Consider the following 72,089-nt stretch of genomic DNA (forward strand, 5'->3'; position numbering starts at 1 on the left):
CCTGCCCCTGATTCCCCTGCTCTGATTCCCCACCTCTGATACCCCGCGTCTGATTCCGTGCCTCTGATGCCCTGCCTCTGATTCCCCGCCTCTGATTCACCATCTCTGATTCACCACCTATGATTCCCCATATCTGATTCCCCGCCTCTGTTTCCCCGCCTCAGATTCCCCGCCTCTTATTCCCGGACTCTGAGTCCCCACCTCTGATTCCCGGCCTCTGATTCCCGGCCTCAGATTCCCGGCCTCTGATTCCCGGCCTCTGATTCCCGGCCTCTGATTCCCCGCTTCTGATTCTGATTCCCTGACTCTGATTCCCCATTTCTGATTCCCCACATCTGATTCCCTGCCTCTGATTCCCTGCCTCTGATCCCCACATTTGATTCCCCACCTCTGATTCCCAACCTCTGATTCCCCACCTCTGATTCCCCATATCTGATGCCCCGCCTCTGATTCCCCGCCTCTGATTCCCCGCCTCTGTTTCCCCATATCTGATTCCCGGATTCTGATTCCCCACCTCTGATTCCCCATCTCTGATTCCGCACATCCGATTCCCTGCCTCTGATTCCCCGCCTCTGATTCCCCGCGTCTGATTCCTTACCTCTGATTCCCAATCTATGATTCCCCACCTCTGATTCCCTATATCTTATTCTCCGCCTCTGTTTCCCAGCCTCTGATTCCCCACCTCTGATTCCCCAGCTCTGATTCCCCGCCTCTGATACCCCGCGTCTGATTCCCTGCCTCTGATTCCCCACCTCTGATTCCCCAGCTCTGATTCCCCACCTCTGATTCCCCGCGTCTGATTCCCTGTCTCTGATTCCCCGCCTCTGATTCCCATCTCTGAATCACCACCTCTGATTCGCAACCTCTGATTCCCCATATCTGATTCCCCGCCTCTGTTTCGCCATATCTCATTCCCGGAATCTGATTCCCCACCTCTGATTCCCCAGCTCTGATTCCGTACATCCGATTCCCTGCCTCTGATTCCCCGCCTCTGATTCCCCGCGTCTGATTCCCTACCTCTGATTCACAACCCTTGATTCCCCACCTCTGATTCCCTATATCTGATTCTCCGCCTCTGTTTCCCAGCTTCTGATTCTCTGACTCTGTTTCCCCATATCTGATTCCCCGCCTCTGATTCCCCAACTCTGATTCCCCTCCTCTGATTCCCCAGCTCTAATTCCCCGCCTCTGATACCCCACGTCTGATTCCCTGCCTCTGATTCCATGCCACTGATTCCCCAGCTCTGATTCCCCACCTCTGATTCCCCGCGTCTGATTCCCTGCCTCTGATTCCCCGCCTCTGATTCCCCATCTCTGATTCATCACCTCTGATTCCCCACCTCTGATTCCCCATATCTGATACCCCGCCTCTGTTTCCCCGACTCTGATTCCCCACCTCTGATTCCCCATATCTGATTCTCTGCTTCTGATTCCCCAACTCTGATTCCCCGCCTCTGAATCGCCAGCTATGATTCCCCGCCTCTGATTCCCCGCGTCTGATTCCCTGCCTCTGATTGCCCGCCTCTGAATCCCCATCTCTGATTCACCACCTCTGATTCCCTGCGTCTGATTTCCCGCCTCTGATTCCCCATCTCTGATTCCCCATCTCTGATTCCCCAATTCTGATTCCCCGCCTCTGATTCCCCAGCTCTGATACCCCACCTCTGATTCCCTGCCTCTGATTCTCAACCTCTGATTCCCCTGCTCTGATTCCCCATATCTGATTCCCCGCGTCTGTTTCCACACCTCTGATTCCCGGCCTCTGATTCCAGGCCTCTGATTCCCGGCCTCTGATTCCCGGCCTCTGATTCCCCGCTTCTGATTCTGATTCCCTGCCTCTGATTCCCCATCTCTGATTCCCCACATCTGATTCCCTGCCTCTGATACCCTGCCTCTGATTCCCCGCCTCTGAATCCCCGCCTCTGATTCCCCGCCTCTGATTCCCCACCTCTGATTCCCCATATCTGATTACCCGCCTCTGTTTCCCCGCCTATGATTCCCTGCGTCTGATTCCCTACCTCTCATTCCCAACCTATGATTCCCCACCTCTGATTCCCTATATCTGATTCTCCGCCTCTGTTTCCCAGCCTCTGATTTCCCGCCTCTGTTTCCCCATATCTGATTCCTCGCCTTTGATTCCCCAACTCTGATTCCCTGCCCCTGATTCCCCAGCTCTAATTCCCCACCTCTGATACCCCGCGTCTGATTCCCTGCCTCTGATACCCTGCCTCTGATTCCTAATCTCTGATTCCCTGCCTCTGATTCCCCGCCTCTGATTCCCCGCCTCTGATTCCCCATATCTGATTCCCCGCCTCTGATTCCCCAACTCTGATTCCCCGCCTCTGATTCCCCCGCTCTGATTCCCCGCCTCTGATTCACCATCTCTGATTCACCACCTCTGATTCCCCACCTCTGATTCCCCATATCTGATTCCCCGCCTCTGTTTCCCCGCCTCAGATTTCCCGGACTCTGAGTCCCCACCTCTGATTCCCGGCCTCTGATTCCAGGCCTCTGATTCCCGGCCTCTGATTCCCGGCCTCTGATTCACCATCTCTGATTCCCCACATCTGATTCCCTGCCTCTGATTCCCTGCCTCTGATCCCCTCCTTTGATTCCCCGCCTCTGATTCCCAACCTCTGATTCCCCACCTCTGATTCCCCATATCTGATGCCCCGCCTCTGATTCCCCGCCTCTGTTTCCCCATATCTGATTCCCGGACTCTGATTCCCCACCTCTGATTCCCCATCTTTGATTCCGCACATCCGATTCCCTGCCTCTGATTCCCCGCCTCTGATTCCCCGCGTCTGATTCCTTACCTCTGATTCCCAATCTATGATTCCCCACCTCTGATTCCCTATATCTGATTCTCCGCCTCTGTTTCCCAGCCTCTGATTCTCTCACTCTGTTTCCCCATATCTGATTCCCCGCCTCTGATTCCCCAACCTGGATACCCCACCTCTGATTCCCCAGCTCTGATTCCCCGCCTATGATACCCCGCATCTGATTCCCTGCCTCTGATTCCCCGCCTCTGATTCCCCAGCTCTGAGTCCCCACCTCTGATTCCCCGCGTCTGATTCCCTGCCTCTGATTCCCCGCCTCTGATTCCCCATCTCTGATTCATCACCTCTGATTCCCCACATCTTCTTCCCCATATCTGATTCCCCGCCTCTGTTTCCCCGAATCTGATTCCCCGCCTCTGATTCCCCATATCTGATTCTCCGCTTCTGATTCCCCAACTCTGATTCCCCGCCTCTGATTCGCCAGCTATGATTCCCCGCCTCTGATTCCCCGCGTCTGATTCCCTGCCTCTAATTCCCCGCGTCTGAATCCCCATCTCTGATTCACCTCCTCTGATTCCCTGCGTCTGATTCCCCGCCTCTGATTCCCCATCTCTGATTCCCCATCTCTGATTCCCCAATTCTGATTCCCCGCCTCTGATTCCCCAGCTCTGATACACCACCTCTGATTCCCTGCCTCTGATTCTCAACCTCTGATTCCCCACCTCTGATTCCCCATATCTGATTCCCCGCGACTGTTTCCCCACCTCTGATTCCCGGCCTCTGATTCCAGGCCTCTGATTGCCGGCCTCTGATTCCCGGCCTCTGATTCCCCGCTTCTGATTCTGATTCCCTGCCTCTGATTCCCCATCTCTGATTCCCCACATCTGATTCCCTGCCTCTGATACCCTGCCTCTGACTCCCCACCTCTGATTCCCCACCTCTGATTCCCCACCTCTGATTCCCCATATCTGATTACCGGCCTCTGTTTCCCCGCCTCTGATTCCCCGCCTCTGTTTCCCCATATCTGATTCCCGGACTCTGATTCCCCAGCTCAGATTACCCATCTCTGATTCGCACATCCGATTCCCTGCCTCTGATTCCCCGCCTCTGATTCCCTGCATCTGATTCCCTACCTCTGATTCCCAACCTATGATTCCCCACCTCTGATTCCCTATATCTGATTCTCCGCCTCTGTTTCCCAGCCTCTGATTCCCCGCCTCTGTTTCCCCATATCTGATTCCCCGCCTCTGATTCCCCAACTCTGATTCCCTGCCCCTGATTCCCCAGCTCTGATTCCCCACCTCTGATACCCCGCGTCTGATTCCCTGCCTCTGATGCCCTGCCTCTGATTCCTAATCTCTGATTCCCTGTCTCTGATTCCCCGCCTCTGATTCCCCGCTTCTGATTCCCCATATCTGATTCCCCGCCTCTGATTCCCCAACTCTGATTCCCCGCCTCTGATTCCCCAGCTCTGATTCCCCGCCTCTGATTCCCCGCGTCTGATTCCCTGCCTCTGATTCCCCGCCTCTGATTCACCATCTCTGATTCACCACCTCTGATTCCCCATATCTGATTCCACGCCTCTGTTTCCCCGCCTCAGATTCCCCGCCTCTGATTCCCAGACTCTGAGTCCCCACCTCTGATTCCCGGCCTCTGATTCCCGGCCTCAGATTCCCGGCCTCTGATTCCCGGCCTCTGATTCCCGGCCTCTGATTCCCCGCTTCTGATTCTGATTCCCTGCCTCTGATTCCTAATTTCTGATTCCCCACATCTGATTCCCTGCCTCTGATTCCCTGCCTCTGATCCCCACATTTGATTCCCCGCCTCTGATTCCCAACCTCTGATTCCCCACCTCTGATTCCCCATATCTGATGCCCCGCCTCTGATTCCCCGCCTCTGATTCCCCGCCTCTGTTTCCCCATATCTGATTCCCCGCCTCTGATTCCCCATCTCTGAATCACCACCTCTGATTCCGCACATCCGATTCCCTGCCTCTGATTTCCCGCCTCTGATTCCCCGCGTCTGATTCCCTGCCTCTGATTCCCCGCCTCTGATTCACCATCTCTGATTCACCACCTCTGATTCACCACCTCTGATTCCCCATATCTGATTCCACGCCTCTGTTTCCCCGCCTCAGATTCCCCGCCTCTGATTCCCAGACTCTGAGTCCCCACCTCTGATTCCCGGCCTCTGATTCCCGGCCTCAGATTCCCGGCCTCTGATTCCCGGCCTCTGATTCCCGGCCTCTGATTCCCCGCTTCTGATTCTGATTCCCTGCCTCTGATTCCTAATTTCTGATTCCCCACATCTGATTCCCTGCCTCTGATTCCCTGCCTCTGATCCCCACATTTGATTCCCCGCCTCTGATTCCCAACCTCTGATTCCCCACCTCTGATTCCCTATATCTGATTCTCCGCCTCTGTTTCCCAGCCTCTGATTCTCTGACTCTGTTTCCCCATATCTGATTCCCCGCCTCTGATTCCCCAACTCTGATTCCCCGCCCCTGATTCCCCAGCTCTGATTCCCCGCCTCTGATACCCCGCGTCTGATTCCCTGCCTCTGATTCCCTGCCTCTGATTCCCCAGCTCTGATTCCCCACCTCTGATTCCCCGCGTCTGATTCCCTGCCTCTGATTCCCCGCCTCTGATTCCCCATCTCTGATTCATCACCTCTGATTCCCCACCTCTGATTCCCCATATCTGATACCCCGCCTCTGTTTCCCCGACTCTGATTCCCCGCCTCTGATTCCCCATATCTGATTCTCCGCTTCTGATTCCCCAACTCTGATTCCCCGCCTCTGATTCGCCAGCTATGATTCCCCGCCTCTGATTCCCCGCGTCTGATTCCCTGCCTCTGATTCCCCGCCTCAGAATCCCCATCTCTGATTCACCACCTCTGATTCCCTGCGTCTGATTCCCCGCCTCTGATTCCCCATCTCTGATTCCCCATCTCTGATTCCCCAATTCTGATTCCCCGCCTCTGATTCCCCAGCTCAGATACCCCGCCTCTGATTACCTGCCTCTGATTCTCAACCTCTGATTCCCCACCTCTGATTCCCCATATCTGATTCCCCGCGTCTGTTTCCCCACCTCTGATTCCCGGCCTCTGATTCCAGGCCTCTGATTCCCGGCCTCTGATTCCCGGCCACTGATTCCCCGCTTCTGATTCTGATTCCCTGCCTCTGATTCCCCATCTCTGATTCCCCACATCTGATTCCCTGCCTCTGATACCCTGCCTCTGATTCACCGCCTCTGATTCCCCACCTCTGATTCCCCACCTCTGATTCCCCACCTCTGATTCCCCACCTCTGATTCCCCATATCTGATTCTCCGCCTCTGTTTCCCAGCCTCTGATTCCCCGCCTCTGTTTCCCCATATCTGATTCCCCGCCTCTGATTCCCCAACTCTGATTCCCTGCCCCTGATTCCCCAGCTCTAATTCCCCACCTCTGATACACCGCGTCTGATTCCCTGCCTCTGATGCCCTGCCTCTGATTCCTAATCTCTGATTCCCTGCCTCTGATTCCCCGCCTCTGATTCCCAGCCTCTGATTCCCCATATCTGATTCCCCGCCTCTGATTCCCCAACTCTGATTCCCCGCCTCTGATTCCCCAGCTCTGATTCCCCGCCTCTGATTCCCCGCGTCTGATTCCCCTCCTCTGATTCCCCGCCTCTGATTCACCATCTCTGATTCACCACCTCTGATTCCCCACCTCTGATTCCCCATATCTGATTCCCCGCCTCTGTTTCCCCGCCTCAGATTCCCCGCCTCTGATTCCCGGACTCTGAGTCCCCACCTCTGATTCCCGGCCTCTGATTCCCGGCCTCTGATTCCCGGCCTCTGATTCCCGGACTCTGATTCCGCACTTCTGATTCTGATTCCCTGCCTCTGATTCCCCGCCTCAGATTCCCCGCTTCTGATTCTGATTCCCTGCCTCTGATTCCCCATCTCTGATTCCCCACATCTGATTCCCTGCCTCTGATACCCTGCCTCTGATTCCCCGCCTCTGATTCCCCACCTCTGATTCCCCACCTCTGACTCCCCATATCTGATTACCCGCCTCTGTTTCCCCGCCTCTGATTCCCCGCCTCTGTTTCCCCATATCTGATTCCCGGACTCTGATTCCCCAGCTCAGATTACCCATCTCTGATTCCGCACATCCGATTCCCTGCCTCTGATTCCCCGCCTCTGATTCCCTGCATCTGATTCCCAACTCTGATTCCCAACCTATGATTCCCCACCTCTGATTCCCTATATCTGATTCTCCGCCTCTGTTTCCCAGCCTCTGATTCCCCGCCTCTGTTTCCCCATATCTGATTCCCCGCCTCTGATACCCCACGTCTGATTCCCTGCCTCTGATTCCCTGCCACTGATTCCCCAGCTCTGATTCCCCACCTCTGATTCCCCGCGTCTGATTCCCTGCCTCTGATTCCCCGCCTCTGATTCCCCATCTCTGATTCATCACCTCTGATTCCCCACCTCTGATTCCCCATATCTGATACCCCGCCTCTGTTTCCCCGACTCTGATTCCCCACCTCTGATTCCCCATATCTGATTCTCTGCTTCTGATTCCCCAACTCTGATTCCCCGCCTCTGAATCGCCAGCTATGATTCCCCGCCTCTGATTCCCCGCGTCTGATTCCCTGCCTCTGATTGCCCGCCTCTGAATCCCCATCTCTGATTCACCACCTCTGATTCCCTGCGTCTGATTTCCCGCCTCTGATTCCCCATCTCTGATTCCCCATCTCTGATTCCCCAATTCTGATTCCCCGCCTCTGATTCCCCAGCTCTGATACCCCACCTCTGATTCCCTGCCTCTGATTCTCAACCTCTGATTCCCCAGCTCTGATTCCCCATATCTGATTCCCCGCGTCTGTTTCCACACCTCTGATTCCCGGCCTCTGATTCCAGGCCTCTGATTCCCGGCCTCTGATTCCCGGCCTCTGATTCCCCGCTTCTGATTCTGATTCCCTGCCTCTGATTCCCTATATCTGATTCTCCGCCTCTGTTTCCCAGCCTCTGATTCCCCGCCTCTGTTTCCCCATATCTGATTCCCCGCCTCTGATTCCCCAACTCTGATTCCCTGCCCCTGATTCCCTAGCTCTGATTCCCCACCTCTGATACCCCGCGTCTGATTCCCTGCCTCTGATGCCCTGCCTCTGATTCCTAATCTCTGATTCCCTGTCTCTGATTCCCCGCCTCTGATTCCCCGCTTCTGATTCCCCATATCTGATTCCCCGCCTCTGATTCCCCAACTCTGATTCCCCGCCTCTGATTCCCCAGCTCTGATTCCCCGCCTCTGATTCCCCGCATCTGATTCCCTGCCTCTGATTCCCCGCCTCTGATTCACCATCTCTGATTCACCACCTCTGATTCCCCATATCTGATTCCACGCCTCTGTTTCCCCGCCTCTGATTCCCGGACTCTGAGTCCCCACCTCTGATTCCCGGCCTCTGATTCCCGGCCTCAGATTCCCGGCCTCTGATTCCCGGCCTCTGATTCCCGGCCTCTGATTCCCCGCTTCTGATTCTGATTCCCTGCCTCTGATTCCTAATTTCTGATTCCCCACATCTGATTCCCTGCCTCTGATTCCCTGCCTCTGATCCCCACATTTGATTCCCCGCCTCTGATTCCCAACCTCTGATTCCCCACCTCTGATTCCCCATATCTGATGCCCCGCCTCTGATTCCCCGCCTCTGATTCCCCGCCTCTGTTTCCCCATATCTGATTCCCCGCCTCTGATTCCCCATCTCTGAATCACCACCTCTGATTCCGCACATCCGATTCCCTGCCTCTGATTTCCCGCCTCTGATTCCCCGCGTCTGATTCCCTACCTCTGATTCACAACCCTTGATTCCCCACCTCTGATTCCCTATATCTGATTCTCCGCCTCTGTTTCCCAGCCTCTGATTCTCTGACTCTGTTTCCCCATATCTGATTCCCCGCCTCTGATTCCCCAACTCTGATTCCCCGCCCCTGATTCCCCAGCTCTGATTCCCCGCCTCTGATACCCCGCGTCTGATTCCCTGCCTCTGATTCCCTGCCTCTGATTCCCCAGCTCTGCTTCCCCACCTCTGATTCCCCGCGTCTGATTCCCTGCCTCTGATTCCCCGCCTCTGATTCCCCATCTCTGATTCATCACCTCTGATTCCCCACCTCTGATTCCCCATATCTGATACCCCGCCTCTGTTTCCCCGACTCTGATTCCCCGCCTCTGATTCCCCATATCTGATTCTCCGCTTCTGATTCCCCAACTCTGATTCCCCGCCTCTGATTCGCCAGCTATGATTCCCCGCCTCTGATTCCCCGCGTCTGATTCCCTGCCTCTGATTCCCCGCCTCAGAATCCCCATCTCTGATTCACCACCTCTGATTCCCTGCGTCTGATTCCCCGCCTCTGATTCCCCATCTCTGATTCCCCATCTCTGATTCCCCAATTCTGATTCCCCACCTCTGATTCCCCAGCTCTGATACCCCGCCTCTGATTACCTGCCTCTGATTCTCAACCTCTGATTCCCCACCTCTGATTCCCCATATCTGATTACCCGCCTCTGTTTCCCCGCCTATGATTCCCTGCGTCTGATTCCCTACCTCTCATTCCCAACCTATGATTCCCCACCTCTGATTCCCTATATCTGATTCTCCGCCTCTGTTTCCCAGCCTCTGATTTCCCGCCTCTGTTTCCCCATATCTGATTCCTCGCCTTTGATTCCCCAACTCTGATTCCCTGCCCCTGATTCCCCAGCTCTAATTCCCCACCTCTGATACCCCGCGTCTGATTCCCTGCCTCTGATACCCTGCCTCTGATTCCTAATCTCTGATTCCCTGCCTCTGATTCCCCGCCTCTGATTCCCCGCCTCTGATTCCCCATATCTGATTCCCCGCCTCTGATTCCCCAACTCTGATTCCCCGCCTCTGATTCCCCAGCTCTGATTCCCCGCCTCTGATTCACCATCTCTGATTCACCACCTCTGATTCCCCACCTCTGATTCCCCATATCTGATTCCCCGCCTCTGTTTCCCCGCCTCAGATTTCCCGGACTCTGAGTCCCCACCTCTGATTCCCGGCCTCTGATTCCAGGCCTCTGATTCCCGGCCTCTGATTCCCGGCCTCTGATTCACCATCTCTGATTCCCCACATCTGATTCCCTGCCTCTGATTCCCTGCCTCTGATCCCCTCCTTTGATTCCCCGCCTCTGATTCCCAACCTCTGATTCCCCACCTCTGATTCCCCATATCTGATGCCCCGCCTCTGTTTCCCCGCCTCTGATTCCCCGCCTCTGTTTCCCCATATCTGATTCCCGGACTCTGATTCCCCACCTCTGATTCCCCATCTTTGATTCCGCACATCCGATTCCCTGCCTCTGATTCCCCGCCTCTGATTCCCCGCGTCTGATTCCTTACCTCTGATTCCCAATCTATGATTCCCCACCTCTGATTCCCTATATCTGATTCTCCGCCTCTGTTTCCCAGCCTCTGATTCTCTCACTCTGTTTCCCCATATCTGATTCCCCGCCTCTGATTCCCCAACCCTGATACCCCACCTCTGATTCCCCAGCTCTGATTCCCCGCCTATGATACCCCGCATCTGATTCCCTGCCTCTGATTCCCCGCCTCTGATTCCCCAGCTCTGAGTCCCCACCTCTGATTCCCCGCGTCTGATTCCCTGCCTCTGATTCCCCGCCTCTGATTCCCCATCTCTGATTCATCACCTCTGATTCCCCACATCTTCTTCCCCATATCTGATTCCCCGCCTCTGTTTCCCCGAATCTGATTCCCCGCCTCTGATTCCCCATATCTGATTCTCCGCTTCTGATTCCCCAACTCTGATTCCCCGCCTCTGATTCGCCAGCTATGATTCCCCGCCTCTGATTCCCCGCGTCTGATTCCCTGCCTCTAATTCCCCGCGTCTGAATCCCCATCTCTGATTCACCTCCTCTGATTCCCTGCGTCTGATTCCCCGCCTCTGATTCCCCATCTCTGATTCCCCATCTCTGATTCCCCAATTCTGATTCCCCGCCTCTGATTCCCCAGCTCTGATACACCACCTCTGATTCCCTGCCTCTGATTCTCAACCTCTGATTCCCCACCTCTGATTCCCCATATCTGATTCCCCGCGACTGTTTCCCCACCTCTGATTCCCGGCCTCTGATTCCAGGCCTCTGATTGCCGGCCTCTGTTTCCCGGCCTCTGATTCCCCGCTTCTGATTCTGATTCCCTGCCTCTGATTCCCCATCTCTGATTCCCCACATCTGATTCCCTGCCTCTTATACCCTGCCTCTGACTCCCCGCCTCTGATTCCCCACCTCTGATTCCCCACCTCTGATTCCCCATATCTGATTACCCGCCTCTGTTTCCCCGCCTCTGATTCCCCGCCTCTGTTTCCCCATATCTGATTCCCGGACTCTGATTCCCCAGCTCAGATTACCCATCTCTGATTCCGCACATCCGATTCCCTGCCTCTGATTCCCCGCCTCTGATTCCCTGCGTCTGATTCCCTACCTCTGATTCCCAACCTATGATTCACCACCTCTGATTCCCTATATCTGATTCTCCGCCTCTGTTTCCCAGCCCCTGATTCCCCGCCTCTGTTTCCCCATATCTGATTCCCCGCCTCTGATTCCCCAACTCTGATTCCCTGCCCCTGATTCCCCAGCTCTGATTCCCCACCTCTGATACCCCGCGTCTGATTCCCTGCCTCTGATGCCCTGCCTCTGATTCCTAATCTCTGATTCCCTGTCTCTGATTCCCCGCCTCTGATTCCCCAACTCTGATTCCCCGCCTCTGATTCCCCAGCTCTGATTCCCCGCCTCTGATTCCCCGCGTCTGATTCCCTGCCTCTGATTCCCCGCCTCTGATTCACCATCTCTGATTCACCACCTCTGATTCCCCATATCTGATTCCACGCCTCTGTTTCCCCGCCTCAGATTCTCCGCCTCTGATTCCCGGACTCTGAGTCCCCACCTCTGATTCCCGGCCTCTGATTCCCGGCCTCTGATTCCCCGCTTCTGATTCTGATTCCCTGCCTCTGATTCCTAATTTCTGATTCCCCACATCTGATTCCCTGCCTCTGATTCCCTGCCTCTGATCCCCACATTTGATTCCCCGCCTCTGATTCCCAACCTCTGATTCCCCACCTCTGATTCCCCATATCTGATGCCCCGCCTCTGATTCCCCGCCTCTGATTCCCCGCCTCTGTTTCCCCATATCTGATTCCCCGCCTCTGATTCCCCATCTCTGAATCACCACCTCTGATTCCGCACATCCGATTCCCTGCCTCTGATTTCCCGCCTCTGATTCCCCGCGTCTGATTCCCTACCTCTGATTCACAACCCTTGATTCCCCACCTCTGATTCCCTATATCTGATTCTCCGCCTCTGTTTCCCAGCCTCTGATTCTCTGACTCTGTTTCCCCATATCTGATTCCCCGCCTCTGATTCCCCAACTCTGATTCCCCGCCCCTGATTCCCCAGCTCTGATTCCCCGCCTCTGATACCCCGCGTCTGATTCCCTGCCTCTGATTCCCTGCCTCTGATTCCCCAGCTCTGATTCCCCACCTCTGATTCCCCGCGTCTGATTCCCTGCCTCTGATTCCCCGCCTCTGATTCCCCATCTCTGATTCATCACCTCTGATTCCCCACCTCTGATTCCCCATATCTGATACCCCGCCTCTGTTTCCCCGACTCTGATTCCCCGCCTCTGATTCCCCATATCTGATTCTCCGCTTCTGATTCGCCAACTCTGATTCCCCGCCTCTGATTCGCCAGCTATGATTCCCCGCCTCTGATTCCCCGCGTCTGATTCCCTGCCTCTGATTCCCCGCCTCAGAATCCCCATCTCTGATTCACCACCTCTGATTCCCTGCGTCTGATTCCCCGCCTCTGATTCCCCATCTCTGATTCCCCATCTCTGATTCCCCAATTCTGATTCCCCGCCTCTGATTCCCCAGCTCTGATACCCCGCCTCTGATTACCTGCCTCTGATTCTCAACCTCTGATTCCCCACCTCTGATTCCCCATATCTGATTCCCCGCGTCTGTTTCCCCACCTCTGATTCCCGGCCTCTGATTCCAGGCCTCTGATTCCCGGCCTCTGATTCCCGGCCTCTGATTCCCCGCTTCTGATTCTGATTCCCTGCCTCTGATTCCCCATCTCTGATTCCCCACATCTGATTCCATGCCTCTGATACCCTGCCTCTGATTCACCGCCTCTGATTCCCCACCTCTGATTCCCCACCTCTGATTCCCCATATCTGATTACCCGCCTCTGTTTCCCCACCTCTGATTCCCCGCCTCTGTTTCCCCATATCTGATTCCCGGACTCTGATTCCCCAGCTCAGATTACCCATCTCTGATTCCGCACATCCGATTCCCTGCCTCTGATTCCCCGCCTCTGATTCCCTGCGTCTGATTCCCTACCTCTGATTCCCAACCTATGATTCCCCACCTCTGATTCCCTATATCTGATTCTCCGCCTCTGTTTCCCAGCCTCTGATTCCCCGCCTCTGTTTCCCCATATCTGATTCCCCGCCTCTGATTCCCCAACTCTGATTCCCTGCCCCTGATTCCCCAGCTCTAATTCCCCACCTCTGATACACCGCGTCTGATTCCCTGCCTCTGATGCCCTGCCTCTGATTCCTAATCTCTGATTCCCTGCCTCTGATTCCCTGCCTCTGATTCCCAGCCTCTGATTCCCCATATCTGATTCCCCGCCTCTGATTCCCCAACTCTGATTCCCCGCCTCTGATTCCCCAGCTCTGATTCCCCGCCTCTGATTCCCCGCGTCTGATTCCCCGCCTCTGATTCCCCGCCTCTGATTCACCATCTCTGATTCACCACCTCTGATTCCCCACCTCTGATTCCCCATATCTGATTCCCCGCCTCTGTTTCCCCGCCTCAGATTCCCCGCCTCTGATTCCCGGACTCTGAGTCCCCACCTCTGATTCCCGGCCTCTGATTCCAGGCCTCTGATTCCCGGCTTCTGATTCCCGGACTCTGATTCCGCACTTCTGATTCTGATTCCCTGCCTCTGATTCCCCATCTCTGATTCCCCACATCTGATTCCCTGCCTCTGATTCCCTGCCTCTGATTCCAGGCCTCTGATTCCCGGCCTCTGATTCCCGGCCTCTGATTCCCCGCTTCTGATTCTGATTCCCTGCCTCTGATTCCCCATCTCTGATTCCCCACATCTGATTCCCTGCCTCTGATACCCTGCCTCTGATTCCCCGCCTCTGATTCCCCACCTCTGATTCCCCACCTCTGACTCCCCATATCTGATTACCCGCCTCTGTTTCCCCGCCTCTGATTCCCCGCCTCTGTTTCCCCATATCTGATTCCTGGACTCTGATTCCCCAGCTCAGATTACCCATCTCTGATTCCGCACATCCGATTCCCTGCCTCTGATTCCCCGCCTCTGATTCCCTGCATCTGATTCCCAACTCTGATTCCCAACCTATGATTCCCCACCTCTGATTCCCTATATCTGATTCTCCGCCTCTGTTTCCCAGCCTCTGATTCCCCGCCTCTGTTTCCCCATATCTGATTCCCCGCCTCTGATTCCCCAACTCTAATTCCCCACCTCTAATACACCGCGTCTGATTCCCTGCCTCTGATGCCCTGCCTCTGATTCCTAATCTCTGATTCCCTGCCTCTGATTCCCCGCCTCTGATTCCCAGCGTCTGATTCCCCATATCTGATTCCCCGCCTCTGATTCCCCAACTCTGATACCCCGCCTCTGATTCCCCAGCTCTGATTCCCCGCCTCTGATTCCCCGCGTCTGATTCCCCACCTCTGATTCCCCGCCTCTGATTCACCATCTCTGATTCACCACCTCTGATTCCCCACCTCTGATTCCCCATATCTGATTCCCCGCCTCTGTTTCCCCGCCTCAGATTCCCCGCCTCTGATTCCCGGACTCTGAGTCCCCACCTCTGATTCCCGGCCTCTGATTCCCGGCCTCTGATTCCCGGCCTCTGATTCCCGGCCTCTGATTCCCGGCCTCTGATTCCCCGCTTCTGATTCTGATTCCCTGCCTCTGATTCCCCATCTCTGATTCCCCACATCTGATTCCCTGCCTCTGATTCCCTGCCTCTGATCCCCACCTTTGATTCCCCGCCTCTGATTCCCAACCTCTGATTCCCCACCTCTGATTCCCGGATTCTGATTCCCCACCTCTGATTCCCCATCTCTGATTCCGCACATCCGATTCCCTGCCTCTGATTCCCCGCCTCTGATTCCCCGCGTCTGATTCCTTACCTCTGATTCCCAATCTATGATTCCCCACCTCTGTTTCCCCATATCTGATTCCCCGCCTCTGATTCCCCAACTCTGATTCCCTGCCCCTGATTCCCCAGCTCTAATTCCCCACCTCTGATACACCGCGTCTGATTCCCTGCCTCTGATGCCCTGCCTCTGATTCCTAATCTCTGATTCCCTGCCTCTGATTCCCCGCCTCTGATTCCCCGCCTCTGATTCCCCATATCTGATTCACCGCCTCTGATTCCCCAACTCTGATTCCCCGCCTCTGATTCCCCAGCTCTGATTCCCCGCCTCTGATTCCCCGCGTCTGATTCCCCGCCTCTGATTCCCCGCCTCTGATTCACCATCTCTGATTCACCACCTCTGATTCCCCACCTCTGATTCCCCATATCTGATTCCCCGCCTCTGTTTCCCCGCCTCAGATTCCCCTCCTCTGATTCCCGGACTCTGAGTCCCCACCTCTGATTCACGGCCTCTGATTCCCCACCTCTGATTCCCCAGCTCTGATTCCCCGCCTCTGATACCCCGCTTCTGATTCCGTGCCTCTGATTCCCCACCTCTGATTCCCCAGCTCTGATTCCCCACCTCTGATTCCCCGCGTCTGATTCCCTGCCTCTGATTCCCCGCCTCTGATTCCCATCTCTGAATCACCACCTCTGATTCGCCACCTCTGATTCCCCATATCTGATTCCCCGCCTCTGTTTTCCCATATCTCATTCCCGGAATCTGATTCCCCACCTCTGATTCCCCAGCTCTGATTCCGTACATCCGATTCCCTGCCTCTGATTCCCCGCCTCTGATTCCCTGCGTCTGATTCCCTACCTCTGATTCACAACCCTTGATTCCCCACCTCTGATTCCCTATATCTGATTCTCCGCCTCTGTTTCCCAGCCTCTGATTCTCTGACTCTGTTTCCCCATATCTGATTCCCCGCCTCTGATTCCCCAACACTGATTCCCCGCCTCTGATTCCCCAGCTCTGATTCCCCCCCTCTGATGCCCCACGTCTGATTCCCTGCCTCTGATTCCCTGCCACTGATTCCCCAGCTCTGATTCCCCACCTCTGATTCCCCGCGTCTGATTCCCTGCCTCTGATTCCCCGCCTCTGATTCCCCATCTCTGATTCATCACCTCTGATTCCCCACCTCTGATTCCCCGCCTCTGATTCCCAGCGTCTGATTCCCCATATCTGATTCCCCGCCTCTGATTCCCCAACTCTGATACCCCGCCTCTGATTCCCCAGCTCTGATTCCCCGCCTCTGATTCCCCGCGTCTGATTCCCCACCTCTGATTCCCCGCCTCTGATTCACCATCTCTGATTCACCACCTCTGATTCCCCACCTCTGATTCCCCATATCTGATTCCCCGCCTCTGTTTCCCCGCCTCAGATTCCCCGCCTCTGATTCCCGGACTCTGAGTCCCCACCTCTGATTCCCGGCCTCTGATTCCCGGCCTCTGATTCCCGGCCTCTGATTCCCAGCCTCTGATTCCCGGCCTCTGATTCCCCGCTTCTGATTCTGATTCCCTGCCTCTGATTCCCCATCTCTGATTCCCCACATCTGATTCCCTGCCTCTGATTCCCTGCCTCTGATCCCCACCTTTGATTCCCCGCCTCTGATTCCCAACCTCTGATTCCCCACCTCTGATTACCGGATTCTGATTCCCCACCTCTGATTCCCCATCTCTGATTCCGCACATCCGATTCCCTGCCTCTGATTCCCCGCCTCTGATTCCCCGCGTCTGATTCCTTACCTCTGATTCCCAATCTATGATTCCCCACCTCTGTTTCCCCATATCTGATTCCCCGCCTCTGATTCCCCAACTCTGATTCCCTGCCCCTGATTCCCCAGCTCTAATTCCCCACCTCTGATACACCGCGTCTGATTCCCTGCCTCTGATGCCCTGCCTCTGATTCCTAATCTCTGATTCCCTGCCTCTGATTCCCCGCCTCTGATTCCCCGCCTCTGATTCCCCATATCTGATTCACCGCCTCTGATTCCCCAACTCTGATTCCCCGCCTCTGATTCCCCAGCTCTGATTCCCCGCCTCTGATTCCCCGCGTCTGATTCCCCGCCTCTGATTCCCCGCCTCTGATTCACCATCTCTGATTCACCACCTCTGATTCCCCACCTCTGATTCCCCATATCTGATTCCCCGCCTCTGTTTCCCCGCCTCAGATTCCCCTCCTCTGATTCCCGGACTCTGAGTCCCCACCTCTGATTCACGGCCTCTGATTCCCCACCTCTGATTCCCCAGCTCTGATTCCCCGCCTCTGATACCCCGCTTCTGATTCCGTGCCTCTGATTCCCCACCTCTGATTCCCCAGCTCTGATTCCCCACCTCTGATTCCCCGCGTCTGATTCCCTGCCTCTGATTCCCCGCCTCTGATTCCCATCTCTGAATCACCACCTCTGATTCGCCACCTCTGATTCCCCATATCTGATTCCCCGCCTCTGTTTCCCCATATCTCATTCCCGGAATCTGATTCCCCACCTCTGATTCCCCAGCTCTGATTCCGTACATCCGATTCCCTGCCTCTGATTCCCCGCCTCTGATTCCCTGCGTCTGATTCCCTACCTCTGATTCACAACCCTTGATTCCCCACCTCTGATTCCCTATATCTGATTCTCCGCCTCTGTTTCCCAGCCTCTGATTCTCTGACTCTGTTTCCCCATATCTGATTCCCCGCCTCTGATTCCCCAACACTGATTCCCCGCCTCTGATTCCCCAGCTCTGATTCCCCCCCTCTGATGCCCCACGTCTGATTCCCTGCCTCTGATTCCCTGCCACTGATTCCCCAGCTCTGATTCCCCACCTCTGATTCCCCGCGTCTGATTCCCTGCCTCTGATTCCCCGCCTCTGATTCCCCATCTCTGATTCATCACCTCTGATTCCCCACCTCTGATTCCCCATATCTGATACCCCGCCTCTGTTTCCCCGACTCTGATTCCCCACCTCTGACTCCCCATATCTGATTCTCCGCTTCTGATTCCCCAACTCTGATTCCCCGCCTCTGAATCGCCAGCTATGATTCCCCGCCTCTGATTCCCCGCGTCTGATTCCCTGCCTCTGATTCCCCGCCACTGAATCCCCATCTCTGATTCACCACCTCTGATTCCCTGCGTCTGATTCCACGCCTCTGATTCCCCATCTCTGATTCCCCATCTCTGATTCCCCAATTCTGATTCCCCGCCTCTGATTCCCCAGCTCTGATACCCCGACTCTGATTCCCTGCCTCTGATTCTCAACCTCTGATTCCCCACCTCTGATTCCCCATATCTGATTCCCCGCGTCTGTTTCCCCACCTCTGATTCCCGGCCTCTGATTCCAGACCTCTGATTCCCGGCCTCTGATTTTCGGCCTCTGATTCCCCGCTTCTGATTCTGATTCCCTGACTCTGATTCCCCATCTCTGATTCCCCACATCTGATTCCCTGCCGCTGATACCCTGCCTCTGATTCCCCGCCTCTGAATCCCCGCCTCTGATTCCCCACCTCTGATTCCCCATATCTGATTACCCGCCTCTGTTTCCCCGCCTCTGATTCCCCGCCTCTGTTTCCCCATATCTGATTCCCGGACTCTGATTCCCCAGCTCAGATTACCCATCTCTGATTCTGCACATCCGATTCCCTGCCTCTGATTCCCCGCCTCTGATTCCCTGCATCTGATTCCCTACCTCTGATTCCCAACCTATGATTCCCCACCTCTGATTCCCTATATCTGATTCTCCGCCTCTGTTTCCCAGCCTCTGATTCCCCGCCTCTGTTTCCCCATATCTGATTCCCCGCCTCTGATTCCCCGCCTCTGATTCCCCGCCTCTGATTCCCCATATCTGATTCCCCGCCTCTGATTCCCCAACTTTGATTCCCCGCCTCTGATTCCCCAGCTCTGATTCCCCGCCTCTGATTCCCCGCGTCTGATTCCCCGCCTCTGATTCCCCGCCTCTGATTCACCATCTCTGATTCACCACCTCTGATTCCCCACCTCTGATTCCCCATATCTGATTCCCTGCCTCTGTTTCCCCGCCTCAGATTCCCCGCCTCTGATTCCCGGACTCTGAGTCCCCACCTCTGATTCCCGGCCTCTGATTCCCGGCCTCTGATTCCCGGCCTTTGATTCCCGGCCTCTGATTCCCGGCCTCTGATTCCCCGCTTTTGATTCTGATTCCCTGCCTCTGATTCCCCATCTCTGATTCCCCACATCTGATTCCATGCCTCTGATTCCCTGCCTCTGATCACCACCTTTGATTCCCCGCCTCTGATTCCCAACCTCTGATTCCCCACTTCTGATTCCCCATATCTGATGCCCCGCCTCTGTTTCCCCGCCTCTGATTCCCCACCTCTGATTCCCCATCTCTGATTCCGCACATCCGATTCCCTGCCTCTGATTCCCCGCCTCTGATTCCCCGCGTCTGATTCCTTACCTCTGATTCCCAATCTATGATTCCCCACCTCTGATTCCCTATATCTGATTCTCCGCCTCTGTTTCCCAGCCTCTGATTCTCTGACTCTGTTTCCCCATATCTGATTCCCCACCTCTGATTCCCCAACTCTGATTCCCCGCCTCTGATTCCCCAGCTCCGATTCCCCGCCTCTGATACCCCGCTTCTGATTCCCTGCCTCTGATTCCCCGCCTCTGATCCCCAGCTCTGATTCCCCACCTCTGATTCCCCACGTCTGATTCCCTGCCTCTGATTCCCCGCCTCTGAATCCCCATCTCTGATTCACCACCTCTGATTCCCTGCGTCTGATTCCCCGCCTCTGATGCCCCGCCTCTGATTCCCCGCCTCTGATTCCCCGCCTCTGTTTCCCCATATCTGATTCCCTGCCTCTGACTCCCCGCCTCTGATTCCCCGCGTCTGATTCCTTACCTCTGATTCCCAATCTATGATTCGCCACCTCTGATTCCCTATATCTTATTCTCCTCCTCTGTTTCCCAGCCTCTAATTCTCCGACTCTGTTTCCCCATATCTGATTCCCCACCTCTGATTCCCCAGCTCTGATTCCCCGCCTCTGATACCCCGCGTCTGATTCCCTGCCTCTGATTCCCCACCTCTGATTCCCCAGCTCTGATTCCCCACCTCTGATTCCCCGCGTCTGATTCCCTGCCTCTGATTCCCCGCCTCCGATTCCCATCTCTGAATCACCACCTCTGATTCGCCACCTCTGATTCCCCATATCTGATTCCCCGCCTCTGTTTCCCCATATCTCACTCCCGGAATCTGATTCCCCACCTCTGATTCCCCAGCTCTGATTCCGTACATCCGATTCCCTGCCTCTGATTCCCCATCTCTGATTCCCCACATCTGATTCCATGCCTCTGATTCCCTGCCTCTGATCACCACCTTTGATTCCCCGCCTCTGATTCCCAACCTCTGATTCCCCACCTCTGATTCCCCATATCTGATGCCCCGCCTCTGTTTCCCCGCCTCGGATTCCCCGCCTCTGTTTCAACATATCTGATTCCCGGATTCTGATTCCCCACCTCTGATTCCCCATCTCTGATTCCGCACATCCGATTCCCTGCCTCTGATTCCCCGCCTCTGATTCCCCGCGTCTGATTCCTTACCTCTGATTCCCAATCTATGATTCCCCACCTCTGATTCCCTATATCTGATTCTCCGCCTCTGTTTCCCAGCCTCTGATTCTCTGACTCTGTTTCCCCATATCTGATTCCCCGCCTCTGATTCCCCAACTCTGATTCCCCGCCTCTGATTCCCCAGCTCTGATTCCCCGCCTCTGATACCCCACGTCTGATTCCCTGCCTCTGATTCCCTGCCACTGATTCCCCAGCTCTGATTCCCCACCTCTGATTCCCCGCGTCTGATTCCCTGCCTCTGATTCCCCGCCTCTGATTCCCCATCTCTGATTCATCACCTCTGATTCCCCACCTCTGATTCCCCATATCTGATACCCCGCCTCTGTTTCCCCGACTCTGATTCCCCACCTCTGATTCCCCATATCTGATTCTCTGCTTCTGATTCCCCAACTCTGATTCCCCGCCTCTGAATCGCCAGCTATGATTCCCCGCCTCTGATTCCCCGCGTCTGATTCCCTGCCTCTGATTGCCCGCCTCTGAATCCCCATCTCTGATTCACCACCTCTGATACCCTGCGTCTGATTTCCCGCCTCTGATTCCCCATCTCTGATTCCCCATCTCTGATTCCCCAATTCTGATTCCCCGCCTCTGATTCCCCAGCTCTGATACCCCACCTCTGATTCCCTGCCTCTGATTCTCAACCTCTGATTCCCCAGCTCTGATTCCCCATATCTGATTCCCCGCGTCTGTTTCCACACCTCTGATTCCCGGCCTCTGATTCCAGGCCTCTGATTCCCGGCCTCTGATTCCCGGCCTCTGATTCCCCGCTTCTGATTCTGATTCCCTGCCTCTGATTCCCCATCTCTGATTCCCCACATCTGATTCCCTGCCTCTGATACCCTGCCTCTGATTCCCCGCCTCTGATTCCCCGCCTCTGATTCCCCGCCTCTGATTCCCCACCTCTGATTCCCCATATCTGATTACCCGCCTCTGTTTCCCCGCCTATGATTCCCTGCGTCTGATTCCCTACCTCTCATTCCCAACCTATGATTCCCCACCTCTGATTCCCTATATCTGATTCTCCGCCTCTGTTTCCCAGCCTCTGATTTCCCGCCTCTGTTTCCCCATATCTGATTCCTCGCCTTTGATTCCCCAACTCTGATTCCCTGCCCCTGATTCCCCAGCTCTAATTCCCCACCTCTGATACCCCGCGTCTGATTCCCTGCCTCTGATACCCTGCCTCTGATTCCTAATCTCTGATTCCCTGCCTCTGATTCCCCGCCTCTGATTCCCCGCCTCTGATTCCCCATATCTGATTCCCCGCCTCTGATTCCCCAACTCTGATTCCCCGCCTCTGATTCCCCAGCTCTGATTCCCCGCCTCTGATTCACCATCTCTGATTCACCACCTCTGATTCCCCACCTCTGATTCCCCATTTCTGATTCCCCGCCTCTGTTTCCCCGCCTCAGATTTCCCGGACTCTGAGTCCCCACCTCTGATTCCCGGCCTCTGATTCCAGGTCTCTGATTCCCGGCCTCTGATTCCCGGCCTCTGATTCACCATCTCTGATTCCCCACATCTGATTCCCTGCCTCTGATTCCCTGCCTCTGATCCCCACCTTTGATTCCCCGCCTCTGATTCCCAACCTCTGATTCCCCACCTCTGATTCCCCATATCTGATGCCCCGCCTCTGTTTCCCCGCCTCTGATTCCCCGCCTCTGTTTCCCCATATCTGATTCCCGGATTCTGATTCCCCACCTCTGATTCCCCATCTTTGATTCCGCACATCCGATTCCCTGCCTCTGATTCCCCGCCTCTGATTCCCCGCGTCTGATTCCTTACCTCTGATTCCCAATCTATGATTCCCCACCTCTGATTCCCTATATCTGATTCTCCGCCTCTGTTTCCCAGCCTCTGACTCTCTCACTCTGTTTCCCCATATCTGATTCCCCGCCTCTGATTCCCCAACCCTGATACCCCACCTCTGATTCCCCAGCTCTGATTCCCCGCCTATGATACCCCGCATCTGATTCCCTGCCTCTGATTCCCCGCCTCTGATTCCCCAGCTCTGAGTCCCCACCTCTGATTCCCCGCATCTGATTCCCTGCCTCTGATTCCCCGCCTCTGATTCCCCATCTCTGATTCATCACCTCTGATTCCCCACATCTTCTTCCCCATATCTGATTCCCCGCCTCTGTTTCCCCGAATCTGATTCCCCGCCTGTGATTCCCCATATCTGATTCTCCGCTTCTGATTCCCCAACTCTGATTCCCCGCCTCTGATTCGCCAGCTATGATTCCCCGCCTCTGATTCCCCGCGTCTGATTCCCTGCCTCTAATTCCCCGCCTCTGATTCCCCAGCTCTGATACACCACCTCTGATTCCCTGCCTCTGATTCTCAACCTCTGATTCCCCACCTCTGATTCCCCATATCTGATTCCCCGCGACTGTTTCCCCACCTCTGATTCCCGGCCTCTGATTCCAGGCCTCTGATTGCCGGCCTCTGATTCCCGACCTCTGATTCCCCGCTTCTGATTCTGATTCCCTGCCTCTGATTCCCCATCTCTGATTCCCCACATCTGATTCCCTGCCTCTGATACCCTGCCTCTGACTCCCCGCCTCTGATTCCCCACCTCTGATTCCCCACCTCTGATTCCCCATATCTGATTACCCGCCTCTGTTTCTCCGCCTCTGATTCCCCGCCTCTGTTTCCCCATATCTGATTCCCGGACTCTGATTCCCCAGCTCAGATTACCCATCTCTGATTCCGCACATCCGATTCCGTGCCTCTGATTCCCCGCCTCTGATTCCCTGCGTCTGATTCCCTACCTCTGATTCCCAACCTATGATTCCCCACCTCTGATTCCCTATATCTGATTCTCCGCCTCTGTTTCCCAGCCTCTGATTCCCCGCCTCTGTTTCCCCATATCTGATTCCCCGCCTCTGATTCCCCAACTCTGATTCCCTGCCCCTGATTCCCCAGCTCTGATTCCCCACCTCTGATACCCCGCGTCTGATTCCCTGCCTCTGATGCCCTGCCTCTGATTCCTAATCTCTGATTCCCTGTCTCTGATTCCCCGCCTCTGATTCCCCGCTTCTGATTCCCCATATCTGATTCCCCGCCTCTGATTCCCCAACTCTGATTCCCCGCCTCTGATTCCCCAGCTCTGATTCCCCGCCTCTGATTCCCCGCGTCTGATTCCCTGCCTCTGATTCCCCGCCTCTGATTCACCATCTCTGATTCACCACCTCTGATTCCCCATATCTGATTCCACGCCTCTGTTTCCCCGCCTCAGATTCCCCGCCTCTGATTCCCGGACTCTGAGTCCCCACCTCTGATTCCCGGCCTCTGATTCCCCATATCTGATTCCCCGCCTCTGATTCCCCAACTCTGATTCCCTGCCTCTGATGCCCTGCCTCTGATTCCTAATCTCTGATTCCCTGTCTCTGATTCCCCGCCTCTGATTCCCCGCTTCTGATTCCCCATATCTGATACCCCGCGTCTGATTCCCCAACTCTGATTCCCCGCCTCTGATTCCCCAGCTCTGATTCCCCACCTCTGACTCCCCGCGTCTGATTCCCTGCCTCTGATTCCCCGCCTCTGATTCCCCATATCTGATTCCACGCCTCTGTTTCCCCGCCTCAGATTCCCCGCCTCTGATTCCCGGACTCTGAGTCCCCACCTCTGATTCCCGGCCTCTGATTCCCGGCCTCAGATTCCCGGCCTCTGATTCCCGGCCTCTGATTCCCGGCCTCTGATTCCCCGCTTCTGATTCTGATTCCCTGCCTCTGATTCCCCATTTCTGATTCCCCACATCTGATTCCCTGCCTCTGATTCCCTGCCTCTGATCCCCACGTTTGATTCCCCGCCTCTGATTCCCAACCTCTGATTCCCCACCTCTGATTCCCCATATCTGATGCCCCGCCTCTGATTCCCCGCCTCTGATTCCCCGCCTCTGTTTCCCCATATCTGATTCCCGGATTCTGATTCCCCACCTCTGATTCCCCTTCTCTGATTCCGCACATCCGATTCCCTGCCTCTGATTCCCCGCCTCTGATTCCCCGCGTCTGATTCCTTACCTCTGATTCCCAATCTATGATTCCCCACCTCTGATTCCCTATATCTTATACTCCGCCTCTGTTTCCCAGCCTCTGATTCCCCAACTCTGATTCCCCACCTCTGATTCCCCAGCTCTGATTCCCCGCCTCTGATACCCCGCGTCTGATTCCCTGCCTCTGATTCCCCGCCTCTGATTCCCCAGCTCTGATTCCCCACCTCTGACTCGCCGCGTCTGATTCCCTGCCTCTGATTCCCCGCCTCTGATTCCCCATCTCTGAATCACCACCTCTGATTCCGCACATCCGATTCCCTGCCTCTGATTTCCCGCCTCTGATTCCCCGCGTCTGATTCCCTACCTCTGATTCACAACCCTTGATTCCCCACCTCTGATTCCCTATATCTGATTCTCCGCCTCTGTTTCCCAGCCTCTGATTCTCTGACTCTGTTTCCCCATATCTGATTCCCCGCCTCTGATTCCCCAACTCTGATTCCCCGCCCCTGATTCCCCAGCTCTGATTCCCCGCCTCTGATACCCCGCGTCTGATTCCCTGCCTCTGATTCCCTGCCTCTGATTCCCCAGCTCTGATTCCCCACCTCTGATTCCCCGCGTCTGATTCCCTGCCTCTGATTCCCCGCCTCTGATTCCCCATCTCTGATTCATCACCTCTGATTCCCCACCTCTGATTCCCCATATCTGATACCCCGCCTCTGTTTCCCCGACTCTGATTCCCCGCCTCTGATTCCCCATATCTGATTCTCCGCTTCTGATTCCCCAACTCTGATTCCCCGCCTCTGATTCGCCAGCTATGATTCCCCGCCTCTGATTCCCCGCGTCTGATTCCCTGCCTCTGATTCCCCGCCTCAGAATCCCCATCTCTGATTCACCACCTCTGATTCCCTGCGTCTGATTCCCCGCCTCTGATTCCCCATCTCTGATTCCCCATCTCTGATTCCCCAATTCTGATTCCCCGCCTCTGATTCCCCAGCTCTGATACCCCGCCTCTGATTACCTGCCTCTGATTCTCAACCTCTGATTCCCCACCTCTGATTCCCCATATCTGATTCCCCGCGTCTGTTTCCCCACCTCTGATTCCCGGCCTCTGATTCCAGGCCACTGATTCCCGGCCTCTGATTCCCGGCCTCTGATTCCCCGCTTCTGATTCTGATTCCCTGCCTCTGATTCCCCATCTCTGATTCCCCACATCTGATTCCCTGCCTCTGATACCCTGCCTCTGATTCCCCGCCTCTGATTCCCCACCTCTGATTCCCCACCTCTGATTCCCCATATCTGATTACCCGCCTCTGTTTCCCCGCCTCTGATTCCCCGCCTCTGTTTCCCCATATCTGATTCCCGGACTATGATTCCCCAGCTCAGATTACCCATCTCTGATTCCGCACATCCGATTCCCTGCCTCTGATTCCCCGCCTCTGATTCCCTGCGTCTGATTCCCTACCTCTGATTCCCAACCTATGATTCCCCACCTCTGATTCCCTATATATGATTCTCCGCCTCTGTTTCCCAGCCTCTGATTCCCCGCCTCTGTTTCCCCATATCTGATTCCCCGCCTCTGATTCCCCAACTCTGATTCCCTGCCCCTGATTCCCCAGCTCTAATTCCCCACCTCTGATACACCGCGCCTGATTCCCTGCCTCTGATGCCCTGCCTCTGATTCCTAATCTCTGATTCCCTGCCTCTGATTCCCCGCCTCTGATTCCCAGCCTCTGATTCCCCATATCTGATTCCCCGCCTCTGATTCCCCAACTCTGATTCCCCGCCTCTGATTCCCCAGCTCTGATTCCCCGCCTCTGATTCCCCGCGTCTGATTCCCCGCCTCTGATTCCCCGCCTCTGATTCACCATCTCTGATTCACCACCTCTGATTCCCCACCTCTGATTCCCCATATCTGATTCCCCGCCTCTGTTTCCCCGCCTCAGATTCCCCGCCTCTGATTCCCGGACTCTGAGTCCCCACCTCTGATTCCCGGCCTCTGATTCCCGGCCTCTGATTCCCGGCCTCTGATTCCCGGACTCTGATTCCGCACTTCTGATTCTGATTCCCTGCCTCTGATTCCCCATCTCTGATTCCCCACATCTGATTCCCTGCCTCTGATTCCCTGCCTCTGATTCCACGCCTCTGATTCCCGGCCTCTGATTCCCGGCCTCTGATTCCCCGCTTCTGATTCTGATTCCCTGCCTCTGATTCCCCATCTCTGATTCCCCACATCTGATTCCCTGCCTCTGATACCCTGCCTCTGATTCCCCGCCTCTGATTCCCCACCTCTGATTCCCCACCTCTGACTCCCCATATCTGATTACTCGCCTCTGTTTCCCCGCCTCTGATTCCCCGCCTCTGTTTCCCCATATCTGATTCCCGGACTCTGATTCCCCAGCTCAGATTACCCATCTCTGATTCCGCACATCCGATTCCCTGCCTCTGATTCCCCGCCTCTGATTCCCAACCTATGATTCCCCACCTCTGATTCCCTATATCTGATTCTCCGCCTCTGTTTCCCAGCCTCTGATTCCCCGCCTCTGTTTCCCCATATCTGATTCCCCGCCTCTGATTCCCCAACTCTGATTCCCTGCCCCTGATTCCCCAGCTCTGATTCCCCACCTCTGATACCCCGCGTCTGATTCCCTGCCTCTGATGCCCTGCCTCTGATTCCTAATCTCTGATTCCCTGTCTCTGATTCCCCGCCTCTGATTCCCCGCTTCTGATTCCCCATATCTGATTCCCCGCCTCTGATTCCCCAACTCTGATTCCCCGCCTCTGATTCCCCAGCTCTGATTCCCCGCCTCTGATTCCCCGCGTCTGATTCCCTGCCTCTGATTCCCCGCCTCTGATTCACCATCTCTGATTCACCACCTCTGATTCCCCATATCTGATTCCACGCCTCTGTTTCCCCGCCTCAGATTCCCCGCCTCTGATTCCCGGACTCTGAGTCCCCACCTCTGATTCCCGGCCTCTGATTCCCGGCCTCAGATTCCCGGCCTCTGATTCCCGGCCTCTGATTCCCGGCCTCTGATTCCCCGCTTCTGATTCTGATTCCCTGCCTCTGATTCCCCATTTCTGACTCCCCACATCTGATTCCCTGCCTCTGATTCCCTGCCTCTGATCCCCACATTTGATTCCCCGCCTCTGATTCCCAACCTCTGATTCCCCACCTCTGATTCCCCATATCTGATGCCCCGCCTCTGATTCCCCGCCTCTGATTCCCCGCCTCTGTTTCCCCATATCTGATTCCCGGATTCTGATTCCCCACCTCTGATTCCCCATCTCTGATTCCGCACATCCGATTCCCTGCCTCTGATTCCCCGCCTCTGATTCCCCGCGTCTGATTCCTTACCTCTGATTCCCAATCTATGATTCCCCACCTCTGATTCCCTATATCTTATACTCCGCCTCTGTTTCCCAGCCTCTGATTCCCCAACTCTGATTCCCCACCTCTGATTCCCCAGCTCTGATTCCCCGCCTCTGATACCCCGCGTCTGATTCCCTGCCTCTGATTCCCCGCCTCTGATTCCCCAGCTCTGATTCCCCACCTCTGACTCCCCGCGTCTGATTCCCTGCCTCTGATTCCCCGCCTCTGATTCCCCATCTCTGAATCACCACCTCTGATTCCGCACATCCGATTCCCTGCCTCTGATTTCCCGCCTCTGATTCCCCGCGTCTGATTCCCTACCTCTGATTCACAACCCTTGATTCCCCACCTCTGATTCCCTATATCTGATTCTCCGCCTCTGTTTCCCAGCCTCTGATTCTCTGACTCTGTTTCCCCATATCTGATTCCCCGCCTCTGATTCCCCAACTCTGATTCCCCGCCCCTGATTCCCCAGCTCTGATTCCCCGCCTCTGATACCCCGCGTCTGATTCCCTGCCTCTGATTCCCTGCCTCTGATTCCCCAGCTCTGATTCCCCACCTCTGATTCCCCGCGTCTGATTCCCTGCCTCTGATTCCCCGCCTCTGATTCCCCATCTCTGATTCATCACCTCTGATTCCCCACCTCTGATTCCCCATATCTGATACCCCGCCTCTGTTTCCCCGACTCTGATTCCCCGCCTCTGATTCCCCATATCTGATTCTCCGCTTCTGATTCCCCAACTCTGATTCCCCGCCTCTGATTCGCCAGCTATGATTCCCCGCCTCTGATTCCCCGCGTCTGATTCCCTGCCTCTGATTCCCCGCCTCAGAATCCCCATCTCTGATTCCCCATCTCTGATTCCCCAATTCTGATTCCCCGCCTCTGATTCCCCAGCTCTGATACCCCGCCTCTGATTACCTGCCTCTGATTCTCAACCTCTGATTCCCCACCTCTGATTCCCCATATCTGATTCCCCGCGTCTGTTTCCCCACCTCTGATTCCCGGCCTCTGATTCCAGGCCTCTGATTCCCGGCCTCTGATTCCCGGCCTCTGATTCCCCGCTTCTGATTCTGATTCCCTGCCTCTGATTCCCCATCTCTGATTCCCCACATCTGATTCCCTGCCTCTGATACCCTGCCTCTGATTCCCCGCCTCTGATTCCCCACCTCTGATTCCCCACCTCTGATTCCCCATATCTGATTACCCGCCTCTGTTTCCCCACCTCTGATTCCCCGCCTCTGTTTCCCCATATCTGATTCCCGGACTCTGATTCCCCAGCTCAGATTACCCATCTCTGATTCCGCACATCCGATTCCCTGCCTCTGATTCCCCGCCTCTGATTCCCTACGTCTGATTCCCTACCTCTGATTCCCAACCTATGATTCCCCACCTCTGATTCCCTATATCTGATTCTCCGCCTCTGTTTCCCAGCCTCTGATTCCCCGCCTCTGTTTCCCCATATCTGATTCCCCGCCTCTGATTCCCCAACTCTGATTCCCTGCCCCTGATTCCCCAGCTCTAATTCCCCACCTCTGATACACCGCGTCTGATTCCCTGCCTCTGATGCCCTGCCTCTGATTCCTAATCTCTGATTCCCTGCCTCTGATTCCCCGCCTCTGATTCCCAGCCTCTGATTCCCCATATCTGATTCCCCGCCTCTGATTCCCCAACTCTGATTCCCCGCCTCTGATTCCCCAGCTCTGATTCCCCGCCTCTGATTCCCCGCGTCTGATTCCCCGCCTCTGATTCCCCGCCTCTGATTCACCATCTCTGATTCACCACCTCTGATTCCCCACCTCTGATTCCCCATATCTGATTCCCCGCCTCTGTTTCCCCGCCTCAGATTCCCCGCCTCTGATTCCCGGACTCTGAGTCCCCACCTCTGATTCCCGGCCTCTGATTCCCGGCCTCTGATTCCCGGCCTCTGATTCCCGGACTCTGATTCCGCACTTCTGATTCTGATTCCCTGCCTCTGATTCCCCATCTCTGATTCCCCACATCTGATTCCCTGCCTCTGATTCCCTGCCTCTGATTCCAGGCCTCTGATTCCCGGCCTCTGATTCCCGGCCTCTGATTCCCCGCTTCTGATTCTGATTCCCTGCCTCTGATTCCCCATCTCTGATTCCCCACATCTGATTCCCTGCCTCTGATACCCTGCCTCTGATTCCCCGCCTCTGATTCCCCACCTCTGATTCCCCACCTCTGACTCCCCATATCTGATTACCCGCCTCTGTTTCCCCGCCTCTGATTCCCCGCCTCTGTTTCCCCATATCTGATTCCCGGACTCTGATTCCCCAGCTCAGATTACCCATCTCTGATTCCGCACATCCGATTCCCTGCCTCTGATTCCCCGCCTCTGATTCCCGGCATCTGATTCCCAACTCTGATTCCCAACCTATGATTCCCCACCTCTGATTCCCTATATCTGATTCTCCGCCTCTGTTTCCCAGCCTCTGATTCCCCGCCTCTGTTTCCCCATATCTGATTCCCCGCCTCTGATTCCCCAACTCTAATTCCCCACCTCTGATACACCGCGTCTGATTCCCTGCCTCTGATGCCCTGCCTCTGATTCCTAATCTCTGATTCCCTGCCTCTGATTCCCCGCCTCTGATTCCCAGCCTCTGATTCCCCATATCTGATTCCCCGCCTCTGATTCCCCAACTCTGATACCCCGCCTCTGATTCCCCAGCTCTGATTCCCCGCCTCTGATTCCCCGCGTCTGATTCCCCACCTCTGATTCCCCGCCTCTGATTCACCATCTCTGATTCACCACCTCTGATTCCCCACCTCTGATTCCCCATATCTGATTCCCCGCCTCTGTTTCCCCGCCTCAGATTCCCCGCCTCTGATTCCCGGACTCTGAGTCCCCACCTCTGATTCCCGGCCTCTGATTCCCGGCCTCTGATTCCCGGCCTCTGATTCCCGGCCTCTGATTCCCGGCCTCTGATTCCCCGCTTCTGATTCTGATTCCCTGCCTCTGATTCCCCATCTCTGATTCCCCACATCTGATTCCCTGCCTCTGATTCCCTGCCTCTGATCCCCACCTTTGATTCCCCGCCTCTGATTCCCAACCTCTGATTCCCCACCTCTGATTCCCGGATTCTGATTCCCCACCTCTGATTCCCCATCTCTGATTCCGCACATCCGATTCCCTGCCTCTGATTCCCCGCCTCTGATTCCCCGCGTCTGATTCCTTACCTCTGATTCCCAATCTATGATTCCCCACCTCTGATTCCCCATATCTGATTCCCCGCCTCTGTTTCCCAGCCTCTGATTCCCCGCCTCTGTTTCCCCATATCTGATTCCCCGCCTCTGATTCCCCAACTCTGATTCCCTGCCCCTGATTCCCCAGCTCTAATTCCCCACCTCTGATACACCGCGTCTGATTCCCTGCCTCTGATGCCCTGCCTCTGATTCCTAATCTCTGATTCCCTGCCTCTGATTCCCCGCCTCTGATTCCCCGCCTCTGATTCCCCATATCTGATTCCCCGCCTCTGATTCCCCAACTCTGATTCCCCGCCTCTGATTCCCCAGCTCTGATTCCCCGCCTCTGATTCCCCGCGTCTGATTCCCCGCCTCTGATTCCCCGCCTCTGATTCACCATCTCTGATTCACCACCTCTGATTCCCCACCTCTGATTCCCCATATCTGATTCCCCGCCTATGTTTCCCCGCCTCAGATTCCCCTCCTCTGATTCCCGGACTCTGAGTCCCCACCTCTGATTCACGGCCTCTGATTCCCCACCTCTGATTCCCCAGCTCTGATTCCCCGCCTCTGATACCCCGCGTCTGATTCCCTGCCTCTGATTCCCCACCTCTGATTCCCCAGCTCTGATTCCCCACCTCTGATTCCCCGCGTCTGATTCCCTGCCTCTGATTCCCCGCCTCTGATTCCCATCTCTGAATCACCACCTCTGATTCGCCACCTCTGATTCCCCATATCTGATTCCCCGCCTCTGTTTCCCCATATCTCATTCCCAGAATCTGATTCCCCACCTCTGATTCCCCAGCTCTGATTCCGTACATCCGATTCCCTGCCTCTGATTCCCCGCCTCTGATTCCCCGCGTCTGATTCCCTACCTCTGATTCACAACCCTTGATTCCCCACCTCTGATTCCCTATATCTGATTCTCCGCCTCTGTTTCCCAGCCTCTGATTCTCTGACTCTGTTTCCCCATATCTGATTCCCCGCCTCTGATTCCCCAACACTGATTCCCCGCCTCTGATTCCCCAGCTCTGATTCCCCGCCTCTGATGCCCCACGTCTGATTCCCTGCCTCTGATTCCCTGCCACTGATTCCCCAGCTCTGATTCCCCACCTCTGATTCCCCGCGTCTGATTCCCTGCCTCTGATTCCCCGCCTCTGATTCCCCATCTCTGATTCATCACCTCTGATTCCCCACCTCTGATTCCCCATATCTGATACCCCGCCTCTGTTTCCCCGACTCTGATTCCCCACCTCTGACTCCCCATATCTGATTCTCCGCTTCTGATTCCCCAACTCTGATTCCCCGCCTCTGAATCGCCAGCTATGATTCCCCGCCTCTGATTCCCCGCGTCTGATTCCCTGCCTCTGATTCCCCGCCACTGAATCGCCATCTCTGATTCACCACCTCTGATTCCCTGCGTCTGATTCCACGCCTCTGATTCCCAATCTCTGATTCCCCATCTCTGATTCCCCAATTCTGATTCCCCGCCTCTGATTCCCCAGCTCTGATACCCCGCCTCTGATTCCCTGCCTCTGATTCTCAACCTCTGATTCCCCACCTCTGATTCCCCATATCTGATTCCCCGCGTCTGTTTCCCCACCTCTGATTCCCGGCCTCTGATCCCAGACCTCTGATTCCCGGCCTCTGATTTTCGGCCTCTGATTCCCCGCTTCTGATTCTGATTCCCTGACTCTGATTCCCCATCTCTGATTCCCCACATCTGATTCCCTGCCGCTGATACCCTGCCTCTGATTCCCCGCCTCTGAATCCCCGCCTCTGATTCCCCACCTCTGATTCCCCATATCTGATTACCCGCCTCTGTTTCCCCGCCTCTGATTCCCCGCCTCTGTTTCCCCATATCTGATTCCCGGACTCTGATTCCCCAGCTCAGATTACCCATCTCTGATTCTGCACATCCGATTCCCTGCCTCTGATTCCCCGCCTCTGATTCCCTGCATCTGATTCCCTACCTCTGATTCCCAACCTATGATTCCCCACCTCTGATTCCCTATATCTGATTCTCCGCCTCTGTTTCCCCATATCTGATTCCCCGCCTCTGATTCCCCGCCTCTGATTCCCCGCCTCTGATTCCCCATATCTGATTCCCCGCCTCTGATTCCCCAACTCTGATTCCCCGCCTCTGATTCCCCAGCTCTGATTCCCCGCCTCTGATTCCCCGCGTCTGATTCCCCGCCTCTGATTCCCCGCCTCTGATTCACCATCTCTGATTCACCACCTCTGATTCCCCACCTCTGATTCCCCATATCTGATTCCCCGCCTCTGTTTCCCCGCCTCAGATTCCCAGCCTCTGATTCCCGGACTCTGAGTCCCCACCTCTGATTCCCGGCCTCTGATTCCCGGCCTCTGATTCCCGGCCTTTGATTCCCGGCCTCTGATTCCCGGCCTCTGATTCCCCGCTTCTGATTCTGATTCCCTGCCTCTGATTCCCCATCTCTGATTCCCCACATCTGATTCCATGCCTCTGATTCCCTGCCTCTGATCACCACCTTTGATTCCCCGCCTCTGATTCCCAACCTCTGATTCCCCACCTCTGATTCCCCATATCTGATGCCCCGCCTCTGTTTCCCCGCCTCTGATTCCCCACCTCTGATTCCCCATCTCTGATTCCGCACATCCGATTCCCTGCCTCTGATTCCCCGCCTCTGATTCCCCGCGTCTGATTCCTTACCTCTGATTCCCAATCTATGATTCCCCACCTCTGATTCCCTATATCTGATTCTCCGCCTCTGTTTCCCAGCCTCTGATTCTCTGACTCTGTTTCCCCATATCTGATTCCCCACCTCTGATTCCCCAACTCTGATTCCCCGCCTCTGATTCCCCAGCTCCGATTCCCCGCCTCTGATACCCCACGTCTGATTCCCTGCCTCTGATTCCCCGCCTCTGAATCCCCATCTCTGATTCACCACCTCTGATTCCCTGCGTCTGATTCCCCGCCTCTGATGCCCCGCTTCTGATTCCCTGCCTCTGATTCCCCGCCTCTGATCCCCAGCTCTGATTCCCCACCTCTGATTCCCCACGTCTGATTCCCTGCCTCTGATTCCCCGCCTCTGAATCCCCATCTCTGATTCACCACCTCTGATTCCCTGCGTCTGATTCCCCGCCTCTGATGCCCCGCCTCTGATTCCCCGCCTCTGATTCCCCGCCTCTGTTTCCCCATATCTGATTCCCGGATTCTGATTCCCCACCTCTGATTCCCCATCTCTGTTTCCGCACATCCGATTCCCTGCCTCTGACTCCCCGCCTCTGATTCCCCGCGTCTGATTCCTTACCTCTGATTCCCAATCTATGATTCGCCACCTCTGATTCCCTATATCTTATTCTCCTCCTCTGTTTCCCAGCCTCTAATTCTCCGACTCTGTTTCCCCATATCTGATTCCCCACCTCTGATTCCCCAGCTCTGATTCCCCGCCTCTGATACCCCGCGTCTGATTCCCTGCCTCTGATTCCCCACCTCTGATTCCCCAGCTCTGATTCTCCACCTCTGATTCCCCGCGTCTGATTCCCTGCCTCTGATTCCCCGCCTCCGATTCCCATCTCTGAATCACCACCTCTGATTCGCCACCTCTGATTCCCCATATCTGATTCCCCGCCTCTGTTTCCCCATATCTCATTCCTGGAATCTGATTCCCCACCTCTGATTCCCCAGCTCTGATTCCGTACATCCGATTCCCTGCCTCTGATTCCCCATCTCTGATTCCCCACATCTGATTCCATGCCTCTGATTCCCTGCCTCTGATCACCACCTTTGATTCCCCGCCTCTGATTCCCAACCTCTGATTCCCCACCTCAGATTCCCCATATCTGATGCCCCGCCTCTGTTTCCCCGCCTCTGATTCCCCGCCTCTGTTTCAACATATCTGATTCCCGGATTCTGATTCCCCACCTCTGATTCCCCATCTCTGATTCCGCACATCCGATTCCCTGCCTCTGATTCCCCGCCTCTGATTCCCCGCGTCTGATTCCTTACCTCTGATTCCCAATCTATGATTCCCCACCTCTGATTCCCTATATCTGATTCTCCGCCTCTGTTTCCCAGCCTCTGATTCTCTGACTCTGTTTCCCCATATCTGATTCCCCACCTCTGATTCCCCAACTCTGATTCCCCGCCTCTGATTCCCCAGCTCCGATTCCCCGCCTCTGATACCCCGCTTCTGATTCCCTGCCTCTGATTCCCCGCCTCTGATCCCCAGCTCTGATTCCCCACCTCTGATTCCCCACGTCTGATTCCCTGCCTCTGATTCCCCGCCTCTGAATCCCCATCTCTGATTCACCACCTCTGATTCCCTGCGTCTGATTCCCCACCTCTGATGCCCCGCCTCTGATTCCCCGCCTCTGATTCCCCGCCTCTGTTTCCCCATATCTGATTCCCGGATTCTGATTCCCCACCTCTGATACCCCATCTCTGTTTCCGCACATCCGATTCCCTGCCTCTGACTCCCCGCCTCTGATTCCACGCGTCTGATTCCTTACCTCTGATTCCCAATCTATGATTCGCCACCTCTGATTCCCTATATCTTATTCTCCTCCTCTGTTTCCCAGCCTCTAATTCTCCGACTCTGTTTCCCCATATCTGATTCCCCACCTCTGATTCCCCAGCTCTGATTCCCCGCCTCTGATACCCCGCGTCTGATTCCCTGCCTCTGATTCCCCACCTCTGATTCCCCAGCTCTGATTCCCCACCTCTGATTCCCCGCGTCTGATTCCCTGCCTCTGATTCCCCGCCTCCGATTCCCATCTCTGAATCACCACCTCTGATTCGCCACCTCTGATTCCCCATATCTGATTCCCCGCCTCTGTTTCCCCATATCTCATTCCCGGAATCTGATTCCCCACCTCTGATTCCCCAGCTCTGATTCTGTACATCCGATTCCCTGCCTCTGATTCCCCGCATCTGATTCCCCGCGTCTGATTCCCTACCTCTGATTCACAACCCTTGATTCCCCACCTCTGATTCCCTATATCTGATTCTCCGCCTCTGTTTCCCAGCCTCTGATTCTCTGACTCTGTTTCCCCATATCTGATTCCCCGCCTCTGATTCCCCAACTCTGATTCCCCGCCTCTGATTCCCCAGCTCTGATTCCCCGCCTCTGATACCCCACGTCTGATTCCCTGCCTCTGATTCCCTGCCACTGATTCCCCGCCTCTGATTCCCCATCTCTGATTCATCACCTCTGATTCCCCACCTCTGATTCCCCATATCTGAAACCCCACCTCTGTTTTCCCGACTCTGATTCCCCACCTCTGATTCCCCATCTCTGATTCCCCATCTCTGATTCCCCAATTCTGATTCCCCGCCTCTGATTCCCCAGCTCTGATACCCCGCCTCTGATTCCCTGCCTCTGATTCTCAACCTCTGATTCCCCACCTCTGATTCCCTGCGTCTGATTCCCCGCCTCTGATTCCCCATCTCTGATTCCCCATCTCTGATTCCCCAATTCTGATTCCCCGCCTCTGATTCCCCAGCTCTGATACCCCGCCTCTGATTCCCTGCCTCTGATTCTCAACCTCTGATTCCCCACCTCTGATTCCCCATATCTGATTCCCCGCGTCTGTTTCCCCACCTCTGATTCCCGGCCTCTGATTCCCGGCCTCTGATTCCCCGCTTCTGATTCTGATTCCCTGACTCTGATTCCCCATCTCTGATTCCCCACATCTGATTCCCTGCCTCTGATACCCTGCCTCTGATTCCCCGCCTCTGAATCCCCGCCTCTGATTCCCCACCTCTGATTCCCCATATCTGATTACCCGCCTCTGTTTCCCCGCCTCTGATTCCCCGCCTCTGGTTCCCCATATCTGATTCCCGGACTCTGATTCCCCAGCTAACATTACCCATCTCTGATTCTGCACATCCAATTCCATGCCTCTGATTCCCCGCCTCTGATTCCCTGCATCTGATTCCCTACCTCTGACTCCCAACCTATGACTCCCCACCTCTGATTCCCTATATCTGATTCTCCGCCACTGTTTCCCAGCCTCTGATTCCCCGCCTCTGTTTCCCCATATCTGATTCCCCGCCTCTGATTCCCCAACTCTGATTCCCTGCCCCTGATTCCCCAGCTCTAATTCCCCACCTCTGATACACCGCGTCTGATTCCCTGCCTCTGATGCCCTGCCTCTGATTCCTAATCTCTGATTCCCTGCCTCTGATTCCCCGCCTCTGATTCCCCGCCTCTGATTCCCCATATCTGATTCCCCGCCTCTGATTCCCCAACTCTGATTCCCCGCCTCTGATTCCCCAGCTCTGATTCGCCGCCTCTGATTCCCCGCGTCTGATTCCCCGCCTCTGATTCCCCGCCTCTTATTCACCATCTGTGATTCACCACCTCTGATTCCCCACCTCTGATTCCCCATATCTGATTCCCCGCCTCTGTTTCCCCGCCTCAGATTCCCCGCCTCTGATTCCCGGACTCTGAGTCCCCACCTCTGATTCCCGGCCTCTGATTCCCGGCCTCTGATTCCCGGCCTTTGATTCCCGGCCTCTGATTCCCGGCCTCTGATTCCCCGCTTCTGATTCTGATTCCCTGCCTCTGATTCCCCATCTCTGATTCCCCACATCTGATTCCATGCCTCTGATTCCCTGCCTCTGATCACCACCTTTGATTCCCCGCCTCTGATTCCCAACCTCTGATTCCCCACCTCTGATTCCCCATATCTGATGCCCCGCCTCTGTTTCCCCGCCTCTGATTCCCCGCCTCTGTTTCAACATATCTGATTCCCGGATTCTGATTCCCCACCTCTGATTCCCCATCTCTGATTCCGCACATCCGATTCCCTGCCTCTGATTCCCCGCCTCTGATTCCCCGCGTCTGATTCCTTACCTCTGATTCCCAATCTATGATTCCCCACCTCTGATTCCCTATATCTGATTCTCCGCCTCTGTTTCCCAGCCTCTGATTTTCTGACTCTGTTTCCCCATATCTGATTCCCCACCTCTGATTCCCCAGCTCTGATTCCCCGCCTCTGATACCCCGCATCTGATTCCCTGCCTCTGATTCCCCGCCTCTGATCCACAGCTCTGATTCCCCACCTCTGATTCCCCACGTCTGATTCCCTGCCTCTGATTCCCCGCCTCTGATTCCCCATCTCTGATTCATCACCTCTGATTCCCCACCTCTGATTCCCCATATCTGATTCCCCGCCTCTGTTTCCCCGACTCTGATTCCCCGCCTCTGATTCCCCATATCTGATTCTCCGCTTCTGATTCCCCAACTCTGATTCCCCGCCTCTGATTCGCCAGCTATGATTCCCCGCCTCTGATTCCCCGCGTCTGATTCCCTGCCTCTGATTCCCCACCTCTGAATACCAATCTCTGATTCACCACCTCTGATTCCCTGCGTCTGATTCCCCGCCTCTGATTCCCCATCTCTGATGCCCCGCCTCTGATTCCCCGCCTCTGATTCCCCGCCTCTGTTTCCCCATATCTGATTCCCGGATTCTGATTCCCCACCTCTGATTCCCCATCTCTGATTCCGCACATCCGATTCCCTGCCTCTGATTCCCCGCCTCTGATTCACCGCGTCTGATTCCTTACCTCTGATTCCCAATCTATGATTCCCCACCTCTGATTCCCTATATCATATTCTCCGCCTCTGTTTCCCAGCCTCTGATTCTCCGACTCTGTTTCCCCATATCTGATTCCCCACCTCTGATTCCCCAGCTCTGATTCCCCGCCTCTGATACCCCGCGTCTGATTCCCTGCCTCTGATTCCCCGCCTCTGATTCCCCAGCTCTGAATCACCACCTCTGATTCGCCACCTCTGATTCCCCATATCTGATTCCCCGCCTCTGTTTCCCCATATCTCATTCCCGGACTCTGATTCCCCACCTCTGATTCCCTAGCTCTGATTCCGCACATCCGATTCCCTGCCTCTGATTCCCCGCCTCTTATTCCCCGCGTCTGATTCCCTACCTCTGATTCACAACCCTTGATTCCCCACCTCTGATTCCCTATATCTGATTCTCCGCGTCTGTTTCCCAGCCTCTGATTCTCTGACTCTGTTTCCCCATATCTGATTCCCCGCCTCTGATTCCCCAACTCTGATTCCCCGCCTCTGATTCCCCAGCTCTGATTCCCCGCCTCTGATACCCCGCGTCTGATTCCCTGCCTCTGATTCCCTGCCTCTGATTCCCCAGCTCTGATTCCCCACCTCTGATTCCCCGCGTCTGATTCCCTTCCTCTGATTCCCCGCCTCTGATTCCCCATCTCTGATTCATCACCTCTGATTCCCTGCCTCTGATTCCCCAGCTCTGATTCCCCACCTCTGATTCCCCGCCTCTGTTTCCCCGACTCTGATTCCCCGCCTCTGATTCCCCAACTCTGATTCCCCGCCTCTGATTCGCCAGCTATGATTCCCCGCCTCTGATTCCCCGCGTCTGATTCCCTGCCTCTGATTCCCCGCCTCAGAATCCCCATCTCTGATTCACCACCTCTGATTCCCAGCATCTGATTCCCCGCCTCTGATTCCCCATCTCTGATTCCCCATCTCTGATTCCCCAATTCTGATTCCCAGCCTCTGATTCCCCAGCTCTGATACCCCGCCTCTGATTACCTGCCTCTGATTCTCAACCTCTGATTCCGCACCTCTGATTCCCCATATCTGATTCCCCGTGTCTGTTTCCCCACCTCTGATTCCCGGCCTCTGATTCCAGGCCTCTGATTCCCGGCCTCCGATTCCCGGCCTCTGATTCCCCGCTTCTGATTCTGATTCCCTGCCTCTGATTCCCCATCTCTGATTCCCCACATCTGATTCCCTGCCTCTGATACCCTGCCTCTGATTCCCCGCCTCTGATTCCCCACCTCTGATTCCCCACCTCTGATTCCCCATATCTGATTACCCGCGTCTGATTCCCTGCCTCTGATTCCCCGCCTCTGATTCCCCATCTCTGATTCCCCACCTCTGATTCCCTGCGTCTGATTCCCCGCCTCTGATTCCCCACCTCTGATTCCCCAGCTTTGATTCCCCGCCTCTGATTCCCTGCCTCTGATTCCCAACCTCTGATTCCCCACCTCTGATTCCCCATATCTGATTCCCCGCGTCTGTTTCCCCGCCTCTGATTCCACGCCTCTGTTTCCCCATATCTGATTCCCCGCCTCTGTTTCCCCGCCTCAGATTCCCCGCCTCTGATTCCCGGACTCTGAGTCCCCACCTCTGATTCCCGGCCTCTGATTCCCGGCCTCTGATTCCCGGACTCTGATTCCCCGCTTCTGATTCTGATTCCCTGCCTCTGATTCCCCATCTCTGATTCCCCACATCTGATTCCCTGCCTCTGGTTCCCTGCCTCTGATTCCAGGCCTCTGATTCCCGGCCTCTGATTCCCGGCCTCTGATTCCCCGCTTCTGATTCTGATTCCCTGACTCTGATTCTCCAGCTCCGATTCCCCGCCTCTGATACCCCGCTTCTGATTCCCTGCCTCTGATTCCCCGCCTCTGATCCCCAGCTCTGATTCCCCACCTCTGATTCCCCACGTCTGATTCCCTGCCTCTGATTCCCCGCCTCTGAATCCCCATCTCTGATTCACCACCTCTGATTCCCTGCGTCTGATTCCCCACCTCTGATGCCCCGCCTCTGATTCCCCGCCTCTGATTCCCCGCCTCTGTTTCCCCATATCTGATTCCCGGATTCTGATTCCCCACCTCTGATTCCCCATCTCTGTTTCCGCACATCCGATTCCCTGCCTCTGACTCCCCGCCTCTGATTCCACGCGTCTGATTCCTTACCTCTGATTCCCAATCTATGATTCGCCACCTCTGATTCCCTATATCTTATTCTCCTCCTCTGTTTCCCAGCCTCTAATTCTCCGACTCTGTTTCCCCATATCTGATTCCCCACCTCTGATTCCCCAGCTCTGATTCCCCGCCTCTGATACCCCGCGTCTGATTCCCTGCCTCTGATTCCCCACCTCTGATTCCCCAGCTCTGATTCCCCACCTCTGATTCCCCGCGTCTGATTCCCTGCCTCTGATTCCCCGCCTCCGATTCCCATCTCTGAATCACCACCTCTGATTCGCCACCTCTGATTCCCCATATCTGATTCCCCGCCTCTGTTTCCCCATATCTCATTCCCGGAATCTGATTCCCCACCTCTGATTCCCCAGCTCTGATTCTGTACATCCGATTCCCTGCCTCTGATTCCCCGCATCTGATTCCCCGCGTCTGATTCCCTACCTCTGATTCACAACCCTTGATTCCCCACCTCTGATTCCCTATATCTGATTCTCCGCCTCTGTTTCCCAGCCTCTGATTCTCTGACTCTGTTTCCCCATATCTGATTCCCCGCCTCTGATTCCCCAACTCTGATTCCCCGCCTCTGATTCCCCAGCTCTGATTCCCCGCCTCTGATACCCCACGTCTGATTCCCTGCCTCTGATTCCCTGCCACTGATTCCCCGCCTCTGATTCCCCATCTCTGATTCATCACCTCTGATTCCCCACCTCTGATTCCCCATATCTGAAACCCCGCCTCTGTTTCCCCGACTCTGATTCCCCACCTCTGATTCCCCATCTCTGATTCCCCATCTCTGATTCCCCAATTCTGATTCCCCGCCTCTGATTCCCCAGCTCTGATACCCCGCCTCTGATTCCCTGCCTCTGATTCTCAACCTCTGATTCCCCACCTCTGATTCCCTGCGTCTGATTCCCCGCCTCTGATTCCCCATCTCTGATTCCCCATCTCTGATTCCCCAATTCTGATTCCCCGCCTCTGATTCCCCAGCTCTGATACCCCGCCTCTGATTCCCTGCCTCTGATTCTCAACCTCTGATTCCCCACCTCTGATTCCCCATATCTGATTCCCCGCGTCTGTTTCCCCACCTCTGATTCCCGGCCTCTGATTCCCGGCCTCTGATTCCCCGCTTCTGATTCTGATTCCCTGACTCTGATTCCCCATCTCTGATTCCCCACATCTGATTCCCTGCCTCTGATACCCTGCCTCTGATTCCCCGCCTCTGAATCCCCGCCTCTGATTCCCCACCTCTGATTCCCCATATCTGATTACCCGCCTCTGTTTCCCCGCCTCTGATTCCCCGCCTCTGGTTCCCCATATCTGATTCCCGGACTCTGATTCCCCAGCTAACATTACCCATCTCTGATTCTGCACATCCAATTCCATGCCTCTGATTCCCCGCCTCTGATTCCCTGCATCTGATTCCCTACCTCTGATTCCCAACCTATGATTCCCCACCTCTGATTCCCTATATCTGATTCTCCGCCACTGTTTCCCAGCCTCTGATTCCCCGCCTCTGTTTCCCCATATCTGATTCCCCGCCTCTGATTCCCCAACTCTGATTCCCTGCCCCTGATTCCCCAGCTCTAATTCCCCACCTCTGATACACCGCGTCTGATTCCCTGCCTCTGATGCCCTGCCTCTGATTCCTAATCTCTGATTCCCTGCCTCTGATTCCCCGCCTCTGATTCCCCGCCTCTGATTCCCCATATCTGATTCCCCGCCTCTGATTCCCCAACTCTGATTCCCCGCCTCTGATTCCCCAGCTCTGATTCGCCGCTTCTGATTCCCCGCGTCTGATTCCCCGCCTCTGATTCCCCGCCTCTTATTCACCATCTGTGATTCACCACCTCTGATTCCCCACCTCTGATTCCCCATATCTGATTCCCCGCCTCTGTTTCCCCGCCTCAGATTCCCCGCCTCTGATTCCCGGACTCTGAGTCCCCACCTCTGATTCCCGGCCTCTGATTCCCGGCCTCTGATTCCCGGCCTTTGATTCCCGGCCTCTGATTCCCGGCCTCTGATTCCCCGCTTCTGATTCTGATTCCCTGCCTCTGATTCCCCATCTCTGATTCCCCACATCTGATTCCATGCTTCTGATTCCCTGCCTCTGATCACCACCTTTGATTCCCCGCCTCTGATTCCCAACCTCTGATTCCCCACCTCTGATTCCCCATATCTGATGCCCCGCCTCTGTTTCCCCGCCTCTGATTCCCCGCCTCTGTTTCAACATATCTGATTCCCGGATTCTGATTTCCCACCTCTGATTCCCCATCTCTGATTCCGCACATCCGATTCCCTGCCTCTGATTCCCCGCCTCTGATTCCCCGCGTCTGATTCCTTACCTCTGATTCCCAATCTATGATTCCCCACCTCTGATTCCCTATATCTGATTCTCCGCCTCTGTTTCCCAGCCTCTGATTTTCTGACTCTGTTTCCCCATATCTGATTCCCCACCTCTGATTCACCAACTCTGATTCCCTGCCTCTGATTCCCCAGCTCTGATTCCCCGCCTCTGATACCCCGCATCTGATTCCCTGCCTCTGATTCCCCGCCTCTGATCCACAGCTCTGATTCCCCACCTCTGATTCCCCACGTCTGATTCCCTGCCTCTGATTCCCCGCCTCTGATTCCCCATCTCTGATTCATCACCTCTGATTCCCCACCTCTGATTCCCCATATCTGATTCCCCGCCTCTGTTTCCCCGACTCTGATTCCCCGCCTCTGATTCCCCATATCTGATTCTCCGCTTCTGATTCCCCAACTCTGATTCCACGCCTCTGATTCGCCAGCTATGATTCCCCGCCTCTGATTCCCCGCGTCTGATTCCCTGCCTCTGATTCCCCACCTCTGAATACCAATCTCTGATTCACCACCTCTGATTCCCTGCGTCTGATTCCCCGCCTCTGATTCCCCATCTCTGATGCCCCGCCTCTGATTCCCCGCCTCTGATTCCCCGCCTCTGTTTCCCCATATCTGATTCCCGGATTCTGATTCCCCACCTCTGATTCCCCATCTCTGATTCCGCACATCCGATTCCCTGCCTCTGATTCCCCGCCTCTGATTCACCGCGTCTGATTCCTTACCTCTGATTCCCAATCTATGATTCCCCACCTCTGATTCCCTATATCATATTCTCCGCCTCTGTTTCCCAGCCTCTGATTCTCCGACTCTGTTTCCCCATATCTGATTCCCCACCTCTGATTCCTCAGCTCTGATTCCCCGCCTCTGATACCCCGCGTCTGATTCCCTGCCTCTGATTCCCCGCCTCTGATTCCCCAGCTCTGAATCACCACCTCTGATTCGCCACCTCTGATTCCCCATATCTAATTCCCCGCCTCTGTTTCCCCATATCTCATTCCCGGACTCTGATTCCCCACCTCTGATTCCCTAGCTCTGATTCCGCACATCCGATTCCCTGCCTCTGATTCCCCGCCTCTTATTCCCCGCGTCTGATTCCCTACCTCTGATTCACAACCCTTGATTCCCCACCTCTGATTCCCTATATCTGATTCTCCGCGTCTGTTTCCCAGCCTCTGATTCTCTGACTCTGTTTCCCCATATCTGATTCCCCGCCTCTGATTCCCCAACTCTGATTCCCCGCCTCTGATTCCCCAGCTCTGATTCCCCGCCTCTGATACCCCGCGTCTGATTCCCTGCCTCTGATTCCCTGCCTCTGATTCCCCAGCTCTGATTCCCCACCTCTGATTCCCCGCGTCTGATTCCCTTCCTCTGATTCCCCGCCTCTGATTCCCCATCTCTGATTCATCACCTCTGATTCCCTGCCTCTGATTCCCCAGCTCTGATTCCCCACCTCTGATTCCCCGCCTCTGTTTCCCCGACTCTGATTCCCCGCCTCTGATTCCCCAACTCTGAATCCCCGCCTCTGATTCGCCAGCTATGATTCCCCGCCTCTGATTCCCCGCGTCTGATTCCCTGCCTCTGATTCCCCGCCTCAGAATCCCCATCTCTGATTCACCACCTCTGATTCCCAGCGTCTGATTCCCCGCCTCTGATTCCCCATCTCTGATTCCCCATCTCTGATTCCCCAATTCTGATTCCCAGCCTCTGATTCCCCAGCTCTGATACCCCGCCTCTGATTACCTGCCTCTGATTCTCAACCTCTGATTCTGCACCTCTGATTCCCCATATCTGATTCCCCGTGTCTGTTTCCCCACCTCTGATTCCCGGCCTCTGATTCCAGGCCTCTGATTCCCGGCCTCCGATTCCCGGCCTCTGATTCCCCGCTTCTGATTCTGATTCCCTGCCTCTGATTCCCCATCTCTGATTCCCCACATCTGATTCCCTGCCTCTGATACCCTGCCTCTGATTCCCCGCCTCTGATTCCCCACCTCTGATTCCCCATATCTGATTACCCGCGTCTGATTCCCTGCCTCTGATTCCCCGCCTCTGATTCCCCATCTCTGATTCCCCACCTCTGATTCCCTGCGTCTGATTCCCCACCTCTGATTCCCCACCTCTGATTCCCCAGCTTTGATTCCCCGCCTCTGATTCCCTGCCTCTGATTCCCAACCTCTGATTCCCCACCTCTGATTCCCCATATCTGATTCCCCGCGTCTGTTTCCCCGCCTCTGATTCCACGCCTCTGTTTCCCCATATCTGATTCCCCGCCTCTGTTTCCCCGCCTCAGATTCCCCGCCTCTGATTCCCGGACTCTGAGTCCCCACCTCTGATTCCCGGCCTCTGATTCCCGGCCTCTGATTCCCGGACTCTGATTCCCCGCTTCTGATTCTGATTCCCTGCCTCTGATTCCCCATCTCTGATTCCCCACATCTGATTCCCTGCCTCTGATTCCCTGCCTCTGATTCCAGGCCTCTGATTCCCGGCCTCTGATTCCCGGCCTCTGATTCCCCGCTTCTGATTCTGATTCCCTGACTCTGATTCTCCATCTCTGATTCCCCACATCTGATTCCCTGCCTCTGATACCCTGCCTCTGATTCCCCGCCTCTGATTCCCCACCTCTGATTCCCCACCTCTGATTCCCCATATCTGATTACCCGCCTCTGTTTCCCCGCATCTGATTCCCCGCCTCTGTTTCCCCATATCTGATTCCCGGACTCTGATTCCCCAGCTCAGATTACCCATCTCTGATTCCGCACATCCGATTCCCTGCCTCTGATTCCCCGCCTCTGATTCCCTGCGTCTGATTCCCAACTCTGATTCCCAACCTATGATTCCCCACCTCTGATTCCCTATATCTGATTCTCCGCCTCTGTTTCCCAGCCTCTGATTCCCCGCCTCTGTTTCCCAGCCTCTGATTCCCCGCCTCTGATTCCCCAACTCTGATTCCCTGCCCCTGATTCCCCAGCTCTAATTCCCCACCTCTGATACACCGCGTCTGATTCCCTGCCTCTGATGCCCTGCCTCTGATTCCTAATCTCTGATTCCCTGCCTCTGATTCCCCGCCTCTGATTCCCAGCCTCTGATTCCCCATATCTGATTCCCCGCCTCTGATTCCCCAACTCTGATACCCCGCCTCTGATTCCCCAGCTCTGATTCCCCGCCTCTGATTCCCCGCGTCTGATTCCCCGCCTCTGATTCCCCGCCTCTGATTCACCATCTCTGATTCACCACCTCTGATTCCCCACCTCTGATTCCCCATATCTGATTCCCCGCCTCTGTTTCCCCGCCTCAGATTCCCCGCCTCTGATTCCCGGACTCTGAGTCCCCACCTCTGATTCCCGGCCTCTGATTCCCGGCCTCTGATTCCCCGCGTCTGATTCCCCGCCTCTGATTCCCCGCCTCTGATTCACCATCTCTGATTCACCACCTCTGATTCCCCACCTCTGATTCCCCATATCTGATTCCCCGCCTCTGTTTCCCCGCCTCAGATTCCCCGCCTCTGATTCCCGGACTCTGAGTCCCCACCTCTGATTCCCGGCCTCTGATTCCCGGCCTCTGATTCCCGGCCTCTGATTCCCGGCCTCTGATTCCCCGCTTCTGATTCTGATTCCCTGCCTCTGATTCCCCATCTCTGATTCCCCACATCTGATTCCCTGCCTCTGATTCCCTTCCTCTGATCCCCACCTTTGATTCCCCGCCTCTGATTCCCAACCTCTGATTCCCCACCTCTGATTCTCCATATCTGATGCCCCGCCTCTGTTTCCCCGCCTCTGATTCCCCGCCTCTGTTTTCCCATATCTGATTCCCGGATTCTGATTCCCCACCTCTGATTCCCCATCTCTGATTCCGCACATCCGATTCCCTGCCTCTGATTCCCCGACTCTGATTCCCCGCGTCTGATTCCTTACCTCTGATTCCCAATCTATGATTCCCCACCTCTGATTCCCTATATCTGATTCTCCGCCTCTGTTTCCCAGCCTCTGATTCTCTGACTCTGTTTCCCCATATCTGATTCCCCACCTCTGATTCCCCAACTCTGATTCCCCGCCTCTGATTCCCCAGCTCTGATTGCCCGCCTCTGATACCCCGCTTCTGATTCCCTGCCTCTGATTCCCCGCCTCTGATCCCCAGCTCTGATTCCCCACCTCTGATTCCCCACCTCTGATTCCCCATCTCTGATTCCGCACATCCGATTCCCTGCCTCTGACTCCCCGTCTCTGATTCCCCGCGTCTGATTCCTTACCTCTGATTCCCAATCTATGATTCCCCACATCTGATTCCCTATATCTTATTCTCCTCCTCTGTTTCCCAGCCTCTAATTCTCCGACTCTGTTTCCCCATATCTGATTCCCGACCTCTGATTCCCCAGCTCTGATTCCCCGCCTCTGATACCCCGCGTCTGATTCCCTGCCTCTGATTCCCCACCTCTGATTCCCCAGCTCTGATTCCCCACCTCTGATTCCCCTCGTCTGATTCCCTGCCACTGATTCCCCGCCTCTGATTCCCATCTCTGAATCACCACCTCTGATTCGCCACCTCTGATTCCCCATATCTGATTCCCCGCCTCTGTTTCCCCATATCTCATTCCCTGAATCTGATTCCCCTCCACTGATTCCCCAGCTCTGATTCCGTACATCCGATTCCCTGCCTCTGATTCCCCGCCTCTGATTCCCCGCGTCTGATTCCCTACCTCTGATTCACAACCCTTGATTCCCCACGTCTGATTCCCTGCCTCTGATTCCCTGCCACTGATTCCCCAGCTCTGATTCCACACCTCTGATTCCCCGCGTCTTATTCCCTGCCTCTGATTCCCCGACTCTGATTCCCCATCTCTGATTCATCACCTCTGATTCCCCACCTCTGATTCCCCATATCTGATACCCCGCCTCTGTTTCCCCGACTCTGATTCCCCACCTCTGACTCCCCATATCTGATTCTCCGCTTCTGATTCCCCAACTCTGATTCCCCGCCTCTGAATCGCCAGCTATGATTCCCCGCCTCTGATTCCCCGCGTCTGATTCCCTGCCTCTGATTCCCCGCCACTGAATCCCCATCTCTGATTCACCACCTCTGGTTCCCTGCGTCTGATTCCACGCCTCTGATTCCCCATCTCAGATTCCCCATCTCTGATTCCCCAATTCTGATTCCCCGCCTCTGATTCCCCAGCTCTGATACCCCGCCTCTGATTCCCTGCCTCTGATTCTCAACCTCTGATTCCCCACCTCTGATTCCCCATATCTGATTCCCCGCGTCTGTTTCCCCACCTCTGATTCCCGGCCTCTGATTCCAGGCCTCTGATTCCCGGCCTCTGATTCCCGGCCTCTGATTCCCCGCTTCTGATTCTGATTCCCTGACTCTGATTCCCCATCTCTGATTCCCCACATCTGATTCCCTGCCTCTGATACCCTGCCTCTGATTCCCCGCCTCTGAATCCCCGCCTCTGATTCCCCACCTCTGATTCCCAATATCTGATTACCCGCCTCTGTTTCCCCGCCTCTGATTCCCCGCCTCTGTTTCCCCATATCTGATTCCCGGACTCTGATTCCCCAGCTCAGATTACCCATCTCTGATTCTGCACATCCGATTCCCTGCCTCTGATTCCCCGCCTCTGATTCCCTGCATCTGATTCCCTACCTCTGATTCCCAACCTATGATTCCCCACCTCTGATTCACTATATCTGATTCTCCGCCTCTGTTTCCCAGCCTCTGATTCCCCGCCTCTGTTTCCCCATATCTGATTCCCCGCCTCTGATTCCCCGCCTCTGATTCCCCGCCTCTGATTCCCCATATCTGATTCCCCGCCTCTGATTCCCCAACTCTGATTCCCCGCCTCTGATTCCCCAGCTCTGATTCCCCGCCTCTGATTCCCAGCGTCTGATTCCCCGCCTCTGATTCCCCGCCTCTGATTCACCATCTCTGATTCACCACCTCTGATTCCCCACCTCTGATTCCCCATATCTGATTCCCCGCCTCTGTTTCCCCGCCTCAGATTCCCCGCCTCTGATTCCCGGACTCTGAGTCCCCACCTCTGATTCCCGGCCTCTGATTCCCGGCCTCTGATTCCCGGCCTTTGATTCCCGGCCTCTGATTCCCGGCCTCTGATTCCCCACCTCTGATTCCCCATATCTGATGCCCCGCCTCTGTTTCCCCGCCTCTGATTCCCCGCCTCTGTTTCAACATATCTGATTCCCGGATTCTGATTCCCCACCTCTGATTCCCCATCTCTGATTCCGCACATCCGATTCCCTGCCTCTGATTCCCCGCCTCTGATTCCCCGCGTCTGATTCCTTACCTCTGATTCCCAATCTATGATTCCCCACCTCTGATTCCCTATATCTGATTCTCCGCCTCTGTTTCCCAGCCTCTGATTCTCTGGCTCTGTTTCCCCATATCTGATTCCCCACCTCTGATTCCCCAACTCTGATTCCCCGCCTCTGATTCCCCAGCTCCGATTCCCCGCCTCTGATACCCCGCTTCTGATTCCCTGCCTCTGATACCCCGCCTCTGATCCCCAGCTCTGATTCCCCACCTCTGATTCCCAATATCTGATTCCCCGCCTCTGTTTCCCCGACTCTGATTCCACGCCTCTGATTCCCCATATCTGATTCTCCGCTTCTGATTCCCCAACTCTGATTCCCCGCCTCTGATTCGCCAGCTATGATTCCCCGCCTCTGTTTCCCCGCATCTGATTCCCTGCCTCTGATTCCCCGCCTCTGAATCCCCATCTCTGATTCACCACCTCTGATTCCCTGCGTCTGATTCCCCGCCTCTGATGCCCCGCCTCTGATACCCCGCCTCTGATTCCCCGCCTCTGTTTCCCCATATCTGATTCCCGGATTCTGATTCCCCACCTCTGATTCCCCATCTCTGATTCCGCACATCCGATTCCCTGCCTCTGACTCCCCGCCTCTGATTCCCCGCGTCTGGTTCCTTACCTCTGATTCCCAATCTATGATTCGCCACCTCTGATTCCCTATATCTTATTCTCCTCCTCTGTTTCCCAGCCTCTAATTCTCCGACTCTGTATCCCCATATCTGATTCCCCACCTCTGATTCCCCAGCTCTGATTCCCCGCCTCTGATACCCCGCGTCTGATTCCCTGCCTCTGATTCCCCACCTCTGATTCCCCAGCTCTGATTCCCCACCTCTGATTCCCCGCATCTGATTCCCTGCCTCTGATTCCCCGCCTCTGATTCCCATCTCTGAATCACCACCTCTGATTCGCCAACTCTGATTCCCCATTTCTGATTCCCCGCCTCTGTTTCCCCATATCTCATTCCCGGAATCTGATTCCCGACCTCTGATTCCCCAGCTCTGATTCCGTACATCCGATTCCCTGCCTCTGATTCCCCGCCTCTGATTCCCCGCGTCTGATTCCCTACCTCTGATTCACAACCCTTGATTCCCCACCTCTGATTCCCTATATCTGATTCTCCGCCTCTGTTTCCCAGCCTCTGATTCTCTGACTCTGTTTCCCCATATCTGATTCCCCGCCTCTGATTCCCCAACTCTGATTCCCCGCCTCTGATTCCCCAGCTCTGATTCCCCGCCTCTGATACCCCACGTCTGATTCCCTGCCTCTGATTCCCTGCCACTGATTCCCCGCCTCTGATTCCCCATCTCTGATTCATCACCTCTGATTCCCCACCTCTGATTCCCCATATCTGAAACCCCGCCTCTGTTTCCCCGACTCTGATTCCCCACCTCTGATTCCCCATATCTGATTCTCCGCTTCTGATTCCCCAACTCTGATTCCCCGCCTCTGAATCGCCAGCTATGATTTCCCGCCTCTGATTCCCCGCGTCTGATTCCCTGCCTCTGATTCCCCGCCTCTGAATCCCCATCTCTGATTCACCACCTCTGATTCCCTGCGTCTGATTCCCCGCCTCTGATTCCCCATCTCTGATTCCCCATCTCTGATTCCCCAATTCTGATTCCCCAATTCTGATTCCCTGCCTCTGATTCTCAACCTCTGATTCCCCACCTCTGATTCCCCATATCTGATTCCCCGCGTCTGATTCCCTACCTCTGATTCACAACCCTTGATTCCCCACCTCTGATTCCCTGTATCTGATTCTCCGCCTCTGTTTCCCAGCCTCTGATTCTCTGAATCTGTTTCCCCATATCTGATTCCCCGCCTCTGATTCCCCAACTCAGATTCCCCGCCTCTGATTCCCCAGCTCTGATTCCCCGCCTCTGATGCCCCACGTCTGATTCCCTGCCTCTGATTCCCTGCCACTGATTCCCCAGCTCTGATTCCACACCTCTGATTCCCCGCGTCTTATTCCCTGCCTCTGATTCCCCGCCTCTGATTCCCCATCTCTGATTCATCACCTCTGATTCCCCACCTCTGATTCCCCATATCTGATACCCCGCCTCTGTTTCCCCGACTCTGATTCCCCACCTCTGACTCCCCATATCTGATTCTCCGCTTCTGATTCCCCAACTCTGATTCCCCGCCTCTGAATCGCCAGCTATGATTCCCCGCCTCTGATTCCCCGCGTCTGATTCCCTGCCTCTGATTCCCCGCCACTGAATCCCCATCTCTGATTCACCACCTCTGATTCCCTGCGTCTGATTCCACGCCTCTGATTCCCCATCTCAGATTCCCCATCTCTGATTCCCCAATTCTGATTCCCCGCCTCTGATTCCCCAGCTCTGATACCCCGCCTCTGATTCCCTGCCTCTGATTCTCAACCTCTGATTCCCCACCTCTGATTCCCCATATCTGATTCCCCGCGTCTGTTTCCCCACCTCTGATTCCCGGCCTCTGATTCCAGGCCTCTGATTCCCGGCCTCTGATTCCCGGCCTCTGATTCCCCGCTTCTGATTCTGATTCCCTGACTCTGATTCCCCATCTCTGATTCCCCACATCTGATTCCCTGCCTCTGATACCCTGCCTCTGATTCCCCGCCTCTGAATCCCCGCCTCTGATTCCCCACCTCTGATTCCCAATATCTGATTACCCGCCTCTGTTTCCCCGCCTCTGATTCCCCACCTCTGTTTCCCCATATCTGATTCCCGGACTCTGATTCCCCAGCTCAGATTACCCATTTCTGATTCTGCACATCCGATTCCCTGCCTCTGATTCCCCGCCTCTGATTCCCTGCATCTGATTCCCTACCTCTGATTCCCAACCTATGATTCCCCACCTCTGATTCCCTATATCTGATTCTCCGCCTCTGTTTCCCAGCCTCTGGTTCCCCGCCTCTGATTCCTAGCGTCTGATTCCCCGCCTCTGTTTCCCCATATCTGATTCCCCGCCTCTGATTCCCCGCCTCTGATTCCCCGCCTCTGATTCCCCATATCTGATTCCCCGCCTCTGATTCCCCAACTCTGATTCCCCGCCTCTGATTCCCCAGCTCTGATTCCCCGCCTCTGATTCCCAGCGTCTGATTCCCCGCCTCTGATTCCCCGCCTCTGATTCACCATATCTGATTCCCCGCCTCTGTTTCCCCGCCTCAGATTCCCCGCCTCTGATTCCCGGACTCTGAGTCCCCACCTCTGATTCCCGGCCTCTGATTCCCGGCCTCTGATTCCCGGCCTTTGATTCCCGGCCTCTGATTCCCGGCCTCTGATTCGCCACCTCTGATTCCCCATATCTGATGCCCCGCCTCTGTTTCCCCGCCTCTGATTCCCCGCCTCTGTTTCAACATATCTGATTCCCGGATTCTGATACCCCACCTCTGATTCCCCATCTCTGATTCCGCACATCCGATTCCCTGCCTCTGATTTTCCGCCTCTGATTCCCCGCGTCTGATTCCTTACCTCTGATTCCCAATCTATGATTCCCCACCTCTGATTCCCTATATCTGATTCTCCGCCTCTGTTTCCCAGCCTCTGATTCTCTGGCTCTGTTTCCCCATATCTGATTCCCCACCTCTGATTCCCCAACTCTGATTCCCCGCCTCTGATTCCCCAGCTCCGATTCCCCGCCTCTGATACCCCGCTTCTGATTCCCTGCCTCTGATACCCCGCCTCTGATCCCCAGCTCTGATTCCCCACCTCTGATTCCCCATATCTGATTCCCCGCCTCTGTTTCCCCGACTCTGATTCCCCGCCTCTGATTCCCCATATCTGATTCTCTGCTTCTGATTCCCCAACTCTGATTCCCCGCCTCTGATTCGCCAGCTATGATTCCCCGCCTCTGTTTCCCCGCGTCTGATTCCCTGCATCTGATTCCCCGCCTCTGAATCCCCATCTCTGATTCACCACCTCTGATTCCCTGCGTCTGATTCCCCGCCTCTGATGCCCCGCCTCTGATACCCCGCCTCTGATTCCCCGCCTCTGTTTCCCCATATCTGATTCCCGGATTCTGATTCCCCACCTCTGATTCCCCATCTCTGATTCCGCACATCCGATTCCCTGCCTCTGACTCCCCGCCTCTGATTCCCCGCGTCTGGTTCCTTACCTCTGATTCCCAATCTATGATTCGCCACCTCTGATTCCCTATATCTTATTCTCCTCCTCTGTTTCCCAGCATCTAATTCTCCGACTCTGTATCCCCATATCTGATTCCCCACCTCTGATTCCCCAGCTCTGATTCCCCGCCTCTGATACCCCGCGTCTGATTCCCTGCCTCTGATTCCCCACCTCTGATTCCCCAGCTCTGATTCCCCACCTCTGATTCCCCGCATCTGATTCCCTGCCTCTGATTCCCCGCCTCTGATTCCCATCTCTGAATCACCACCTCTGATTCGCCAACTCTGATTCCCCATTTCTGATTCCCCGCCTCTGTTTCCCCATATCTCATTCCCGGAATCTGATTCCCGACCTCTGATTCCCCAGCTCTGATTCAGTACATCCGATTCCCTGCTTCTGATTCCCCGCCTCTGATTCCCCGCGTCTGATTCCCTACCTCTGATTCACAACCCTTGATTCCCCACCTCTGATTCCCTATATCTGATTCTCCGCCTCTGTTTCCCAGCCTCTGATTCTCTGACTCTGTTTCCCCATATCTGATTCCCCGCCTCTGATTCCCCAACTCTGATTCCCCGCCTCTGATTCCCCAGCTCTGATTACCCGCCTCTGATACCCCACGTCTGATTCCCTGCCTCTGATTCCCTGCCACTGATTCCCCGCCTCTGATTCCCCATCTCTGATTCATCACCTCTGATTCCCCACCTCTGATTCCCCATATCTGAAACCCCGCCTCTGTTTCCCCGACTCTGATTCCCCACCTCTGATTCCCCATATCTGATTCTCCGCTTCTGATTCCCCAACTCTGATTCCCCGCCTCTGAATCGCCAGCTATGATTTCCCGCCTCTGATTCCCCGCGTCTGATTCCCTGCCTCCGATTCCCCGCCTCTGAATCCCCATCTCTGATTCACCACCTCTGATTCCCTGCGTCTGATTCCCCGCCTCTGATTCCCCATCTCTGATTCCCCATCTCTGATTCCCCAATTCTGATTCCCCAATTCTGATTCCCTGCCTCTGATTCTCAACCTCTGATTCCCCACCTCTGATTCCCCATATCTGATTCCCCGCGTCTGTTTCCCCACCTCTGATTCCCGGCCTCTGATTCTAGGCCTCTGATTCCCGGCCTCTGATTCCCGGCCTCTGATTCCCCGCTTCTGATTCTGATTCCCTGACTCTGATTCCCCATCTCTGATTCCCCACATCTGATTCCCTGCCTCTGATACCCTGCCTCTGATTCCCCGCCTCTGAATCCCCGCCTCTGATTCCCCACCTCTGATTCCCCATATCTGATTACCCGCCTCTGTTTCCCCGCCTCTGATTCCTCGCCTCTGTTTCCCCATATCTGATTCCCGGACTCTGATTCCCCAGCTAAGATTACCCATCTCTGATTCTGCACATCCGATTCCCTGCCTCTGATTCCCCGCCCCTGATTCCCTGCATCTGAATCCCTACCTCTGATTCCCAACCTATGATTCCCCACCTCTGATTCCCTATATCTGATTCTCCGCCACTGTTTCCCAGCCTCTGATTCCCCGCCTCTGTTTCCCCATATCTGATTCCCCGCCTCTGATTCCCCAACTCTGATTCCCTGCCCCTGATTCCCCAGCTCTAATTCCCCACCTCTGATACACCGCGTCTGATTCCCTGCCTCTGATGCCCTGCCTCTGATTCCTAATCTCTGATTCCCTGCCTCTGATTCCCCGCCTCTGATTCCCCGCCTCTGATTCCCCATATCTGATTCCCCGCCTCTGATTCCCCAACTCTGATTCCCCGCCTCTGATTCCCCAGCTCTGATTCCCCGCCTCTGATTCCCCGCGTCTGATTCCCCGCCTCTTATTCCCCGCCTCTGATTCACCATCTCTGATTCACCACCTCTGATTCCCCACCTCTGATTCCCCATATCTGATTCCCCGCCTCTGTTTCTCCGCCTCAGATTCCCCGCCTCTGATTCCCGGACTCTGAGTCCCCACCTCTGATTCCCGGCCTCTGATTCCCGGCCTCTGATTCCCGGCCTCTGATTCCCGGCCTCTGATTCCCCGCTTCTGATTCTGATTCCCTGCCTCTGATTCCCCATCTCTGATTCCCCACATCTGATTCCATGCCTCTGATTCCCTGCCTCTGATCACCACCTTTGATTCCCCGCCTCTGATTCCCAACCTCTGATTCCCCACCTCTGATTCCCCATATCTGATGCCCCGCCTCTGTTTCCCCGCCTCTGATTCCCAGCCTCTGTTTCAACATATCTGATTCCCGGATTCTGATTCCCCACCTCTGATTCCCCATCTCTGATTCCGCACATCCGATTCCCTGCCTCTGATTCCCCGCCTCTGATTCCCCGCGTCTGATTCCTTACCTCTGATTCCCAATCTATGATTCCCCACCTCTGATTCCCTATATCTGATTCTCCGCCTCTGTTTCCCAGCCTCTGATTCTCTGACTCTGTTTCCCCATATCTGATTCCCCACCTCTGATTCCCCAACTCTGATTCCCTGCCTCTGATTCCCCAGCTCTGATTCCCCGCCTCTGATACCCCGCATCTGATTCCCTGCCTCTGATTCCCCGCCTCTGATCCACAGCTCTGATTCCCCACCTCTGATTCCCCACGTCTGATTCCCTGCCTCTTATTCCCCGCCTCTGATTCCCCATCTCTGATTCATCACCTCTGATTCCCCACCTCTGATTCACCATATCTGATTCTCCGCTTCTGATTCCCCAACTCTGATTCCCCGCCTCTGATTCGCCAGCTATGATTCCCCGCCTCTGATTCCCCGCGTCTGATTCCCTGCCTCTGATTCCCCGCCTCTGAATACCCATCTCTGATTCACCACCTCTGATTCCCTGCGTCTGATTCCCCGCCTCTGATTCCCCATCTCTGATGCCCCGCCTCTGATTCCCCGCCTCTGATTCCCCGCCTCTCTTTCCCCATCTCTGATTCCGCACATCCGATTCCCTGCCTCTGATACCCCACCTCTGATTCCCCGCATCTGATTCCTTACCTCTGATTCCCAATCTATGATTCCCCACCTCTTATTCCCTCTATCATATTCTCCGCCTCTGTTTCCCAGCCTCTGATTCTCCGACTCTGTTTCCCCATATCTGATTCCCCACCTCTGATTCCCCAGCTCTGATTCCCTGCCTCTGATACACCGTGTCTGATTCCCTGCCTCTGATTCCCCGCCTCTGATTCCCCAGCTCTGATTCCCCACCTCTGATTCCCCGCGTCTGATTCCCTGCCTCTGATTCCCCGCCTCTGATTCCCCATCTCTGAATCACCACCTCTGATTCACCACCTCTGATTCCCCATATCTGATTCCCCGCCTCTGTTTCCCCATATCTCATTCCCGGACTCTGATTCCCCACCTCTGATTCCCCAGCTCTGATTCCGCACATCCGATTCCCTGCCTCTGATTCCCCGCCTCTGATTCCCCGCGTCTGATTCCCTACCTCTGATTCACAACCCTTGATTCCCCACCTCTGATTCCCTATATCTGATTCTCCACCTCTGTTTCCCAGCCTCTGATTCTCTGACTCTGTTTCCCCATATCTGATTCCCCGCCTCTGATTCCCCAACTCTGATTCCCCGCCTCTGATTCCCCAGCTCTGATTCCCCGCCTCTGATACCCCGCGTCTGATTCCCTGCCTCTGATTCCCTGCCTCTGATTCCCCAGCTCTGATTCCCCACCTCTGATTCCCCGCGTCTGATTCCCTGCCTCTGATTCCCCGCCTCTGATTCCCCATCTCTGATTCATCACCTCTGATTCACCACCTCTGATTCCCTGCGTCTGATTCCCCGCCTCTGATTCCCCATCTCTGATTCCCCATCTCTGATTCCCCAATTCTGATTCCCCGCCTCTGATTCCCCAGCTCTGATACCCCGCCTCTGATTCCCTGCCTCCGATTCTCAAACTCTGATTCCCCACCTCTGATTCCCCATATCTGATTCCCCGCGTCTGTTTCCCCACCTCTGATTCCCGGCCTCTGATTCCAGGCCTCTGATTCCCGGCCTCTGATTCCCGGCCTCTGATTCCCCGCTTCTGATTCTGATTCCCTGCCTCTGATTCCCCATCTCTGATTCCCCACATCTGATTCCCTGCCTCTGATTCCCCATATCTGATTCCCCGCCTCTGATTCCCCGCCTCTGATTCCGCGCCTCTGTTTCCCCATATCTGATTCCCGGACTCTGATTCCCCAGCTCAGATTACCCATCTCTGATTCTGCACATCCGATTCCCTGCCTCTGATTCCCCGCCTCTGATTCCCTGCATCTGAATCCCTACCTCTGATTCCCAACCTATGATTCCCCACCTCTGATTCCCTATATCTGATTCTCCGCCTCTGTTTCCCAGCCTCTGATTCCCCGCCTCTGTTTCCCCATATCTGATTCCCCGCCTCTGATTCCCCAACTCTGATTCCCTGCCCCTGATTCCCCAGCTCTAATTCCCCACCTCTGATACACCGCGTCTGATTCCCTGCCTCTGATGCCCTGCCTCTGATTCCTAATCTCTGATTCCCTGCCTCTGATTCCCCGCCTCTGATTCCCCGCCTCTGATTCCCCATATCTGATTCCCCGCCTCTGATTCCCCAACTCTGATTCCCCGCCTCTGATTCCCCAGCTCTGATTCCCCGCCTCTGATTCCCCGCGTCTGATTCCCCGCCTCTGATTCCCCGCCTCTGATTCACCATCTCTGATTCACCACCTCTGATTCCCCACCTCTGATTCCCCATATCTGATTCCCCGCCTCTGTTTCTCCGCCTCAGATTCCCCGCCTCTGATTCCCGGACTCTGAGTCCCCACCTCTGATTCCCGGCCTCTGATTCCCGGCCTCTGATTCCCGGCCTCTGATTCCCGGCCTCTGATTCCCCGCTTCTGATTCTGATTCCCTGCCTCTGATTCCCCATCTCTGATTCCCCACATCTGATTCCATGCCTCTGATTCCCTGCCTCTGATCACCACCTTTGATTCCCCGCCTCTGATTCCCAACCTCTGATTCCCCACCTCTGATTCCCCATATCTGATGCCCCGCCTCTGTTTCCCCGCCTCTGATTCCCCGCCTCTGTTTCAACATATCTGATTCCCGGATTCTGATTCCCCACCTCTGATTCCCCATCTCTGATTCCGCACATCCGATTCCCTGCCTCTGATTCCCCGCCTCTGATTCCCCATCTCTGATTCATCACCTCTGATTCCCCACCTCTGATTCACCATATCTGATTCCCCGCCTCTGTTTCCCCGACTCTGATTCCCCGCCTCTGATTCCCCATATCTGATTCTCCGCTTCTGATTCCCGAACTCTGATTCCCCGCCTCTGATTCGCCAGCTATGATTCCCCGCCTCTGATTCCCCGCGTCTGATTCCCTTCCTCTGATTCCCCGCCTCTGAATACCCATCTCTGATTCACCACCTCTGTTTCCCTGCGTCTGATTCCCCGCCTCTGATTCCCCATCTCTGATGCCCCGCCTCTGATTCCCCGCCTCTGATTCCCCGCCTCTGTTTCCCCATCTCTGATTCCGCACATCCGATTCCCTGCCTCTGATTCCCCACCTCTGATTCCCCGCGTCTGATTCCTTACCTCTGATTCCCAATCTATGATTCCCCACCTCTTATTCCCTCTATCATATTCTCCGCCTCTGTTTCCCAGCCTCTGATTCTCCGACTCTGTTTCCCCATATCTGATTCCCCACCTCTGATTCCCCAGCTCTGATTCCCTGCCTCTGATACACCGCGTCTGATTCCCTGCCTCTGATTCCCCGCCTCTGATTCCCCAGCTCTGATTCCCCACCTCTGATTCCCCGCGTCTGATTCCCTGCCTCTGATTCCCCGCCTCTGATTCCCCATCTCTGAATCACCACCTCTGATTCACCACCTCTGATTCCCCATATCTGATTCCCCGCCTCTGTTTCCCCATATCTCATTCCCGGACTCTGATTCCCCACCTCTGATTCCCCAGCTCTGATTCCGCACATCCGATTCCCTGCCTCTGATTCCCCGCCTCTGATTCCCCGCGTCTGATTCCCTACCTCTGATTCACAACCCTTGATTCCCCACCTCTGATTCCCTATATCTGATTCTCCACCTCTGTTTCCCAGCCTCTGATTCTCTGACTCTGTTTCCCCATATCTGATTCCCCGCCTCTGATTCCCCAACTCTGATTCCCCGCCTCTGATTCCCCAGCTCTGATTCCCCACCTCTGATTCCCCGCGTCTGATTCCCTGCCTCTGATTCCCCGCCTCTGATTCCCAATCTCTGATTCCCCATCTCTGATTCCCCAATTCTGATTCCCAGCCTCTGATTCCCCAGCTCTGATACCCCGCCTCTGATTCCCTGCCTCTGATTCTCAAACTCTGATTCCCCACCTCTGATTCCCCATATCTGATTCCCCGCGTCTGTTTCCCCACCTCTGATTCCCGGCCTCTGATTCCAGGCCTCTGATTCCCGGCCTCTGATTCCCCGCTTCTGATTCTGATTCCCTGCGTCTGATTCCCCATCTCTGATTCCCCACATCTGATTCCCTGCCTCTGATACCCTGCCTCTGATACCCTGCCTCTGATTCCCCGCCTCTGATTCCCCGCCTCTGATTCCCCACCTCTGATTCCCTATATCTGATTACCCGCCTCTGTTTCCCCGCCTCTGATTCCACGCCTCTGTTTCCCCATATCTGATTCCCGGACTCTGATTCCCCAGCTCAGAATACCCATCTCTGATTCTGCACATCCGATTCCCTGCCTCTGATTCCCCGCCTCTGATTCCCTGCATCTGAATCCCTACCTCTGATTCCCAACCTATGATTCCCCACCTCTGATTCCCTATATCTGATTCTCCGCCTCTGTTTCCCAGCCTCTGATTCCCCGCCTCTGTTTCCCCATATCTGATTCCCCGCCTCTGATTCCCCAACTCTGATTCCCTGCCCCTGATTCCCCAGCTCTAATTCCCCACCTCTGATACACCGCGTCTGATTCCCTGCCTCTGATGCCCTGCCTCTGATTCCTAATCTCTGATTCCCTGCCTCTGATTCCCCGCCTCTGATTCCCCGCCTCTGATTCCCCATATCTGATTCCCTGCCTCTGATTCCCCAACTCTGATTCCCCGCCTCTGATTCCCCAGCTCTGATTCCCCGCCTCTGATTCCCCGCGTCTGATTCCCCGCCTCTGATTCCCCGCCTCTGATTCACCATCTCTGATTCACCACCTCTGATTCCCCACCTCTGATTCCCCATATCTGATTCCCCGCCTCTGTTTCTCCGCCTCAGATTCCCCGCCTCTGATTCCCGGACTCTGAGTCCCCACCTCTGATTCCCGGCCTCTGATTCCCGGCCTCTGATTCCCGGCCTCTGATTCCCGGCCTCTGATTCCCGGCCTCTGATTCCCCGCTTCTGATTCTGATTCCCTGCCTCTGATTCCCCATCTCTGATTCCCCACTTCTGATTCCATGCCTCTGATTCCCTGCCTCTGATCACCACCTTTGATTCCCCGCCTCTGATTGCCAACCTCTGATTCCCCACCTCTGATTCCCCATATCTGATGCCCCGCCTCTGTTTCCCCGCCTCTGATTCCCCGCCTCTGTTTCAACATATCTGATTCCCGGATTCTGATTCCCCACCTCTGATTCCCCATCTCTGATTCCGCACATCCGATTCCCTGCCTCTGATTCCCCGCCTCTGATTCCCCGCGTCTGATTCCTTACCTCTGATTCCCAATCTATGATTCCCCACCTCTGATTCCCTACATCTGATTCTCCGCCTCTGTTTCCCAGCCTCTGATTCTCTGACTCTGTTTCCCCATATCTGATTCCCCACCTCTGATTAACCAACTCTGATTCCCTGCCTCTGATTCCCCAGCTCTGATTCCCCGCCTCTGATACCCCGCATCTGATTCCCTGCCTCTGATTCCCCGCCTCTGATCCACAGCTCTGATTGCCCACCTCTGATTCCCCACGTCTGATTCCCTGCCTCTGATTCCCCGCCTCTGATTCCCCATCTCTGATTCATCACCTCTGATTCCCCACCTCTGATTCCCCATATCTGATTCCCCGCCTCTGTTTCCCCGACTCTGATTCCCCGCCTCTGATTCCCCATATCTGATTCTCCGCTTCTGATTCCCCAACTCTGATTCGCCAGCTATGATTCCCCGCCTCTGATTCCCCGCGTCTGATTCCCTGCCTCTGATTCCCCGCCTCTGAATACCCATCTCTGATTCACCACCTCTGATTCCCTGCGTCTGATTCCCCGCCTCTGATTCCCCATCTCTGATGCCCCGCCTCTGATTCCCCGCCTCTGATTCCCCGCCTCTGTTTCCCCATCTCTGATTCCGCACATCCGATTCCCTGCCTCTGATTCCCGGCCTCTGATTCCCCGCGTCTGATTCCTTACCTCTGATTCCCAATCTATGATTCCCCACCTCTGATTCCCTATATCATATTCTCCGCCTCTGTTTCCCAGCCTCTGATTCTCCGACTCTGTTTCCCCATATCTGATTCCCCACCTCTGATTCCCCAGCTCTGATTCCCTGCCTCTGATACACCGCGTCTGATTCCCTGCCTCTGATTCCCCGCCTCTGATTCCCCAGCTCTGATTCCCCACCTCTGATTCCCCGCGTCTGATTCCCTGCCTCTGATTCCCCGCCTCTGATTCCCCATCTCTGAATCACCACCTCTGATTCACCACCTCTGATTCCCCATATCTGATTCCCCGCCTCTGTTTCCCCATATCTCATTCCCGGACTCTGATTCCCCACCTCTGATTCCCCAGCTCTGATTCCGCACATCCGATTCCCTGCCTCTGATTCCCCGCCTCTGATTCCCCGCGTCTGATTCCCTACCTCTGATTCACAACCCTTGATTCCCCACCTCTGATTCCCTATATCTGATTCTCCGCCTCTGTTTCCCAGCCTCTGATTCTCTGACTCTGTTTCCCCATATCTGATTCCCCGCCTCTGATTCCCCAACTCTGATTCCCTGCCTCTGATTCCCCAGCTCTGATTCCCCGCCTCTGATACCCCGCGTCTGATTCCCTGCCTCTGATTCCCCGCCTCTGATTCCCCATCTCTGATTCATCACCTCTGATTCACCACCTCTGATTCCCTGCGTCTGATTCCCCGCCTCTGATTCCCCATCTCTGATTCCCCATCTCTGATTCCCCAATTCTGATTCCCCGCCTCTGATTTCCCAGCTCTGATACCCCGCCTCTGATTCCCTGCCTCTGATTCTCAAACTCTGATTCCCCACCTCTGATTCCCCATATCTGATTCCCCGCGTCTGTTTCCCCACCTCTGATTCCCGGCCTCTGATTCCAGGCCTCTGATTCCCGGCCTCTGATTCCCGGCCTCTGATTTCCCGCTTCTGATTCTGATTCCCTGCCTCTGATTCCCCATCTCTGATTCCCCACATCTGATTCCCTGCCTCTGATACCCTGCCTCTGATTCCCCGCCTCTGATTCCCCGCCTCTGATTCCCCACCTCTGATTCCCTATATCTGATTACCCGCCTCTGTTTCCCCGCCTCTGATTCCGCGCCTCTGTTTCCCCATATCTGATTCCCGGACTCTGATTCCCCAGCTCAGATTACCCATCTCTGATTCTGCACATCCGATTCCCTGCCTCTGATTCCCCAACTCTGATTCCCTGCCCCTGATTCCCCAGCTCTAATTCCCCACCTCTGATACACCGCGTCTGATTCCCTGCCTCTGATGCCCTGCCTCTGATGCCCTGCCTCTGATTCCTAATCTCTGATTCCCTGCCTCTGATTCCCCGCCTCTGATTCCCCGCCTCTGATTCCCCATATCTGATTCCCCGCCTCTGATACCCCGCTTCTGATTCCCTGCCTCTGATACCCCGCCTCTGATCCCCAGCTCTGATTCCCCACCTCTGATTCCCAATATCTGATTCCCCGCCTCTGTTTCCCCGACTCTGATTCCACGCCTCTGATTCCCCATATCTGATTCTCCGCTTCTGATTCCCCAACTCTGATTCCCCGCCTCTGATTCGCCAGCTATGATTCCCCGCCTCTGTTTCCCCGCATCTGATTCCCTGCCTCTGATTCCCCGCCTCTGAATCCCCATCTCTGATTCACCACCTCTGATTCCCTGCGTCTGATTCCCCGCCTCTGATGCCCCGCCTCTGATACCCCGCCTCTGATTCCCCGCCTCTGTTTCCCCATATCTGATTCCCGGATTCTGATTCCCCACCTCTGATTCCCCATCTCTGATTCCGCACATCCGATTCCCTGCCTCTGACTCCCCGCCTCTGATTCCCCGCGTCTGGTTCCTTACCTCTGATTCCCAATCTATGATTCGCCACCTCTGATTCCCTATATCTTATTCTCCTCCTCTGTTTCCCAGCCTCTAATTCTCCGACTCTGTATCCCCATATCTGATTCCCCACCTCTGATTCCCCAGCTCTGATTCCCCGCCTCTGATACCCCGCGTCTGATTCCCTGCCTCTGATTCCCCACCTCTGATTCCCCAGCTCTGATTCCCCACCTCTGATTCCCCGCATCTGATTCCCTGCCTCTGATTCCCCGCCTCTGATTCCCATCTCTGAATCACCACCTCTGATTCGCCAACTCTGATTCCCCATTTCTGATTCCCCGCCTCTGTTTCCCCATATCTCATTCCCGGAATCTGATTCGCGACCTCTGATTCCCCAGCTCTGATTCCGTACATCCGATTCCCTGCCTCTGATTCCCCGCCTCTGATTCCCCGCGTCTGATTCCCTACCTCTGATTCACAACCCTTGATTCCCCACCTCTGATTCCCTATATCTGATTCTCCGCCTCTGTTTCCCAGCCTCTGATTCTCTGACTCTGTTTCCCCATATCTGATTCCCCGCCTCTGATTCCCCAACTCTGATTCCCCGCCTCTGATTCCCCAGCTCTGATTCCCCGCCTCTGATACCCCACGTCTGATTCCCTGCCTCTGATTCCCTGCCACTGATTCCCCGCCTCTGATTCCCCATCTCTGATTCATCACCTCTGATTCCCCACCTCTGATTCCCCATATCTGAAACCCCGCCTCTGTTTCCCCGACTCTGATTCCCCACCTCTGATTCCCCATATCTGATTCTCCGCTTCTGATTCCCCAACTCTGATTCCCCGCCTCTGAATCGCCAGCTATGATTTCCCGCCTCTGATTCCCCGCGTCTGATTCCCTGCCTCTGATTCCCCGCCTCTGAATCCCCATCTCTGATTCACCACCTCTGATTCCCTGCGTCTGATTCCCCGCCTCTGATTCCCCATCTCTGATTCCCCATCTCTGATTCCCCAATTCTGATTCCCCAATTCTGATTCCCTGCCTCTGATTCTCAACCTCTGATTCCCCACCTCTGATTCCCCATATCTGATTCCCCGCGTCTGATTCCCTACTTCTGATTCACAACCCTTGATTCCCCACCTCTGATTCCCTGTATCTGATTCTCCGCCTCTGTTTCCCAGCCTCTGATTCTCTGAATCTGTTTCCCCATATCTGATTCCCCGCCTCTGATTCCCCAACTCAGATTCCCCGCCTCTGATTCCCCAGCTCTGATTCCCCGCCTCTGATGCCCCACGTCTGATTCCCTGCCTCTGATTCCCTGCCACTGATTCCCCAGCTCTGATTCCACACCTCTGATTCCCCGCGTCTTATTCCCTGCCTCTGATTCCCCGCCTCTGATTCCCCATCTCTGATTCATCACCTCTGATTCCCCACCTCTGATTCCCCATATCTGATACCCCGCCTCTGTTTCCCCGACTCTGATTCCCCACCTCTGACTCCCCATATCTGATTCTCCGCTTCTGATTCCCCAACTCTGATTCCCCGCCTCTGAATCGCCAGCTATGATTCCCCGCCTCTGATTCCCCGCGTCTGATTCCCTGCCTCTGATTCCCCGCCACTGAATCCCCATCTCTGATTCACCACCTCTGATTCCCTGCGTCTGATTCCACGCCTCTGATTCCCCATCTCAGATTCCCCATCTCTGATTCCCCAATTCTGATTCCCCGCCTCTGATTCCCCAGCTCTGATACCCCGCCTCTGATTCCCTGCCTCTGATTCTCAACCTCTGATTCCCCACCTCTGATTCCCCATATCTGATTCCCCGCGTCTGTTTCCCCACCTCTGATTCCCGGCCTCTGATTCCAGGCCTCTGATTCCCGGCCTCTGATTCCCGGCCTCTGATTCCCCGCTTCTGATTCTGATTCCCTGACTCTGATTCCCCATCTCTGATTCCCCACATCTGATTCCCTGCCTCTGATACCCTGCCTCTGATTCCCCGCCTCTGAATCCCCGCCTCTGATTCCCCACCTCTGATTCCCAATATCTGATTACCCGCCTCTGTTTCCCCGCCTCTGATTCCCCACCTCTGTTTCCCCATATCTGATTCCCGGACTCTGATTCCCCAGCTCAGATTACCCATTTCTGATTCTGCACATCCGATTCCCTGCCTCTGATTCCCCGCCTCTGATTCCCTGCATCTGATTCCCTACCTCTGATTCCCAACCTATGATTCCCCACCTCTGATTCCCTATATCTGATTCTCCGCCTCTGTTTCCCAGCCTCTGGTTCCCCGCCTCTGATTCCCCGCGTCTGATTCCCCGCCTCTGTTTCCCCATATCTGATTCCCCGCCTCTGATTCCCCGCCTCTGATTCCCCGCCTCTGATTCCCCATATCTGATTCCCCGCCTCTGATTCCCCAACTCTGATTCCCCGCCTCTGATTCCCCAGCTCTGATTCCCCGCCTCTGATTCCCAGCGTCTGATTCCCCGCCTCTGATTCCCCGCCTCTGATTCACCATCTCTGATTCACCACCTCTGATTCCCCACCTCTGATTCCCCATATCTGATTCCCCGCCTCTGTTTCCCCGCCTCAGATTCCCCGCCTCTGATTCCCGGACTCTGAGTCCCCACCTCTGATTCCCGGCCTCTGATTCCCGGCCTCTGATTCCCGGCCTTTGATTCCCGGCCTCTGATTCCCGGCCTCTGATTCGCCACCTCTGATTCCCCATATCTGATGCCCCGCCTCTGTTTCCCCGCCTCTGATTCCCCGCCTCTGTTTCAACATATCTGATTCCCGGATTCTGATACCCCACCTCTGATTCCCCATCTCTGATTCCGCACATCCGATTCCCTGCCTCTGATTTTCCGCCTCTGATTCCCCGCGTCTGATTCCTTACCTCTGATTCCCAATCTATGATTCCCCACCTCTGATTCCCTATATCTGATTCTCCGCCTCTGTTTCCCAGCCTCTGATTCTCTGGCTCTGTTTCCCCATATCTGATTCCCCACCTCTGATTCCCCAACTCTGATTCCCCGCCTCTGATTCCCCAGCTCCGATTCCCCGCCTCTGATACCCCGCTTCTGATTCCCTGCCTCTGATACCCCGCCTCTGATCCCCAGCTCTGATTCCCCACCTCTGATTCCCCATATCTGATTCCCCGCCTCTGTTTCCCCGACTCTGATTCCCCGCCTCTGATTCCCCATATCTGATTCTCTGCTTCTGATTCCCCAACTCTGATTCCCCGCCTCTGATTCGCCAGCTATGATTCCCCGCCTCTGTTTCCCCGCGTCTGATTCCCTGCATCTGATTCCCCGCCTCTGAATCCCCATCTCTGATTCACCACCTCTGATTCCCTGCGTCTGATTCCCCGCCTCTGATGCCCCGCCTCTGATACCCCGCCTCTGATTCCCCGCCTCTGTTTCCCCATATCTGATTCCCGGATTCTGATTCCCCACCTCTGATTCCCCATCTCTGATTCCGCACATCCGATTCCCTGCCTCTGACTCCCCGCCTCTGATTCCCCGCGTCTGGTTCCTTACCTCTGATTCCCAATCTATGATTCGCCACCTCTGATTCCCTATATCTTATTCTCCTCCTCTGTTTCCCAGCCTCTAATTCTCCGACTCTGTATCCCCATATCTGATTCCCCACCTCTGATTCCCCAGCTCTGATTCCCCGCCTCTGATACCCCGCGTCTGATTCCCTGCCTCTGATTCCCCACCTCTGATTCCCCAGCTCTGATTCCCCACCTCTGATTCCCCGCATCTGATTCCCTGCCTCTGATTCCCCGCCTCTGATTCCCATCTCTGAATCACCACCTCTGATTCGCCAACTCTGATTCCCCATTTCTGATTCCCCGCCTCTGTTTCCCCATATCTCATTCCCGGAATCTGATTCCCGACCTCTGATTCCCCAGCTCTGATTCAGTACATCCGATTCCCTGCTTCTGATTCCCCGCCTCTGATTCCCCGCGTCTGATTCCCTACCTCTGATTCACAACCCTTGATTCCCCACCTCTGATTCCCTATATCTGATTCTCCGCCTCTGTTTCCCAGCCTCTGATTCTCTGACTCTGTTTCCCCATATCTGATTCCCCGCCTCTGATTCCCCAACTCTGATTCCCCGCCTCTGATTCCCCAGCTCTGATTACCCGCCTCTGATACCCCACGTCTGATTCCCTGCCTCTGATTCCCTGCCACTGATTCCCCGCCTCTGATTCCCCATCTCTGATTCATCACCTCTGATTCCCCACCTCTGATTCCCCATATCTGAAACCCCGCCTCTGTTTCCCCGACTCTGATTCCCCACCTCTGATTCCCCATATCTGATTCTCCGCTTCTGATTCCCCAACTCTGATTCCCCGCCTCTGAATCGCCAGCTATGATTTCCCGCCTCTGATTCCCCGCGTCTGATTCCCTGCCTCTGATTCCCCGCCTCTGAATCCCCATCTCTGATTCACCACCTCTGATTCCCTGCGTCTGATTCCCCGCCTCTGATTCCCCATCTCTGATTCCCCATCTCTGATTCCCCAATTCTGATTCCCCAATTCTGATTCCCTGCCTCTGATTCTCAACCTCTGATTCCCCACCTCTGATTCCCCATATCTGATTCCCCGCGTCTGTTTCCCCACCTCTGATTCCCGGCCTCTGATTCTAGGCCTCTGATTCCCGGCCTCTGATTCCCGGCCTCTGATTCCCCGCTTCTGATTCTGATTCCCTGACTCTGATTCCCCATCTCTGATTCCCCACATCTGATTCCCTGCCTCTGATACCCTGCCTCTGATTCCCCGCCTCTGAATCCCCGCCTCTGATTCCCCACCTCTGATTCCCCATATCTGATTACCCGCCTCTGTTTCCCCGCCTCTGATTCCTCGCCTCTGTTTCCCCATATCTGATTCCCGGACTCTGATTCCCCAGCTAAGATTACCCATCTCTGATTCTGCACATCCGATTCCCTGCCTCTGATTCCCCGCCCCTGATTCCCTGCATCTGAATCCCTACCTCTGATTCCCAACCTATGATTCCCCACCTCTGATTCCCTATATCTGATTCTCCGCCACTGTTTCCCAGCCTCTGATTCCCCGCCTCTGTTTCCCCATATCTGATTCCCCGCCTCTGATTCCCCAACTCTGATTCCCTGCCCCTGATTCCCCAGCTCTAATTCCCCACCTCTGATACACCGCGTCTGATTCCCTGCCTCTGATGCCCTGCCTCTGATTCCTAATCTCTGATTCCCTGCCTCTGATTCCCCGCCTCTGATTCCCCGCCTCTGATTCCCCATATCTGATTCCCCGCCTCTGATTCCCCAACTCTGATTCCCCGCCTCTGATTCCCCAGCTCTGATTCCCCGCCTCTGATTCCCCGCGTCTGATTCCCCGCCTCTTATTCCCCGCCTCTGATTCACCATCTCTGATTCACCACCTCTGATTCCCCACCTCTGATTCCCCATATCTGATTCCCCGCCTCTGTTTCTCCGCCTCAGATTCCCCGCCTCTGATTCCCGGACTCTGAGTCCCCACCTCTGATTCCCGGCCTCTGATTCCCGGCCTCTGATTCCCGGCCTCTGATTCCCGGCCTCTGATTCCCGGCCTCTGATTCCCCGCTTCTGATTCTGATTCCCTGCCTCTGATTCCCCATCTCTGATTCCCCACATCTGATTCCATGCCTCTGATTCCCTGCCTCTGATCACCACCTTTGATTCCCCGCCTCTGATTCCCAACCTCTGATTCCCCACCTCTGATTCCCCATATCTGATGCCCCGCCTCTGTTTCCCCGCCTCTGATTCCCAGCCTCTGTTTCAACATATCTGATTCCCGGATTCTGATTCCCCACCTCTGATTCCCCATCTCTGATTCCGCACATCCGATTCCCTGCCTCTGATTCCCCGCCTCTGATTCCCCGCGTCTGATTCCTTACCTCTGATTCCCAATCTATGATTCCCCACCTCTGATTCCCTATATCTGATTCTCTGCCTCTGTTTCCCAGCCTCTGATTCTCTGACTCTGTTTCCCCATATCTGATTCCCCACCTCTGATTCCCCAACTCTGATTCCCTGCCTCTGATTCCCCAGCTCTGATTCCCCGCCTCTGATACCCCGCATCTGATTCCCTGCCTCTGATTCCCCGCCTCTGATCCACAGCTCTGATTCCCCACCTCTGATTCCCCACGTCTGATTCCCTGCCTCTTATTCCCCGCCTCTGATTCCCCGCGTCTGATTCCCTGCCTCTGATTCCCCGCCTCTGAATACCCATCTCTGATTCACCACCTCTGATTCCCTACGTCTGATTCCCCGCCTCTGATTCCCCGCCTCTGATTCCCCGCGTCTGATTCCTTACCTCTGATTCCCAATCTATGATTCCCCACCTCTGATTCCCTATATCTGATTCTCTGCCTCTGTTTCCCAGCCTCTGATTCTCTGACTCTGTTTCCCCATATCTGATTCCCCACCTCTGATTCCCCAACTCTGATTCCCTGCCTCTGATTCCCCAGCTCTGATTCCCCGCCTCTGATACCCCGCATCTGATTCCCTGCCTCTGATTCCCCGCCTCTGATCCACAGCTCTGATTCCCCACCTCTGATTCCCCACGTCTGATTCCCTGCCTCTTATTCCCCGCCTCTGATTCCCCGCGTCTGATTCCCTGCCTCTGATTCCCCGCCTCTGAATACCCATCTCTGATTCACCACCTCTGATTCCCTGCGTCTGATTCCCCGCCTCTGATTCCCCATCTCTGATGCCCCGCCTCTGATTCCCCGCCTCTGATTCCCAGCCTCTCTTTCCCCATCTCTGATTCCGCACATCCGATTCCCTGCCTCTGATACCCCACCTCTGATTCCCCGCATCTGATTCCTTACCTCTGATTCCCAATCTATGATTCCCCACCTCTTATTCCCTCTATCATATTCTCCGCCTCTGTTTCCCAGCCTCTGATTCTCCGACTCTGTTTCCCCATATCTGATTCCCCACCTCTGATTCCCCAGCTCTGATTCCCTGCCTCTGATACACCGTGTCTGATTCCCTGCCTCTGATTCCCCGCCTCTGATTCCCCAGCTCTGATTCCCCACCTCTGATTCCCCGCGTCTGATTCCCTGCCTCTGATTCCCCGCCTCTGATTCCCCATCTCTGAATCACCACCTCTGATTCACCACCTCTGATTCCCCATATCTGATTCCCCGCCTCTGTTTCCCCATATCTCATTCCCGGACTCTGATTCCCCACCTCTGATTCCCCAGCTCTGATTCCGCACATCCGATTCCCTGCCTCTGATTCCCCGCCTCTGATTCCCCGCGTCTGATTCCCTACCTCTGATTCACAACCCTTGATTCCCCACCTCTGATTCCCTATATCTGATTCTCCACCTCTGTTTCCCAGCCTCTGATTCTCTGACTCTGTTTCCCCATATCTGATTCCCCGCCTCTGATTCCCCAACTCTGATTCCCCGCCTCTGATTCCCCAGCTCTGATTCCCCGCCTCTGATACCCCGCGTCTGATTCCCTGCCTCTGATTCCCTGCCTCTGATTCCCCAGCTCTGATTCCCCACCTCTGATTCCCCGCGTCTGATTCCCTGCCTCTGATTCCCCGCCTCTGATTCCCCATCTCTGATTCATCACCTCTGATTCACCACCTCTGATTCCCTGCGTCTGATTCCCCGCCTCTGATTCCCCATCTCTGATTCCCCATCTCTGATTCCCCAATTCTGATTCCCCGCCTCTGATTCCCCAGCTCTGATACCCCGCCTCTGATTCCCTGCCTCCGATTCTCAAACTCTGATTCCCCACCTCTGATTCCCCATATCTGATTCCCCGCGTCTGTTTCCCCACCTCTGATTCCCGGCCTCTGATTCCAGGCCTCTGATTCCCGGCCTCTGATTCCCGGCCTCTGATTCCCCGCTTCTGATTCTGATTCCCTGCCTCTGATTCCCCATCTCTGATTCCCCACATCTGATTCCCTGCCTCTGATACCCTGCCTCTGATTCCCCGCCTCTGATTCCCCGCCTCTGATTCCGCGCCTCTGTTTCCCCATATCTGATTCCCGGACTCTGATTCCCCAGCTCAGATTACCCATCTCTGATTCTGCACATCCGATTCCCTGCCTCTGATTCCCCGCCTCTGATTCCCTGCATCTGAATCC

This window comes from Narcine bancroftii, chromosome 2, assembly GCF_036971445.1.
Source record: "Narcine bancroftii isolate sNarBan1 chromosome 2, sNarBan1.hap1, whole genome shotgun sequence".
NCBI lineage: Eukaryota > Metazoa > Chordata > Chondrichthyes > Torpediniformes > Narcinidae > Narcine > Narcine bancroftii.